Genomic DNA, 72089 nt, shown 5'->3' on the forward strand with positions numbered 1-72089 from the left:
TTCTTGGCCCACAGCAAGTCAGTCCCATTGAGCAGTCCACTGAAGAAGGGTACAGTTGGGGGTGTCGGACAGTAAGAATAAAGAAGAACTGACCCTCAGGAGGGGTTAACCTTGAAACCTGTGATTCCAGGATTGTCTGGATGAGCCTTCCGGAGGTACTATAAAGAAGAAGCACATGCCTGTGATGCCAGGAGCAGGCAGATAAGGCAGAAGATCAGGAGTTAGACACTAGTCCGATATCCATAACGAGTTCAAAGCCAGCCTGGGCTATGTCAGGAAACTCCACCCCAAACAAGATCTATAAAGAAAAGATTTCAAAATTTTTTTTACAAAGGAAATTGTAAATAATTTACAAAATTATTTTACCAAGAAAATCAAGCGAGTATGGGGGCTCACAACTACAACCCCAGACTCAGGAGGCTGACGTGGGAGATTGCCACAACTTCAAGGTGAGCCTAGGCCTTGAACAGCTTTGAGACACTGAGACTATGGTAGTTTGAATATAATTGGCCCCCATAAATTCATAGGTAGTGACACTATTAGGAGGTGTGGCTTTGTTGGAGTGGGTATAGCCTTATTGAAAGAAGTGTAACACTCTGGATGTGGACTTTGAGTTTTCCTATGATCAAGTTATTCCCAGTGTCTCAGTTGACTTCCTGTTGCCTTTTGATCAAGATGTAGGCAGTGCCATATCTGCCTGCAAGCTGCCATGCTCCCCAGCGTGAAAATAATGGACTGAACCTCTGAACCGTATGTAAGCCACCACCTCAATTAAATGTTTTTCATTTTTGAGAGTTGCAGTAGTCATGGTGTCTCTAAGACAGAGACCCTATCTGAAAACAAAAACTATTTCTAACTCTTAACCTTAGGCTTATGTCAATTTAGGCCTCCAGAAGTCTGAAAAAGTTAGGAGTCAATTTCCTCACACAAGACCTAGAATCAAAGATTCTAGAAAAAGTGTTTCAAATATTCATCCTAGAAATAACTACTCTAGGATGTGTGTAATTGCCTAATATCCACATTTATATCTATATGCATACCTAAGCACTGAGATTCCATTTGCTTTATCCTTTCTATTCATCCACATTTGGTGCCTGCTATAACAACTACCACCAGCTGTGTAAATTATAAACAACAGAAGTTTATTTGGCTCTTAGTTCTGAAGACTGAATATTTCAAGGTCAAGAGGTTGCATCTGGAGGGGTATCTGGCTGTATCATAAAGTAGTGAAACCATCATATAATTTTTAAAAAGCTCAAGGAAGGAAAAGAGAGACTACACACACGCACACTTTTTTTTTTTCCAGTTTTTTGAGACAGGGTTTCTCTTTAGCTTTGGAGCTTGTCCTGGAACTAGCTCTTGTAGACCAGGCTGGCCTCAAACTCACAAAGATTCAACTGCCTCTGCCTCCCGAGTGCTGGGATTAAAAGTAGAGACCACTGCCCAGCAACACACACACACATTTTAAACTAGTGTAATACACTCACAAAGTGGCCTGTGAGTCTAACTACCTCTCCAAAGTGTATGTGTGTTAAATTTCCTCCTGCATTTTGGAAGAGATGCTTAAACCACACCTTGTTTCTGGGTCCAGATTAGGAAGAATTCTGGGTATTTTACCTCTTAACAATCATCAGCAATGTTTTAATATATTCCCATAGGTACTCAATCCCAGAGCCTATAGACTACCTTTTAGTATTAGTATTACAGTATTATTACTAAAAAAATATTCCTTGCAATATATTTTGACTATGTTTTCCCCTCTCCCAATTCCTACCAAATCCCCTTCCCCCTACCCATCCAACTTTTTGTCCTTTCTTTTGCTCTCTCTCTCTCTCTCTCTCTCTCTCTCTCTCTCTCTCTCAAAAAGAAACATAAAAATGAAAATCAAATTAAGTTGAAGAACAATACAGGAAAAAAAAGCCAAAACAAAGCAATATGAAAAAAATCCACAAAAATAACACTGAGTTCCTTTTGTGTTTGCCACCTAATCCTAGGCATGGAGAGTGCCCTGAATTGTGGTTGATAAACCCAGTGATCCTGGAGAAAACTGATTTTCCCTTTGCCAACAGGTATCAAATGCAGATAGCTTCTTGGCCAGGAGCAGAAGGCTTTGTTCAATTCCCCTCCCAATTCTGGGATCCCATCTGACTCAAAACCGTGCAGGTCTTATGTGTGCTGCCACAGTCTCTATGAGTTCATACGTATACCAATGCTATTGTGTCTGGGAAAACAATGTCCTCAGAGTCAACCATCACCTCTGACTCTTACAATCTTTCCACTGATCCCTGAGCCTTAAGAGGTAAGGTTTGATGGAAAATTTTTGACTAAGTGCTCCAGAGTCTATTGCTCTCTGCTTATGGTCCAGTCGTGGATCTCTGAGGTAAGTCCCAAGAAGAAGCTTCTCTAAAGTGGGTTGAGCAAGTCACTTCTGTCAGTATAAAAGTTTGTCATTGGGAATCATTTTAATGCTGTGTTCCTTTAGCATAATAACAGTATTAAGTTCTCCCCTAGACCCATGATCTGTGTAGTCTCAGGTTCTTGGTCGCTTTAGTAGTGTTAAGTTTAGTAGTGTTAGTGTTAAAATGGGCTCCATCTTGTGGGGAGGACCATAAATCAAATCCGAAAGTGGTTGGTTACTCCCATAACTTGTGTGTCCCTGTTGCATCAGTATGTCTTACAAAGAGGCCACTGTTGTAGGTCATAGCATTCATAGATGGGTGATATTAATGATTACCTTTCTCCTCTGGTAGCATGCAAAGAACCTTCCAGTACCGTGAATATGTTATGAAGCTTCTGGTTAAGCACCAGCTCAACTTCTCTGCTTTCTATGACATATATAAGCATTCTCTTCAGCAATTGGGCCTTACCATCAGGTTGTGGAGAGTAACCAATAGCTAGACAATAGGTTTGAGGATTTCCATGTGGCCCCATTGAACAACTCACCAAGATGTAACCCGTTCCTGGCACTAGTGGTCTTACATGATAGTATAAGATATCTAGTTCATGTCATTTTCTTTATTACTATTTAGTGACTCTGTTTATATTATTTTCAAATGTTTATATATTTTAAGAAGCTTCTAAAGTAAGAGGTTTCCATATGGTTTTGCAAATGGCCTTTAGTGTAAGCAATCGTTCCTCATATTCTATCCCTTACCCTTCTCTTCCTTCCCTATTTAAGTCTCCCATTCTAGTTTTCCATTTGCCTCTCCATAATACTATATCTTATTTCCCCTTTCTTGGAAGATCCTTTCCTCCTTTCCAGTACCTTACTAGGTACATAAACTCTGTGGTTGTTCCTATTATAGCACATATATTGAAAGCCTAAAAACTAACATTCACATGTAAAAGAAAACATATACTATTAGTCTTTTGGGGTTTGAGTTATCCCACTCAGGATAATTTTTCTATCTCTATTTATTTACCTTCAAATTTATAATTTCAAAACTCTTAACAGCTAAATGATGTCTTATTGTCATTCAATTCTAAAAAGGTTTTAATTTCCTTATTGAATTTTGTATTGACTCATTTTTCATTCAGTAGTGAGCTTTTTAGTTTCCATAAGTTTGTAAACTTTCTGTTGTTTCTACTGTTGTTGATACAGAGCTTTAATCCCTGGTAGTTATATAGAACGCAGGGTATTGTTTCAATTTTGCTTTATCTGTTGATATTTGCTGTGTTTCCAATAGGAGTTGCATTTTGGAGAAATTCCTATGTGCTGCTGAGAAGAAAATATATGCTTTAGTGTTAGGTAGAATATTCTGTAGATGAATGCTTTGACTGAGCTACACGTTTCTCCCAACCTGTCTTCGAGATTTGAATTCTCTCGTCCACTCTTCTACTCTGTTGGTGAGGCTTACATCTGAAGTTTTTGTTTGACCTCCTAAATTTTTCATTTCCAGTTTTAATTCAGTTTGTGTTTTCTTTCAGGATTCTACTTCTTTACTAAATTCTACTCTCATGTATCGAAATGCTTTTATTATTTCATTCAACTATTTATGCTTTCGTGATCTTCATTAAGGCATTTATTGGTATCCTTTTTAAGGTCCTTGAACATATTCATGGTTGCTATTTGGATGACATTTCAGTCTGCTGACTTTAGAAAATGTCTGTTCTGCTTTCAAGTCCAGCTTTCTCCTTGAGGTAACTTGCTCGCACCTCGCGTTCACAATCTGTGTTCCCCTCCATTCACTTTGCACTTACTGTTCATGCCGCCTGTGACTGTCACTCATATGCTTTATGAAAGGGGCCTAGTGGCAAGCCCCAAACACCACAGGATATTGCCAAGGTCTCCAATAGTGTGATAGTTAACACTTCATTACAGCAAGATTCAATGGTGGTTGGCTTATTGGTATGTTTTATTTTGTTTGTTTGCTGATTTTTGTCAAACACATATCTTACCTCTCCATCCAGACAGGGAAATTCTTTGCAAGAAGAGGAACTGTTTCAAACCTCTTAGACCCCACTGACTTCCAGTGAAAATCAGGAAATGCTATAGTTGAAATGTACAGTGTTCCCCACAGACAAGGGTTTGAGCATTTGATCCCCAGTTGATAGTCTTGTTTGGGAAAATTGTGGACTCTTTGAAACAAGTGGCAAGGCTAGCAATGGTGAGTCAGTGGGGACTAACTTTTAGAGTTAGACCTTCATCCCTGTCTCCGGCCCGCACTCTTTTTTTTCCTGCATCTGGACCACAAGTTCTGCCACACCAGACCAAGCCACCTCAGCCTCCAGGTCATCCCTATCACAGTCTCTATCCCTTGAACTGCGAGCTTTCCTGTCATGGCATCTGTCATGGCGATGAGGAACGTGAGAAATATAGGTAATAAAAAATAACTTTGGTCTCCTCATCCTCATTTATATTGGTTAACAGACACAGGAGATGTAGCTGAACGGTTTTAATAAAAGCATTGAGAGCAGGTAGAGCCCTACTGCTATTCTACGAAGCTCTCTAGTCATAACTTCATAATTAATACTTAATGAAAGCTAGCTCACTAGGCTACACTGTTTTGTGAGTTACGTTTATAACTCTAGTTTGTGATCCATCTTACACTTCTAGAGGTATCATAAATTTTATAAATCCATCTGAGACATTGTTCATTAATTCCAAATTCCATAGCCAATTGCTTATTAGATAATGGATAATTAATTGACTTGGCAAAAACATAAGCTCTCAATAGTCATATTCAACACCCAACCTAACCCAGCTTCTCCCCCAAAAACAAATTTCTCTGCTTCAGTTGATGGATGATATTCTTTCCTCACACCAAAATACCCAATATCCAGAATGTTTTTTCTCTCTCATCCTATGTCCCTAGAATCTTTTTGATTCTACCAAAAATATTAACACACAGCTCTAACAATTCCCACCGCAGCTACTGTTACCACTTTAGACCAAGCCACTATCATCAACCATACAATTCCGTCCTATTGTCGCTTCTCCCATCTTTGAAAGGCTCCTGTACTAAAAATTATTGGTGGAAATCTATAGCCCTAACAGTGATTTACAGGGTACCACGGGATTGAGATCTATCATCTTCCCAGATACATCTCCTGTCATTGCCCTTCCCTTGGTGCCCACCTCTAATAGCATTAGACTGATCCTACAGCTGTAGGTCTTTCCAAGGACTTTTCCTGGTATGTTCTTGCCCATGGCTAACTTCCACTTCCCCATAAGGCCTTATTCAAATGTGACTTTCTTATCTAAACTATCACAACTACCCAGTTCTAAACTGAAATTTTCATTCTCCTCCATACTTCTTTCTCTACGGCAATATCACTGTTTCCTGAGAAAGCATCTCTCTTGGTCATCAAGTACAGAATGCATGACTGAGCAAGGATCTCGTTTGCTGGTTCTCTGAACTTCATCTCTGTGTTTGCATCTAAGCTCTGTTTTCCAGGAGCTACTCCCAGCCAGTCATTGAATATGACAAGAATACTAGCATGAGCTCATTCCTACGGGACACAGAAGCACTCTGATAGCTGCCCTGGAGCCCAGGACTCCCAAGTGTTATGACCCATGTCCCTTAGACAGCACTATACAATCAGCTGCTCCCACACAACTTTCCCTTTTCCCTTCAGATTCTCAAACTGCTCCGGTTTCAGCCTTTTCTACTTACCTCCCAATTTTCCGTCTTGTATTCATGTCTCGTAATAAACTTTTGCCCACGTAGCCTTTCTTGGCATTTGTTTCTCAGAGAGCCCAGTATAATATAATCACCTTATATATTGCATTTTATATTTGTCTTTTATTGTTTGTTGAATATGAATTTCTAGAGAACAAGAGTTTGCTTATTTAAGCATCACAAACACCTAGCACATTGGTGCCTGAAGGGTAACCAGTAAGTGAATGAAGGGGAGAATGCCTGAAAGTGTTTGAAAAATATTATCAGCTTTAACAATGTTAATTATGTAAATGAAAAAACACACAATACTTACCAGCTCCCACAATTCTGCCCCATCATAAATTCCTCTTGCTTGCCTCCCCTGGCCCAGTAGAAAATTCTTTACATTTTCCTACAGCAGAAATGAGATTTGGGGGATAAATTGATTTTAGGAAAAGATCCTCATTATTGATTGGGTGACTGCCCATTAGTTTTGGCAAGCAAACGCAGAACTGACTGAGATATTCATCATGGCTATTCTCTTGCCCTTAACATCTGTCGGGATCTACAGTTAAATAAGCAAAATCAAAAACTTTGAAGGTTTAATCTTTTTTCTTTTTGTTTAAATATTCATCTAAGAATAATCAAATTTGATCCCTGCCTAATTGTCTTATTGTCTTTTCCTAAATATCTCTCAAGAACAAGAGAACAAAGATCAACTTTTCTCAAGCATGACCTCAGACTCTTTTTGAAGTGTGTTTTTAATCATGTGTGTAGGTGGCCCCCATGTGTGCAGGTGCCTGCAGAGGCACTGGTGTCAGACCTCCTGGATCTGAGGTTACAGGGGATTATGGGCTCTCTTCCATTTTATTCCCAGACAGATCTCAAAGCCCACGTTGGGACACGCCTTCTAGTCCTTCTTAAAACAGTTCACTAGCTTCAGATCAAGCATTTGAATGCTCTCAGCTGCTTCTCCAGTGCCAGGCCTGCCTGCTGCCATGCTCCCCACCATGATGGTCACGAGTTCACTCTCTGCAACCGTAAGCCAGCCCCCAGTTAAATTGTTTATAAGTTGCCGTGGCCTTGGTGTCTCTCCTCAGCATTAGAGCGGTCCCTATAACAGAACCCTTTATAGATTCTTATGCTTACCCATATTAACTCCCATCTGTATTCACGTAGTTAACAGAGGCCACGATGATTCCCATGGCAGAGAAAGAACATTCAGTATTTATCTTTCTGAGCCTTGGTTACTTGACATAAAATAATGTTTTCCAGTCCCATCCATTTCTCCTACAAATTTCATGACTTTGGTTTTCTTTATGGATGAGAAAAATACATTTTCTTTATCCATTCGGCTGCTGACAGACATGAGGACTCATTCCATTTCCTTTCTACTGTGAAAGGAATTGCACTCAGCATGGATACACAAGTGTCTTAACAGGAGGACATAGCATCCTGTAGGTATATCCCCAGGAGTGATGGCTGGATCATATGGCAGCTCTTTTTTATTTATTTATTTATTTATTTATTTATTTATTTATTTATTTTACAAACCTCCACACCAGTTTCTACAGTGGCTACATTAGTTGATGCCCCTACCAATGGTGTACATGCTCTTCTTCCCCACATCTTTATCAGACCTCTTGTCACCTGTTCCCTGGATGGCGGCCATCCTCACTGCTTTAATTTGTATTTCTGATGGCAAAAGATGTAGAACACTTCTCAAATACTTGTTGGCCATGTATATTTCTCTTTTTTTATATTTGTATTGTATTTCTTCTGCTTAGATCATTGGCCCATTGATTTGTTTGGTGTCTAATTTTTGCTGCTCTTTATATATTCTAGATATTAATCCCCTTGTAATTTCAGATTCCTGAAAGGGATGAGCTTCCTGTGCAATTGACTGACTCAGGGTGTGGCCTCTGTGGGTGGGGAGATAGGAATAAAAGCATGACGCAATCTTATTTCACTAAACCCTATAAAATTCCTCCAGAATAGAATAACATAGGGTTCTGCCTAAAGCTTCCCATCCAGCCCTTAGGCATCCTGAGTGCTTGCTTGGTAGAGGAGAATGCTGGGGTCCTACTCCTCATAAAGATCGATTTAACCTTCAGCCCGTGTCTCTCTTTGCCCTGTGTCCTTGGACATTGCTTAATGAATGTCTGTCACAAAGTCAGACAGCTGACATTCCCATCCCGGCTTTGCCACTCATTAGCCATGTGGCAAGTGATCTCCCTGAGCCTGGAGCCTCATTTTAAAATAGGAATAATAGCACCTATCACTCAACACCTCTCAGATAAATAAGATGAAATGCTTTTGTCTATGAACAAATATTAGCTACTGCTATTACAATGATCAGAAAGACAAAGAAATGTAAGCCCTGCGCTCAGTGCCAGGTTTGTCTCCGACTGAATGGTGACATTAAGGGGCTGATAGCATCCGAACACATAATAACGTGGTGGACAGTAATTGGGGTTCACGGCATCAAACTGCACCTAAAGAATAGGTAGGGAAAAGAAAACAAAGTCAATTGCAGCGCTTCCTGGTCTCTGCTTTGACCCGAGTTTCACCGGGCTTCACTGCCTTCCTCTAAAGAATAGGGACTGTCCACTCAGGCTCACAGAACGCCTGGTCACACTTTCACAGGCTCCCTCCTTTCTCTTGCATAACTGCTAAGGTCAAAATGGACACCTTCCTGAAATTAAATAGTGTCATTTCTGAATGGGATCCAAAACAGGAGCTGCATTCCCCAAACGTCCAAGGGTGGCACCAAGAGCTCCCCGGGGACCTAGCATTTCAAAATCAGCACCTTAACACCTTTGATTTTTGTGGAGACCTAAGATTCCAAGGTCATGACAGAAGGCTAAAAGTGGGACTTAGGGAGGGAAGGGGAGCTTAATGTAAATATTCTGCTGTAAGGGTTCTTAAGTAACCGCAGACTGCAGAAGCCATTATTATTACCTAAAGACAAGCAGAGGGAGCATGACAAACGATTGGCTTGGCACTTCTGCCCCAGTGTGTGTGTGTTTCTCTCTCTCCTTCTCTCTCTCTCTCTCTTTCTCTCTCTCTCTCTCTCTCTCTCTCTCTCTCTCTCTCTCTCTCTCTCTCTCATGTAAGCTCTGAGGCCAGCGTGAGGCAAACTAAGTGAGGTAACTTTAAGCATACAGACTCAACACACAGTGCGTGCTGCAGGAACCCCGGCTGCTCTGATACTCTGCACGGCAGTTCCCTGTGCTACTCCGGGAAAATAATGACTTGGGTAAGGAACAGTTAATAAGAAAATGTGCCTCGCTAACCGTGCACAGAACAACAAAGAGCTGGCAGCCCCTGAAGGAAAAGGGCTTGTGCGGCTGCCGTTCAAACTTGTCAGTCAACTCCTGCCAACAGCCTCAGCGTCTGCCTTCCCAACACCCTCATTACATGTGTCTGTCTGGCCTCGTCTGTGCCTCTGCTCAGAGACGCTCCTGACAAGCCGGGGCTCTCTTCCTTTCTCCCCGGTGCAAAGAGCGGATTTCTCTCCACGTATCTTCTGTCACCTCTTCCTCCTCTCTCCAAGGAGGCACCTTGATTTATGGTAGCTTGGGACTTCCTTCAGCATCTGCCTGTCCTTGACTTCTAGAATGGAAGAAGCTGAGCTGGTGAAGGGAAGACTCCAGGCCATCACAGTAAGTCTGCGTAGTTTTAAGTCATTAAGGTGGCTGCTTAGATGAGCGGCACCGTTGCTAGCTGTCCTTGTCTCCCAGTCCTCCTAAGTGGAAAAACAGAACTGTCAGCCTTTGTGGACTCCTCTGTTTCTCTTAACCCTTGTGACCCCCTGTGACACTGGGGCTTCGGAACCTGAGATCAAGGGAGATGCTTCTGGATTTTACGGTTGGTGTTTGTGTTTTAAACAGCTATCAAGAGGTTTTTCTTAAGGACTTTGTAAATCTCCCTCACCTTCTGTGGAGATTAGAAACGTAGTTTTTCCTTCAGGTCCTTTCGCCTGACAAAAATTTTTAATAGCTACCCAATCATGAAACTTTTCAAAGCAATGACTATAACCCCCAGAAGTTAATCTTCTTAAGAAGGAGACCAAAAGGAAGAAAATGTGAAACTTTTTCATTCTTAGTGTTAGAGTGTACTCCAGAAAACCTAACCGAATTAAAGCAAAGCTCTGTATCCACTCAAGCGAAGTGTTAAATGGGAGGAAGGTGGGGAAGGCACTGGCCAGCGTAATTCTCAGAGATCGGTTTTCCAGGGCAGACATGGCCTGAATAAGATCTCGATAAAGGAATGCCATGCATGAGATGGATTGGAAAATTCTTTCCTAATGCCAGGAAGAAAATTAGTACATTTTATGTTTGTTCTGGGAAAGAGTCAAAGCAAGAAATGAATTACTTTTCTTAACTGATACCATTCTTTTGCTTTTTGCTTCCAAAATGTTGTATCTGGCAGTTAGTTACCTGGAAGTCCCTGGCCCAATCATCCATCATCGTTAGCTGTAACTTGCGATAGCATTTTTGAGGAGAAGCAACTTCGCAAGTCCACACCCCAATGTGTCACCTTTTCTGCCACTGAAATCAACTGTCAAAAAAGAAGTAAATCCTTTCCTCAGAGCTGATACGAAATCCTGGGAGGCAGGAGGCTATTCCTCTGTGCTCTTCAAAGTCTCGTATTAATTAAACTAATTCTAATTTGGGATTTTTTTCTAACTCAGTGAATATAGTGGGGGTTTTTTTTGTACACAGAAAGGATTCAATTAATAAAAATATTTTCTTCAGCAGTGAAAAGAAGCCAAGAGTCCAGAGATAAGATTGGCACTTTTCTATAGAAAGTACTTTTTAATTTCAGAATTGAATTACTGTATTTTCCCTTAAAAAGAAAAAGAAAAAAAAAAACCTTGGGCTGGATTTTTGTTTGTTTTGTTTTGTTGTTAAATCCAACCCCAGTTTCAGCTGTCCTTCTTGAAGGGACAGGAACTCCTCTGCGCTCTGTTGTTCTTGGCATGGTCTTTGCACATTACAGCTGTCGTCTAAAGGTTACTTCACTGCCCGGAGTTGTTCAGAACTAGGCTCCTTTCCCCCACCCAAAGATAACCAGATGAAACCACGCACTCATCGAAGCTCTCTTCTCGCCTGTTTCTGCTACTCAAGTGGGGAACATCTTACTTTAAAGTCTTGTTAGGTATGGTTAGCAGCTCAGACCATTTAGTGAAGAAGCCCTAGGTCCAAACAGATGACTGATACAGTTACCCAGAGAGCCTGGGAGTTCTCACTGAGGGTTCAAATGCAACAGAGATAGAAGGCAGATTGAAATGCCTTAAAAGGGATTGAGTGGTTGGTTCCTGAATACAGAGATATTTTTAATGATTAAAAATAATAAACTTATTTTTTTTTGTGATGATCCTATGAGCCCAAACGTATTCCATTAGAGTTAATTAAGTCTTTGAAGTAAGGTCGCAAAATTTAGCTTGAAAGTAAAATTCTTGCTTAAAGCCTGCAGGGCAAAAACTGGCAGAAGTTTATAGGAACGAGTTTCCATTAGCCCACACCTCACGGGGCTCAGCATATTTGTCACCACCTAGAGGGGAAGTGAAGCAGTGCTGTGTCCATGGAAACAACACAACCGCTCTCCTCCCGGGCACCCTGGGAAATGCCAGCTTTCTCCACCCTGGCCTTGCCCGGGAAGCCGCCCCAGCTATTCTTTCTACTTAGGAAAAGAAAACACGCAGTACACAGGGAACTAACTGTCAAGGATTATCTCGTTTCTAAACGGCATTAAAATTATGGGACCCCAATCCAGACCAAATCATTTGGCCATTCTCCTACAGTAAAATACTTTCTAGATACTTCAAAGACCACACCAGGAGCGTTTTCCTAGGACACAGCAACACACAGACTTCATTGGGTAAAGAAAGAAAGCAAAAACAAACTTTGACTCTGAAGGGAAGAGTTTGGTATTTTTTATTAAATTGTAATCGTCTAACTCCTAGCAATAAAATAAAACAAACTCCATTATTATACTTACTCCACAGGGTTTCAACTGACTAAAAAGGTATTCTTCTTACTGTGAATAATTGAAAAAAATTCATCTGCACATAATTTGGCTGAACCAAGTGACAATATTACTGTAAAAATATTTTAAGCCTGTGATGATGCCATGCCTTTCTCACACCAGCAAATTTAATTTTAAGATTATTCCTAAATTTTCTCAAAGATTTAAAAACAATAAAGACCGACTTTTGAGAGTCCTCAGGAAAAATAATGTAAAAGAGGGCATTTGGATCTGAATGCTCCAAATAGACTTTTTTATTTCATTATCTTCACATTCTGCTTCTATCGCTCCACCCCATAGCACCTCCTCACTGCTAAATTGATGAGCAAAATACTCTTTAGCCAATGAGTTCCATTTCCAACCGTGATCTGAAAACTTTACACTGACTAAATATTATGCTTTGAACCTCAAAAGTTTCTTATTAGTATACATTTAGCTAATGATTGATTTTTATACAAACAAAACACAGTTGAAATAGACCTTTAATTCCCCCCCCCTTTTTTTTTAAATGAGGTTCCACTAGGTAGCCCTGGGTGACTTGGAAGTTACCACGTGGACAAGGCAGACCTTGAACTCACAGAGATCTGCCTGCTTCTGCCTCCCAAGTGCTGGGATTAAAGGCGTGCACCACCACACTCAGCTGGAAATGCATATTTAGTGTTACTGGAAATGGCAATACCAATTTCTCTAGTACTTTGAGAGGTGTGCAGGATGGCACGTCACAGTGACAGAGAGAGTTCTACAAAGTTACTCTCTGGAAGTAAACACAGTCCAGTTCCTAGAGAACAGAGAGATCCCCCTTAGCTGAGTAACATCCAGTCAGTCCACATCCCCTTTCATGGGGAACATATTGTCGTATCTTATTTCCTCTGTGTATACTGGGACACACAGCACCTAATGTAGCACAGATCAAATGGAAGTACTGGATTTTTTTTTTTCAAGACAGGGTTTCTCCGTAGCTTTTTTTGGTTCCTGTACCGCCCGGCTTAAGTATTGGATCTTAAACATATGGAGATTATACACGTGGGAACACAGGGTGTTTCTGGGCAATGTTCTGACGAATTCTGAGAACTGATGTCCATTTGCAGAGACCCAACCAGGACATGAGAGGTGATGAGTTTAGCCGGTATGCTTATTCTCTCTTGAAGGCTTAACTTTGATGGTTAAGGATGTGCCTGTCAACTCATCCACTCACACCTTTCTTCAAGGTCTGATCATATATTGAGTCTTATGCATTGAATTTGCAAGCTTTATGAGGAGAAATTGGGGGCATCAGGTAGGAAGATGGAAAAACGCTGCAGCTGTGAGTGGAATGGTTTGGGGGGGCCTCCTGAGGGGGGCGACACCTGGGCACAGTCATGAAAGAGGTGAGCTCTGTCAAAAGTTAAACCCCAGCAGGAATCCTAAGCCAAAGCACCTGCCTAGGCCTCCCTCCATCTGGCAGGGGGCCACAGAAAGTCCTGACATTGCGATCTGAGCAACAGAGCCAGATTTGCAGGCCAAAGCTGCCCATGACGCAAAATAACACAGAACACAACTCTCTCACATGGCCTGGATCCACTCCCTAGTTCTTCCCACTCCCAGTGAATATTTTCTTGACTTGTAAATACAGGAACTTGGGAGGCAACAAGTTCTTGCGTAAAACCGAGGAAATCTCCCCATCTTAGAAATGCATATAAAATCATAACCTAATACTAAGTTTCGATAGTTCTTTAATTCACAGTACCTATCCCTGGACATGCCCACTCACCGTGTTCTGGTTTTGTCAATATTTGTGATCGTCTAGCAGTCAGTAAAGTGACTGATCACCCAGAACCAGGACGTCCTGTTAAAACGTGAGGGCCCCAGTACACAACCGAAACACAAGGACCCAATATTTGAGATTTCAAGGTAGTGACATCAGAATGTTAGAATCAGAGCTGGCCCCTTCTGGGCACACTGTCTCTTGTGACGTCACAGGCCACATGCCCCCAAAAGCCATTCCTTTTTTATGTTCCAGGCCCAGCATATCCACCTTCTCTGCTCATTCTACCTGTACAAAGGAAACAGTGAGCCCCGAAGCAAGCAAGCCCGGTGATTGACTAACTGTGTACCTCTTAATTGTATTTGGGCCACTGTATTGCGTAGAAGTCCAAAGACTTCAAATGTATAATGCACATACATTGTGTGCACTGTGAACCAGCACACCTCCGAGTTAAGACATAGCTATAAAAACAGCTTCTGTTTTGTCAGGAGTGTGAAGACACCTCAATCTCCTAAAGAGCCCTTGAGCCAGAATGTTCAAACAATAAAGCTCTGCTGTTTTCCATGGTCCTGTACCAAGATTACATGTTCCTTCCAGAGAAGGCCGTGTTTCTTTGCCAAACATAACGGCCCACCCATTCAGGAGGTTGTGTGATGAGGTACAATAATTCTGATAGCTCAATAAGGAAACTGCTTTCTGATAGTGTGAAGGTTTTTCCAATGTGCTACCGAATGATAAAACCACTCTGCTAGACGCTCTACTGACAGGATTTTCTGGCTCTCAACTGGATGGTCTAAAAAAAAAAAATATATGCTTCTTTAGAAAACGGTGATTAGGATAAACTCTAGTCTCCAATGTTTAACTACAGACTCAATAAATGTCGCCTATCTCAGTGCTAATATTGAAACCGAATTTCCACTTCCCCATCTCTAAGTCTCAACCCTTACTCACCATGTGTGTTTCATGAGGGGCAAGAAGCATCCTTGGTGGATTCTTCACTGAACCTCGCTTTCCAACACACATGATTCCTCTACCACCTGTAGGGTCCTCCCACCTTCCTTGGTCCGCTATGACGAGAGTGGGCAGAGAGGGCCTGATGCCATTTTAAGAGCACTTGGTACTGGTCTAGGAAGGTGTGAAGGACTCAAAGTCAACACTCAAGGTAGACATCCATTACCTCCGCCCCATCCCACATCCATTGCATCATTTCCTGCCTTCCAGAACTTAGTAAATCCAGGATAGCTTTGTATCTTTCAGCTACCCCAGCAATGAACTCAACAGTAGCTGATATACCAAAATAGTAATAACAATAACAACAATAATAATAAAAATAATAATAACAATGAGTGACTGAGTGAGCAAATACTGTTCAAGCTCTGAGGGGGGTAGAAGCAAGCTAATGATCACGTGGCCCACTAATATATGTTTTTTTCCACTCAAGACCCAGCCATAACTTGTTTGTGTCTGTTAGTCATCCATATTTGTGTGGTCATTGTTAGACAGAGGAGTCAAAGAACAGAGCCGAAACTGCTAGAACGTCCTGTAAGGTTAGGAAACAAGATTAACTTTGCAGCATGAAATGAGATTTAGAAAACTGGAGCTTTTGAGCTTATTCTGTAAGGAGTAGTGACAACCCAAAGCCCTACTGCCATGGCCGATGTAAAGATGAAGGTACTGGGGCTGGAGCGACAGCTCAGCAGTTCAGAGCACTGACTGCTCTTCTAGAGGACTTGGGTTAGATTCTCAGTATCCACATGGTGATTCACAACCATCCTTAACTCCCTTTCCAGAGAATCCGAAACCCTCTTCTAGACCCTGCAGGCACTATACACATGAAACACAGACATGAATGCAAGCAAACCACCCACACACATTTTTTAAAAGATACAAAAAATAAATAAATAAAAATCAGCCTATGTTATTTGTTTAAATAAGAGAAATTAAGATGCTCCTTAACCACATGTAGAAATCATCACAGGACCCAAAAAACAGAGATTTCTTTCTCCACGCTCTCACCCTCTTTATGCTTCTGTATCCAGTGCTTCTTGTGTGTGGGCTCTCCTGAATGCTCTTCCACGTGAGAACAATACTCGGGGTTTGTTTCTTCTATTCGTTCACCTTGACTCCAGACACTGAGGTCACACAATTTCACTTTGTGATCTTCCAAGTTTCCTGAGAACATTTTTAACAACAAAATGCCAGTCCACTCTTACTTCATTCTTGAAAACTTGATACAGAACTCTATCTGGATGGTTTCTTCTATATACTTGGTTGCATTTGGCTTCAGTTTTCAGTCTTCTTACAGAGAACACTAAATGAGCTGATTTCAGGGAGTTAGCTCAGGTAGTGGGTTGTCTCCAAATAAACATTGTTGATTTTTAACCCCTAGAATCCACATTTAAAAATCCCTGTTGTAATATGGTGTGTTTATAATCTTGGGAAGTTAGAAAAAGACAGATCCTGGAGCTTCATGGCTAGTCAGCTCTAAACCAATTGGCCACTGACCTTCATATGTACACACACACACACACACACACACACACACACACACACACCAGTCAATTTCAAATTAATATCCTTCTCTTGTTAACATTTTCACAAACTTAAAAAACAGTGTTGTCTGAATTAAGGTTTCATTGCTGTGAAGAGACACCATGACCATGGCAACTCTTATAAAAGAAAACATTTAATTGGGGCTGGTTTGTAGTTTCAGAGGTTTAGTCCCTTATCGTCATGGTGGGAAACATGGCAGCATTCAGGCAGACATGGTGCTGGAGAAGGAGCTGAGAGTTCTATCTATCTGTCATCTGGATGGGCAGGCAGCAGGAAGTGAATATCACACTAGACCTGGCTTGAGTATTTGAGACCTCAAGGCCTGGCCCCCTAGTGACACACTTCCTCCAACAAAGCCAAGTCTACTCCAACAAGGCTACACCTATTAATGGAGCCTCTCCCTATGAGTCTATGGGGGCCATTTTCTTTCACACAGCAAGTGTGTTTAATTTTTTTTCAAGCTGTGATACCTGAGAGGACAACAAAGAGACGAAAGGTTCATTACAGCTCAGAGTTTCAGGAGTGTGGTCCTCTATTGCTTGGTCTCCTACCCTTGGGCAGAGCATCATGATAGCAGAGGTATAAGTCTTCACAGGCCCTTCACCAACAGCCTGCTTGTCTCTAGCTAATCCTGATCTCCTGGAACTCACACCATCTCCTACGTTAGCATCACCAGCTGAGGACCAAGCAATCACCACAGGAATCCCGTGAGGAACATTTCATATTCACACCCTACAGTGAAGCTTTGTTTAAGGGCACAGGGAAACCACAAAATACTGCATTCCTATGATCCAGGTATTCCTGGGTTCTTTCACATATATTATAGAAATAAAATGGTCCCAACCTCACAGAGATCTGAGGAAGACAAAGTAAGTTAATGTGTTTATGTGCATTAAGTGGAACCAGAAGCAAACACTTCATCAGTGTTAGTCATTATTTGGGTTGTCATAGCCCTCGTCTCTGGGTCTGGAAATAATTAAACCACACAGGATCTGGGGGTGGGGGTGAATTTCAAATATTGGATTTGTTGTTTTGAAGTGCTGAGGATGAACCAAGGTTTCACATATAATAGGCAAAGAGCAACATTAAGCTACATCCTCACCCTGTCTTAATTTTCAGAACCAAACCCTGCCTTCCAGACATTCCTATCTAAATACAGCATCCCTCGTCTAAACACAGCTCATTCTGCAATGTTGCCAAGGAATAGTCAATGAATTTATCAGTCTTTAAATACTCATAATACATCTTTCTACCTCTCCCAAAAATTGGGACATTTGCCATTTTATGTCTTTTGATACCTTTCACTTCGTCCAAGATTCCATGGAGTTTACATCACACAAATTTTACAGTTTGTTTATAAACTTTTCTTCCCTCAAAATGAAGACCACCAGAGACTGAAACCCAGTTGTAGCTGTTGTAGGTTCCACTCCCTCTCAAGCATCAACTCTCTTTAGGTGCTCATGTCCTGCCCTTTCTAGGATCAAGATTTTTCTCCTATATTAAAAATATGAAAACAAAATATGAATAGAACAGACTCATTTTATCTGTCATCTTAATACATGTACAATGTATTTATCTTCAGTAGTTTTACTACCTCCATCATTTTGCCATCAGCATAATGCACTGCTCACTCATACATACACACACACACACGGTTGTTCCATGTTTCCCAGCTACATGTCATACTGAATTTTTGCAGTATTTATGCTACTAAAAATGGTTGTCCCTACCTTATCTTTTTGTTGTTGTTGTTGTTGGTTGGTTGGTTGGTTGGTTAGTTTTGGGTTTTTTGTTTTTTGCTATGTGGGGTCATTGGGAAGATCCCAGTTAGATATTAAACTTCTTAATCTAGCTTGTTTGTTTGTTTTCTCTCCTTCTTTTCTTCCTTTCTGAGATGATTTTTTCATTGTGTTTAGATATTTCCATTCACTAATTACCCTTGTCTTGTGATCTGTCTTCACTACTGACATATTTGTTCCCTTTCAAGCATTCATTTCCAGTATTGAGATCAAGCCTTCCTGCAGGCTGGGCAAGTGCTCTGCCACTGTGCTAGTCCTCCACCTAACTCGAGAATTTGTTAAGTCACTGTTTCCAAGAAATCTTGAAGTCTACTTTCACTAAAATCTAGTAAACTTCTTCATGGAGTCAGAATTGTCTTTAAGAAATGTCTGTTCGCTGCCAGACAGGGGTGGCACGTGCCTTTAAACCCAGCACTTGGGAGGCAGAGACAGGAGGATCTCTGTGAGTTTGAGGCCAGCCAGGTTTATAGAGAGAGTTCCAAGACAGGCTCCAAAGCTTCACAGAGAAACCCCTGTCTCAAAAAAACAGAAAGAATGAAAGAAAGAAAGAAAGAAAGAAAGAAAGAAAGAGGGAGGGGAGGGAGGGAAGGAAGGAAGGAAGGAAGGAAGGAAGGAAGGAAGGAAGGAGTGTGCGCACATGCCTTGCTCTCAGAGCCGTCACTTCTTACACATCTTCAACCAGCTCTGCATTGGTAGTATCTAAACTCAAACAAGCTACCTCCACCTTCATTCTTCTGATCCTAAGGATGAAAACAACAGCAAACTGGTCATGACATCACAAGCTACTCAGCTTCTTTTTTTTAAATTTTTATTGATTTTTATTGAGCTCTACATTTTTCTCTGCTCCCCTCCCTGCCTCTCCCCTCCCCTTCAACCCTCTCCCAAGGTCCGCATGCTCCCAATTTACTCAGGAGATCTTGTCTTTTTCTACTTCCCATGTAGATTAGATCCATGTCTGTCTCTCTTAGGGTCCTCATTGTTGTCTAGGTTCTCTGGAATTGTGAATTGTAGACTAGTTTTCTTTGTGTTTAAAAACCACTTATGAGCGAATACATGTGATAATTGTTTTTCTGGGTCTGGTTTACCTCATGCAAAATGATGTTTTCTAGCTCCATCCATTTGCCTGCAAAATTCAAGATGTCGTTATTTTATTTTCTGCTGTGTAATACTCCATTGTGTAAATTTACCACATTTTCCTTATCGATTCTTCCGTCAAAGGACATTTAGGTTGTTTCCAGATTCTGGCTATGACAAGCAAAGCTGCTATGAACATAGTTGAGCACATGTCCTTGTGGCACAATTGAGCATCCTTTGGATATATACCCAAAAGTGGTATTACTTGGTCTTGAGGAAGGTTGTTTCCTAATTTTCTGAGAAATCACCACACTGACATCCAAAGAAGTTGTACCAATTTGCACTCCCACCAGCAATGCAAGTATATTTCCTTTACCCCACAACCTCTCCAGCACAAGTTGTATCCGTGTTTTTGATCTTGGCCATTCTTAGAGGTGTAAGATGAACTCTCAGAGTTGTTTTGATTTGCATTTCTCTGATGACTAAGCTACTCAGCTTCTAACAGAATGAATCTAAGCATGTAACTGACCAAGTCCTCCCACTGCTCTGGCCTGCCTCTTCCAGTTGCTTCAGTGGGTTCAGGAAGACACCACTAGTGCTCTCTTTTTGTCCAAGTCGGTTCTAGTGCAATCACAAGATGCCTCTCTTTTTCTGTCTTCCACCTAAACGTGCCTCCGTGCTCCTAGCTAAGCTTCTTGCTTCTTTTGTGAGACAGTGAGAAGTTAGTGGAGGCCAGGACTGAGAACTCAGGAGTTCTTCCTACTTCCTAAGAAAAGCCAAGAGGCAAGTTGCTTTACTGCTTAAGGTAAACTCTTACTTGTAAAATGAAGTATTTGGACCATGTGAGCAATAAATCTCTTTATGTCTTACACAACCAAAGCCGAGTTACTGGTTTCTTTTAAAGATTTATTTTGTTTATCTTTTTTTCTTCTCTTTTTAATTAAGAGTTTTTTAATACAATCTTTTGTCGTTTTATACAGATATCTCCATTCTCACTCCCTCCCCCTCCTCCCACTTTCTCCACCTTCCCTCCTACCCCCTACCTCCCCATCTGCTCCCCAGAAAGGGTAAGCCTTTTCATGGGGAGTCAACAGAGTCTGACATTTCACTTCAAGGCAAGACCAAGGCCCTCCCTTCTACATCTAGCAAGGTATCCTCCAAAAAGAATGTGCTCTTAGAAACCAGTTCAAGCACTAGGGAGAAATTGTAGTCCCACTGCCAGTGACCCCACAGATTGTCCAAGCCTCCCAACTGTCCCCCACATACAGTGGGCCTAGTTTGGTCCTATGTAGGCTCACTTGCTATCAGTCCAGAATCAGTGCGCTGTCACTAGCTCAGGTCAGCTGTTTCTGTGGGGATCACCTTCATGGTCGTCACACCTTTGCTCATATTGTTGCTCCTCCCTCTCTTGGGCTGCTCTCAGACAGCTCCGCCCAGTGCTTCACTGTAGACCTCTGTATCTGTTCCCATCAGTTGCTGGTTAAAGGTTCTATATGACAATTAAGGTGCTCATCAGTCTGATTACACAAATGTCCCAGCTTTTATTTCTAGCTCAGAATCTTCTTTTCAGCTCCCTCCATCCTTATTCCAAGCATCGAAGTCCTCCCTCCACCAAGAGGTCCCAAGGGCTCTTCCAACTCAATTTGAGTCCCGGAGTCTTCTATCCTGAATGTCCTGTTTCTGTGACCGAATCTGCTCTTCTCTGTTCCTTAGCACTGTAACCGCTTGATCTTTGCTTCCCCCTCCTCCATATTTCTCAGAACCCCTTCACTCTGCTGCTGCAGTCCAAACACTCACTGCCTTTTGTATTGTTGCAATAACCTAACCAGGCTTCCCTTTCAACTTCCCCACTACACAATGAGGCTATGTTCAATTTCTAAAAACGGGATTTTTAACAGCCCTTTTCTCCCTGAAAATGTTCCATTGTCTACTATCTCACACATAAACAACTGCCAAGGCCCTTGTCATGGCAATCCAGGGGTCTCCGTCAGCAACCTATCCTTTTCCTGTTACTCTTAGCTGATTGCGTGCTACTCTTCATAACAATTTAGATTCCGTATCTGCTGTTTCAAATCCTGTACAGTGTTCCCATTTCAGACTCTGGGTCACACTGGGCTTTCACTTGATGCTCTCTCTCTCTCCCCATTCTTGAGTCTCCAGTCACTACTGACCTCAGCCACTCAGATGCCGTCCCAGAACCTCTCCTAATACCGTCAGCTAGAAGCAACCTCTCCCTGTCTCTCCTGGGCCTCGTGGCACCTTCCTTTTGCCTGAGAAATAACTGACACGGTGTTTCTCAGACTGCAGTTTCTCGCCGAAATTATTCTTCTTCTTCATGAGAATGTAAGCGGCTTAGAGAAAGTATTTCAGAAGCATATATTTATTTATTACAGCATATTTGTGCTGTGTACGTGTGCATGCTGGCACTTGTGGAGGTCAAAGGGCAATCTTCAAGAGTCACTCATCTGCTTCCGCTTCATTAAGGCAGGCATCTCCCTTGTCTCTGCCTGTCTCTGTCCCCCATCTCCCCACAGGAGCGATGGAATTACAAATGAGTGCCACCGCATCTGTTTTTTGGTTTTTATTTTCTTTTAAGGCAGAGCGCACTCTGTAGCCCTGGCTACCAAGTAATGCACTCTGCTGACCAAGCTGTGCTCAAATTCACAGGGATCTGCTGGTCTCTGCCTCTCAAATACTAGGATTAAAGACATGTGCCATTATATCTGGTCTAGTAGACTTTTTGTTGGCTTGTTGTTTGTTTTGTTTTGTCATTGTTTGTTTCTCTTTTCTTTTCTTTTTCTTTTAAAACAGGGTTTCTCTGTGTGGTCCTGGCTGTCCTGGAATTCACTTATGTAGACCAGGCTGGCCTCAAACCCACAGAGATCTGCCTGCCTCTGCCTCCTGAGTGCTGGGATTAAAATCATATATCCCTACACCCTGCCTACATTTTTTTTTTCTTTTTTAAATGTGGGTTCTGGAGATAAAACTCAGGTCACCAGGCTTGCGTACCAAGCACTTTTATCCACTAAACCATCTTGCCAAAACCTCAATAGTTTTGAAATACTGCAAAACTACTGATATAAATATTACATTTGTACATAAGTATCTAAGTATTGGATAAATTAATAATAAAATAACTTAATATAAATCCTGCTTGGAAGAATCAATCATATGTGAATATTACTGATCAATAATTAATCAACGTCTCCACAATACATTCTTAAGTATTGAGCTTACTTTTGTGAGGAATAAGATGGGGGCAATATCATTGCGCACTACCTGTTCATCTTGACTTTCAATTGTACAAAGTGAATAGATTAATTTTCAGAATAAGAAGTCATCTTTTACAGAATTGGAATTTGTGGCTTTCAACTGTTGAAATGAGCTAAGTAAAGCAGCCAAGAACCCAGGCAGTTGCTCATTGAACGAAAGTCTAATTAAGCAAAAAGTCTAATTGTGCATTGACGAAGGAATCAACAATGAAAGTCACTCGAAAGAGTCAAATTTATAAATGCTCAGCTTGCCAAGTCTCCTGCCAGGGCAATTGGGGGAAGCAGGTGGCATTTCACATCTATTTGCTTCACACTAGGTTGGAGAGGGTCTATCTGGCTGGTCACCTCTGTACAGCAGCAGTAGAGTTCCAGAAAAGTCTTAAGATCAACTCAGAGTTTATTTGATGATACGGAGACTAAATTATCCCCAGAATATTTTTTAGTGATGCTTGTATTACTCTCAGACTTAGCAAAGGAATAATAATCTACTGCTAATTAATGCCTTGTAAGAAAAAAAAACACTCCTATCTTAAAATAAGATCATGCCTGTAACATTATAAAATTACGTTCCCACCTGCCTTGACTGATGGGAGAGAGGCATCACATTGCCTCCAAGTGACAAAACACTGGTATTCCTAAGCAACACTTGTATAATCCCTGTGTTGTCAAAACACTTCAGAAGTCCCGCCTCTACCCATACCTTCCACTACTTGTTACTAACTCCAAGAGAAAATCAGCACAGACTGGTAGCCAGCGAGAATAGGGAGGGATTGCTGGGTTTGGCAGACACTCAGTCTCCTGTGAACCTCTCTGGGAGCTACTCCTGGAGAAGAGGGGAGCCATCACCCCTGGGAAACCACACTAATGAAGGGTCCCATTTCTGGCTATCTGTCCTGAGGCTGCCTCCAAACCTCAGAGCTTCAGAATGCAGAGAACACAGAGCTTGCTTAAGGAATTTCCTACTTGAGAAAAAGCTACAGTGGTTTGGTTAAGAGTGAAGTGGCTGATCTCAAGTAGTCTGGGTTCAAATCCTGGTGTGATCACTTAGTAGTTTTGAGAATCTGAGTAGTTAATCTCCCTAAACATCCATTCCCCCTTCTGTAAAAAGAAAATTATTATGGTATGTCTTAGTTATTATAAATTATTAAGTGAAAGAGTGCCTCTGAGACACTTAACAAAATATTTGGCACAAACAAAATGCTACTAATAATTGCTCGAGGACAATAGAGAATTGATTCACAGAAGTTTAGAAAATTTTGTGACCAATGACTAGATTACATTCCCCACCCTGCCAAAAAAAAAAAAACTAAAAGTTAAAAAAGTGATTCTAAAGACCCAAACTTGTTTGTTGCCTAGTTGCTTTTTCCTGAAAGAACTATTTATAAAAGTTAAAAGAGCAATGTTGATGAAGTCATGTATTCTTCCTACGCACAAAGGGAAGCCCAGCACAACAGCTGGCAAACAAACAACGTGTTGTTTTTCTTCAACAAATGTACCTGAACTTACACATCAAAAAAGAAGAGTCTTAATCTTCAAAGGGATCACCTCAGGAAGCTGTGTACTTTCAATAGAGCTGCCAAAGATTGTCAGAGTCTCCCTTCTGCATTAGCTCCTGGCTTTGCCTCACATTCTTTCAGGTGCTTTAGTTGGCAACAAAATTTTCTGCTCTGAGAATTTTCAGTTTTGAATCGGATTTAAGAAAAACTCGTGGATAAGATGGAGAATAATATTTCCTTAGGTTTGGGGGAGGTTGGGTTTGGGGGGCGGGTGTTGTTCTTCTTGTTTTGGTTTGATTTGGTTTGGTTTTTAATGAGAGATAAGGCTTTTTTTTTTCTTTTAACTTGGATAGTCAAATAAATCGATTCCAGCTAGTGTATCTCTAGGGCATTTAGGATCAACAGAAGCGCTATCAGCATGAGCCGGCTGCTTTCTGTATGCACGCTGTTATGTAGTTATATTGTTGTGTTCTGTCTTACGAGGAAGATACTTTCAGCTTCCCCATTTCACAGTCAAGGTCACTGAGGAGCCCTGGAATTTGAGCTAATGTCAAGGAACAGATAAATGGGAGAGTCAGAAACCAAACGCAGGCTGCCTGGTTAGCGCTTATACTCTTTTCTAGAAAACAGAACCTAACAGCAGTAATGATTCTGCTCTTCTCTTCTCTTCTGGAATAGGTTGTAAGGTTGTTTGCTTGCTTGCTTGGTTGACTCATTCATTGAGGTACTGTGTTTAAATTTGGTGGAAAATATATCTTGCCATGAATTATTCTTTTTTTACCTCAGCAGATGGAAAGTAACGTTATCGAAGCTCTCTTTCTTCATTGTCTGGCCTGTTGCACCAGGAGGAAGCCGCCCCACTTTCTAGCTTCCTTGCTCTCTGAGGATCCGGCCCCTGGCGGTCTTTCCTGTTTTCCATTTGTGTAGGCCTTTTACCCAGCAACATCTTCAGCCTGTGCCAGGAGCAGTCTCCTCCCACCTGTTTCAAAACTCCCTCCTGACAACTCACCTTTTTCCATTGCTTCACTCCGAAGCCTGTATCACCAGCCTGATGGGGAAGGAAGAAACAGGGCAAAGAGTAAGAAAGACAGTGAAAGCTTCCCTCCCCATTAAAAGACATTTCTGGGTTATTTTCCTTAAGTTGAATCTCTTCGGTTACTGTCCCCATCATCACCAACTTGTATCTTCTTTGTTGCAAAACACACATTTCCAGGGTGGCTTCTTATCAAGGCCAGCCATGTGGCACTGCCTACCCTTTGGGACAATGACAGTCAGCCAGATTTCATTCCCGTATAAACTTTGAAAATTAATTATGCTTCAACTTTTCTTTAATTTCAGGATAAAAGAAAAATACAGGAAGAAATCTCACAGAAACGTCTGAAAATAGAAGAAGAAAAATCGAAACACCAACATCTCAAGGTACCACATCTGACTTCCCTTTCCCCTCCACCGTTTTGTGTTCAAACAGCCTGACAGCATTTACCAGCCCACCGCCACCAAAGATGCTTTAGGAGAGAGAGGCGTGGCAGGTTAGCTCACCCTCCAGTCTAATCACCCGGGAGGAAGCCAGTAAGCCACTGACAATTGCGTCTGAGATTAATACCTTTTGGCAAACTTGAGGAAAGTTGGGAACACGGTTTTATTGCCTCTATGATTTGAGAGCAGAGTTTCCAGATCTTCCTCAGTAACCTTGAGAAATCAGCCTTGAGAATTTGACCCTGGCAAAGCCTTGCTTAACATCCTGGCGGGGGGAGTTGATCCAGCTAGGAAGTTCCTTTTCAAACCAATGAAAGACCAGCCCTTCCCCAGGGGCTGCAGAGCAGACAGTGTCTCGCCTGCCTGGTCAAGGATGCCTGTGTTCCAAAGCTCCCTGCAGTGAGTCCAATGTTGTTTGCATATGGTTGGGTTTCTATTTTATTTTGTTTTGACAGAACATGAAATCATAACTATAAATAAATCTCCATTTGAAAACTCAGACTTTACATCTTGCACAGGGTGTGGTCCTTTTGTAATTAAAGCACATAGGGTTTCGACATTTTGTTACGTAGTTTGGTCAGAGGATCCAAGGAAAGGGCAAACAAGAGCTCCTTGTGAATAGGCCCAAGCAGGAAACTGTCCTTATCTGGCAGGGGCGCTATCAATAGATCGAATGAATTCTCTCAATGAACAATGCCCCACAGTCAGAAAGTCTCCCAATTTAAACTTGCCAGATTCCGCTAAATCCATTTTTCTAATGGAAAAAAAATATTGACTCTGAGAAGGCACATCATTCAGGACTCCGGTTAGCCTCTGTCCTCTGGATCCTGCTGGCCGCTGTGCTCCTATTGAAAATGACATTTCCACTGTTCGATGGATGGCTAAAAGCCATGGTGAACCTGCTCTCCTTACAAAGTAGCACACTGAAGTTATGTTGAGTGGTGGACACGTTCAAGAGAAACAACATGTACACCCAGGAAAATCAGTGAAATAAAAACAGACTTAGCAATCCAAGGGAAGTCAGTCAAATCTCAAACATTTGAGACAGATCCAGCATAATTGGGGGTCCCCTTTTCCCTCCCAAACATACACATACATGATTTGAGTCATGCTACAAAGAGTTTCTTACTTCAGAGAAAACCTGTTCATCTCTGGCACTCAAGGACCGCTACCCCTGCAGTATGGAAGACTGTGTAACTGCCGAGCTCACCCTAACAAAAAGCGTTTAAATATTCCCTTAGCTCTTTTGAGGAAGTAAGGTTCCCACAGGAAAAGGCGGACTCACTCTAAGATTCATGTCCGAGGTGGCCTTGGTGGCAATACGTGTCAAAACAGTCCCAGCAAGAATATATACTATTTCCTATTGGTATGAGAGGCAAGGAGCATCTTCCAGTCCAATCAATGTGTGCACCAAACTTTGTATGGCTGTCCACTGTTGTGTAGATTGTATACTGCACCATACAAATGAGCTGCTGGAAACCTACTCATGCCCCCTTGCCAGCTGTGCCCTCTGCTCGGAGCCTGCCTGTACCTGAAGCAAGAGATTTTCATTTTTTTCTGGTCCCAAGGTGTTCTCCTCTTTCCTTCAAGGACCCAAAAGGGAGGAGATGAGGAGAAGGGGGAAATAACGTGTTCTAATTTGAGAAGTTAAAGATTAAAGTTAACAAGACATGTTAAATGGCGGTGTTTTTATTTAGACAATAAACATTAACTGTACATTCTGAGGTCAGAGAATGTTCATGAAGATGTGGGTTTTAAGTAGAGCCTTAGATGGTGAGTGGAATTTACTGTGCTACATGTAGGGCCTCGCAGTGAACGTAGGTGAGCATAGTGCATATTAGTTTCGAGGTATTATACAAGACTCAAAAATATGACAAAGCTTGTCCTGTGCCTTTTAAAATAACTGACACGTGACTCGCAATGGCATTTGTCCTGCCATGGACACTAGACTGGAGCAACGACCACAGAGGAAATACAGGACAAAGAGTGGATATTTCACCATTCTCCCAAGTGTGCAGAAATTGCCAGCTAGTCCCACAGAAACCAGGCCCAACTCCAAAAGCAGGCTCACAAATGTGCAAAAGTATTTTTTAAATCGATTTTATGATATTTTGCCAAGTTTTGAAAGTTCTATTATCTATTTTCTTTTCCCTCCATCCAGGGAGTTGTCCTGGCTCCCATGATTCTTCGCAGCTTCGCTGATTGCAAGCTAGTTTATATTACACCACTATGGTACACTTAGACATTGCAAGCTTCCTCTCCTGTCTCTCACACACACACACACACACACACACACACACAGTGATCCTTAACTCCTGATACTTAGACCCACAATGCATTGCACTTCCATAGACATTTATTAACATTCCAATCTAATGATTCTGAAATACATATAATGTGTATACTGTGGACCCCTTCACCTGTAATAGCATTTATCAGGAAAAACAAATTGTAGTCGATAAAGAATTTTTTTTCTTTGCTATAAGTCCATTCAACTCATAATAAGAAAAACCAATTGATTCAAGTCTGCTGTAATTGCTAAGTACTGTGTACTAAGTACCTTGGGAGACCTTTTTATAAAAACTGAGAGAGATGGCTTGTATGTCACTGTAGCACTTGTATTTTCATTTAGTTACTAGAGCTTTTGGTTCTACTATCTGCCTTTGTGGTGATGGTGATTAAACCCAGGGCCCTGTACACACCAGGCAGGCAGTCTCCAGGGAGTAACCTCAGCAGCCCATACAGCTTTTGATTCTGAACTTCACTATCATGAAATAGTTAATCTGGTGGCATCACAGATTCCTGTCTGGCCCATCCAGTTTAGTATCAGCGGACTGTGTCATCTGAGTGTTTCTTAGGTCAACAGGCAAGCAAGTGGCACTGTCCTTTGGGATGATTCAGAAAGACTCCGACTTACTGATGTGTAAGAATGAATTTGCATGTAAATAAGACTTAAAGGACAAAGAAGATGACTTCACTTGGTTAAGTGCTTGCCATAGAAACACAGAGACCTAAGTCGAGATCCCCAGTACGCATATAAAAACGCAAGCACCTATAATCATAGGTCTCAGGAGGTAGAGACGGGCTTGCTGTCAACCAGTCTGGCCAAATCCTGTCTCAAAAATAAGGTAGAGAGCCAGCAAGATGACGTACTGGGTAAAGCTGCTTACTGCCAAGCCCGGTGACCTACATGCAACCCTGGGATATAGTTGGGGGAGCAAACCAGCTCCGGCAGGTTGTCCTCTGACCTCCATGTGCCTCAGCACACAAGGCATGAGCACCACCCCTGTACACAAATTAAGTAAGTCAAATGTCATTTGAAGAATACCAAGGTGGAGTGTGAGAGAGGAAGACATCAGCAGTGACCTCTGACCTCCACATGTACTAGCATACGTGGGCATATGCAGTCATATGCACAAGTATATACACACACAAACTTGTATACACTCATAGACCACACACACACACACACACACACACACACACACGAGACTTCAATGTCTAAAAGCTAGATTCAGAAGAGTCTAGAGGTTTCACAGAAGGAAAACATCAACTTTATGGAGGCAGGATAACAGGAGAAAATGAGTCTCTTTACTATGCCCATGACTACAATTCATGAAATTTGTGGGCAACAGGAGGTTTGTGAAATTGTTGACAGATATAAAGAAATAAATGTCTTCTTGACTACACATTAACTATCCTCAAATTCCATCAATAAAAAATAGATTAAAATCCAGATAAAATCTTAAAATGCTGATCCATTTTCTTGGTATCCTAAACCCCAGGAGTCAAATATGGGCCTATATTATTGTTGTTCACTGGGTCTGGGAAGGGAACAGTTTTGTAAGCAGCTCATCAGCTATTATTATAAACGTCTTGATTAGCTGGGGAAGACTGTCTGGCCCCAAAACAGAATAACACAAACTGCTCTTGTATTGGGTGTTAGTCCCAGAAATGATTGCAGATTCTGAAAGGGTTAACAAAACACGATGATATAGGTCTCTTCCTTTATACAGTGGTCTGTAACCCAGGTTCTGCAGCATCTGTCTGCAGCCTTCATACCTTCTTACTTTGACAAATTTTTTACATGATCTCAATAGTTATTTGTAGTTATTGTAATACTGATTTGGTTTCTTTTTTAAAGAAGAAAAGAGCCAAGAAGTTTACAAAGAAGGAAAAATGCCAGATTTGTTGAGTTAAATCAGTGGGGAAAATAATCCCTCTTTTTTCATATGCCCACTGTTGCCATTCCTAAGATTTGCAGGCGATAAGAGATTTGGGGAGTTGTCGGCAAATATAAAAACATATGTCCATGTTTCCTGACATCAGAAAAAAGCCTTGCGGGAGAAATGGCTCCTCGACGGAATCAGCAGTGGGAAAGAACAGGAAGAGATGAAGAAGCAAAATCAACAAGACCAACACCAGACCCAGGTTCTAGAGCAAAGTATCCTCAGGTATGTCCTTTTTGGGGTACTTCTCAAATCTCCTCCCCCAAAAGTGAAGGTGGTGGTCTTGAAGAAAATTGGGAAGTGTAAATATTAGATGGATTATTAGTAATGCCATGAACATAGATATCATGGGAGAAAGATGTAGGGGAGGGGGTCAAAAGTCATTTTCTAACCTATATACAGAAGGTAGATGCTATCTTTTCCTTTTGTGTGTGTGTATATGTGCATGTGTGTATGTGTATGTACAGGTATGCTCACACATAGATACCCTGTACGTGATAGAAGCCAAAGGTTGATGCTAGCATATCTTTCTCAGCTGCTTCTTCCCCTATTTTTTAAAAATATTTTTGTTAATTTTTTGAGAATTTTATACAATGTATTTTGATCATGCTCACCCCTAATCCCCCCAGATGAATCCCTTCCTTCCTACCCCCAGAACTTCATGTCCTCTTTGTTGTTGCTGCTGTTGTTGTTTTAAATAAGTCATGGGCTCCAGTGTGTGTTGACCTGGGTGTGGGGACCTCCACGGAAGCCTGGTCAGTCTGCCAGAAGCTACGCCTTCAGAGAAAACTGAATCTCCTTCTCACAGAAGCCACAAATGGTCCACAGCTTCTCACTCAGGGGTGTGGGCTCATAGACCCTTTCCCTTTCATGCTAGAATGTTACTGCCTTGATCTTATGTAGTCTTGTGCCTCAACTGCTGTGTGCAACATACCTTGGTCCATGGAATCTGACTAGGGGCAGGCAGTAATGGAGAAAGGACAGACACACGAACAGAAAGGCTGGGATCCTGAGGGTTATACATGTTCTGGAAGAGCTGGATCATCTGCCACAGCAGTCCAGAACCTCAACATGTCCATGACACAAGGAAGGAGTTAGCTAGTCTTGATAGGAGGTGTCTGTAGGGGAGCAGTCTCAGGGCTGTAAACATCCAAGGGCAGGAAGTTACAGTTGCTAGTTTTTGCACACACTGATCAAACACATCAACTTGTACCACAAGAAAGCTTTGCCATTCTAAGCCTGACCTGTATAAACAAGGCTTTACCAAATCTCCAAGGGTCTGAGGCATTGGTCCTTGACATGGTTGTGTCCATGTCAACAATCACATTCACTCAGGACTTCATCTGCTCTTTATATATTTAGTCTGTGTTTTTTGGCTCCCCAAAGGCTGCCGTGTGCTCATGAACACATCATTCTGTCATGTCCAGAAGATGCTATTTAACTCCAACCTTCCCTCATGTCTGACTCTTGCAATATTTCCAAGCCCTTTCTTGGCCAGTCTTTCTGTTGTTGTGATAAAGCCCCACAACCAAAACAACCTGGAGAGGAAAGAGTTTAATTGGCTTACACGTCCACAACAGTATTCAGCATCAAAGGAAGTCGGAATAAGAACTCAAACAGAGAAGGATTCTGGAGGCAGGAGCTGATGCAGAAGCCATGGATGGGTGCTATTTACTGCCTTGTTGCCAATGACTTGCTCAGCCTGCTTTCTTATAGAACCCAGGACCATTAGTCCACGGAGGCTGGGCCCTTCCCCATCAATCACTAATTAAGAAAATGCTGTACAGGCTTGCCTGCAGCCTGATCTTATGGAGGCATTTTCTTAATTGAGGTTCCCGCCTCTGAGATGGTTTTAGCTGGTGTCAAATGAATTCTCTTCCTTGATGGTCCCTGATTCTTGGGAAGAGGATGTAATATAGATGCGGTATTTGTGGCTTGCCTCTCCTTGGACACTTATTCTCTGCGCTGTGACCAGTTCTGAGTGTCTGCATTAACCACTGTCTGCTATACAAAGAAGTTTCTCTAACACAGTCTGAGATCTGCACTCATCTATGGGTAGAGAGACACACATTTTGAAGGCAATTTGATACTGTTGATTTTAGCAGAATAATAGTAACTGGTTCAACCCTGGGACCTGAGAGCTCCCCAACCATGGGTCCTTGGCCAGATTTACAGTACCAAGCATGAATTTCCCCTGTGGAACAGGTCTTAAATCCAATCAGAAGGTCATTGGTCCACTCCTATTTTGTGAGACAAGATGTCTCACAGAACTTATGAGTCAGGATGTCTCACCGCAGCAGCTAGGCCACTGAGCAGCAAGCTGTGGGGATGATGAGTGTGGCACCATCATGCCCTGCTTTTGAATAGATTTGAATCGATGCTGGGGACTTGAACTCGGGTCCTCAGACTTCTGAATAGATTTGAATAGATGCTGGGGACTTGAACTCGGGTCCTCAGACTTCTGAATAGATTTGAATAGATGCTGGGGACTTGAACTCGGGTCCTCAGACTTCTGAATAGATTTGAATAGATGCTGGGGACTTGAACTCAGGTCCTCAGACTTCTGAATAGATTTGAATAGATGCTGGGGACTTGAACTCAGGTCCTCAGACTTGTGCAGCAAGCACTTTATTCAATAAGCCCTCCCCTCCCTTCCCCAGCCCCCAAAAGATGAAATGTCTTGTGGCCTAATCATGACAATGATTTAAAGTCTACTCTTCTTTGAAATAGAAGGAACTTCCAGGATCTCACTAACATGAGAACTGTGGGGAAGGACTGGGTAGGTGTGGCGGCAGGGTCTTCAGCAGGCCTGCTGTGACCACATTCTCTCCATGCTCATCAGAGAAGAAAAACAGATCTCATTAGTCCTAAAACAAACAATTCGGGAGAAAAGCCTTTCTTTTTTCTTTTTTCTTTTCTTTTTTCTGATGGCTTCCACTGCTCTTGCTCACTTACATGTATCTGATATTTTAATAGGTTAGACTTTTGGCTTCACTACCTTGTTTCAATAGCTTTAGAGGAACAGATAATATAATTGGGATTTTTAATTCTATTACCCCCCTCCAACACTAGTTGTTTGCTCAGTATGTCTCCAAATAGTAGATAACGAACATTTTCTTTAAAACCAAGACATGGCAAAGACCAACTGCCTCCGCAGTTGGACACTCCTTCCCTTATGAGGCCTCCCTTTAGATCAGGTTCCATACCCAGAGTCCATCCAGCCTAAGCTGATGATGTCCCTTCTCCACTCCCCAACACAAAATCCTTATCTCTAATGACTCCCAGGCTAATCCCTGTAAGCCTCCCCACTATGCTGGCACCTCAGAACCCCCCTTTCCAGCCTTTCCTCATATTGAACACCAACAACTCTCACTGCACCTGGTCATAAATAAATGGCTATGGACAGTCAGGCCGCAGGGGCAGGGCTACGGAACGAGTCTTTAATCCCGGAGTATTTACTAGGATCCTCTGATTGCCTTTCAGCCTTGCCTGAACGCTCCAAGAAGCACAGAGCTTCTAGCCATACTGATAGTGGCTGTCTAGACAGAGCTCCCGGCTGGGCCAGAATTTTAAAGCAGGAGTAGATGTTTAATGAGGTATAGAGAATATGCTGTCCCCATTCGGTGTTAATAACCTTTAGAGAAAGACATCCATCACCTTTTGGAGAGAGACCTGAAAAACAAGCGGACAGACAGGTATTCCCTTATCCAGCTGTCTCAGTGACACAGCAACCACTGGGGACTCAAAAGGCCTCTCACAGGAAGGTTTTATCTCTCATGGGAAGTCTTTAACCGTGTTCTGTCCTTTTACCAAACTGTCACTCATATGCCCTGTTTCCAGCATCCCCCTGTAACTTCATCTTGGACTTTGAGGATGCTGTTACGCCATCAGGACTCCTTCATGAGCACCAGGTGAATTTAATCCACGGATATAAGTAATAAATTTATAAAGCATTTGCCGAGACATGAACCCTTTAAACAGTCACGGCAACCCTAAAAATAAAACACGAACAACTCCATATCATGGATGAGAAAATGGGCTCAAAGAAGGCAGGGGACTTTGTGCCCAGCCACGGGGCTCACAAGGAACAGGCTGAGCTCGAAAGTCAGAGCTCTGCAGCTAGAAAAGAAAAAGAGAGCTTTAAGTGTAAATGTTTTTTTGGAAGCTAACACACAGCTGATATGGGCAAGTATCTAGAATAATAATTTTTTAAAAAATTTTAAAGAGCTTTTTTTCAAGCAACTATCCTAAAGAGCTGTATTTGCAAGGCATTAGTAAAGAATCCACATCTTTGTTGGCCTTTAGAGGTGTGCTTATCTTGTTTTTTAAAATATGTGCAAGAACAGAACGTTCTGAAACGAAATATGAGCGTGAATAGTACGTGCGCCTTGTCTGTCTTTCCGCAGCTCCGCGGGTGCTCTGCACTGTACAATCGCATGGCCGAGCAGCTTTACCTGCCCTCTGAGCAGCTTTTTCTCAGCTGTTTCTGAAGCTGCTAAATAATCAAGTGCATGTTTTCCAATTCGCCCACATGCCTAAGTAACTACCGCGGTGCTTAAGAGGCTTTTAGTACCAATGAACTCAGTAGGCTCCTGCTGGTTCCCCACAGCCAACTGAGACAGTGAAACAGAGCAAAGCCACGCCTCCTTCCCCGGAGCAGAGAGAGTCCAAGGGCTGCCTGTGATTTATCACTGAGGTGCCTGCTCCGGAGTGACATTTGCTGCTCTGCCAGGCCCCTCGGCGAAAGGATAAGAGTTAAATAGGGACATCAAAATAGAAATGATGCCATTACCTCAGAGTTCGCAACAAGGCCAGACCCTGCATGTGAAGTGTTTGTTCCTTCTATGTTCATGGTTTTGTGATAGTTCGCCTTTAGCATCTTGCTCTCCTCCTGCCCACAGTCTGTGAGCTCAGCTAGTCTGTGTTCACTGCTCTCAGCTTCCTCACTTGTGAGTTGGGACAATTGGAGCCACATCACAGGACTCTTGAGAATACAGTGATTTCCCTGATGCCCAGTAGGTGATTAATATAAATATATTAGAGAAAGATAACACTATTTCTCATTGAAAGCATAAATCATAGGACTAGTGAGCTGGCTAAAGCCGTTGCTGTGCAAGTGTTCTAGTGTAATGCCGCGACCAACAGCAACTTGAGAAAGAAAAGGGCTTTTTTGGCTTGGAAGTTACAGGTCTAGGCAGAAACCTAGAGGTAGGAAATGAAGCAGAGACTATGGAAGAATGCTGCTTGCTGGCCTGCTTACCCTAGCTTGCTCAGCTAACTTTCTTACACAGCCCAAGGACACTTCCCATCCATTAACAGAAAATAGAATTTCCCACAGATCAGTCTGATAGAGGAAATTCCTCAGCTGAGGGTCCCTCTTCCCAAGTGTGTCAAGTTGACAACCAAGAAAATCCATCACAGCAAATATGGTGGCCTGTGTTCACATCCTCAGCATTCATGCAATAAGCCAGGGATGGAAGCCCATGGCTGTAACCCTAGCAGTAGGGGCCTAGCAGTAGGGGCTGCCGTGGGGGTTGGGGGCAGGGGAGGGGCCTTTGTGCTGGTCAACCAGTCTAGAAGACTGCAAAAAGTAAAGGAACATCTAAGGAAAACATCTCAACATCAGCCTCTGGTGTTCATAAGGTCTCATGCACATGTACACATGTGTGTGTGGCGGGGGCTGGGGGGTAGGGAGAGGGGAGAGAAAACAGAGAAGAGAATACATTCATTACAAAAAAAAGGTCTACCTAAGACTGAGCCTAACTTGAGCTAGTACTCAGCAGAGGAGTACAGTTTATAGCCAGTCTCAGCTATACAGTGAATTGGAAGCCAGTCTTGGCTACATAAGACCCTATCTCAGAAAAAAATATTTTTTTTAATTAAGAAAAATTCAGCAAAATTAGAATATTGCCAGGAGCCTTATCCAGGTGGGCTTATTATTTGACCTCATTCTCTCTCACTTCTTTGAATACAAAAGGTGTGTGTGTGTGTGTGTGTGTGTGTGTGTGTGTGTGTAACAAAGTCTCACTGATCTAGGAAGTAACACTTTCCATTTGGAAGCGACTGGTATATATTCCCTGTAGCTTAAAGGCTAAAATGCTAATATAACTGAATTACTCTTGGACACTTATTATGCACCAAGCACTATGTACATATTCGTACATACATACACTTTATACATATAAGTCATTAAATCTCACAACCACCTGGGAGGCAGTTAACAAATAGAAGATTAGCATTCATAAGGGTTAGCTCACCCTTCCTGGTACAGCTAAAAGGTTAAATTGCTTGGGTTTTAATCTGAATTCAAATTCCTAATCATGAAACTGTGTCTCCAATTCTCCAGAAATATTCTACAAAAGTTAAGGCCCGAACACTCTGACAGCATTTTGGTTGTTTTTTGTTTTGTTTTGTTTTGTTTTTTTCTTGTTTTTTAAATTCCAATACAAGCAGCTGGTTCACCCTTAAAGGCATCTTGCTATTTAGATAGACATTGGTCTGAGCACTTAACAAAGCTAAAAGGGCTCCAGGCGCCCCAGATTCACATATAACCTTTGAGTAAAGCCATGTCTTTTACTCAGCCTTGTGTCTTTTCTTCTTCCAGAGAAAAACAACATTGGACAAACTAAGTGCGTTTCCATGGTTTCTGTCCCTGAATCACGATTGTAGCCCAGGAACATATTACTAAGTATTTTGCCTGATTCCCTGATTAATACCTGAGGAGGCAACATTCCCAGGAGAAAGTCATATTAGGCATCTTCTAAACTACTTTACTCAGAGCTTTGGTTTGCCTCTTAAAGGATCCCTGCTTGTCTTGTGACCTCTGAACCTTTCCCATCATGATTGCCGGCACAGCTACTTGGATATCTTGGTCCAGACCGCCATGAATACAAACATGTGGGCTGGTACAGACATCACCTCTAACACTTCACTGCTGTCCCGCACCCCCAGACTTCATAAGGCATCCAGGGTTCCCCATACACATTCAAGAAGTCTGCAAAGGAGCTTGTTCCCAGCCAACCGTCATTACTGTCCCAGGTCCTCTCCTGCACCTGTCCTACAGCTCTCCATAACCAAAATTGCCTTCACTCAAGCTCCTCCCCCAGATACTTTTTACTTCTTGAACTGTGGCCAAGGACCTCTGACTTTAATTGGCACATGCAGAGTGTCTGACAGAAATGTCATAAGCATAAAATGTAAAAGGTTAAGTGCCAGGGAGAATGATGCAAATGCTCTGCATTCCCTCGGAGAAGGATAAGCTAAGCTACTTACGATTAAAGGTTCTCTAGGCTTTTTTTTTTCACATTCCCAAGGACCCTTCTGATCTTTTGCCTTCTCTTAATAAAGCTTTCATCGGTGCCCAAATAGTTAGAAGCTGCTTTCTCCATATAGTAAAGTTGGGCAAAGGTACATGTGAGGTCTTGGATTTCTGTGTGACTATGCCTCATAAGAAATGCCAAGAGCTGGGCTGTGACAACAGCTGAAGCCACGTCCCACAGAACAAAAAAAAAAAAAAAAAAAAACCCTCCACAAAGGGAGATAGAATATGAGACAATACACTCTGCTCAATATCATATAACAAGAATCCACTTGGTCAGCTCAGAAGACAGCGGGCAAGATTCAATTACAAATTGAAACGCAAAATATAAAGTTCGGCTCTTCTGTGTTGCTTAGTGATCTTATTTACCTAATGCAAAGCCCTTGTCCCACCTGAAACTAGTGCCTCATCAAATAAGAGAGTGATTGGGATGAAAATAGCACATTCTTAATGTTTCTGCCTTCCTATTTTGAACCAGCTAAGTCTATCTAACACCGTATACCAGGGACATAGTCAAGCTGTTCTCTGTGACAACATGAGAGAGAAGAGAAAGAAAAGGAGGGGGGTGAGAAACCCACCACTTGTCTCTTATTAAAGTCTGTTGCCTAGAAACCTTTAAGAAGTCATTCTGAGGCAATTACATGAGTCAAGATCGTTCCAAGCTTGTTTTTCACTCTCCGTCTTTGACTAATTGGTTTACCAGATTTGTAATAGTTCATCTGCTGTTGTTTTTAATTTCCCAGATAGACCGATTATTTTTAATTCAGGAGCCTCGGTTTCAACTTAACCAAATAAGCGAAGTAAAAACCCAACTTCCAACCGAAAAGGGAACAAAGGCTGCCCGTTCCACCAAATATACGCAGAGTCCTCCACGTACTAAGAATAGCTCTGAATATATAGGTTGTGATAAGAGTTGTAACTGACAGATGGGTCAATGGATGGGCAAATGAGTAGACTTAGAATAGTAAATAACTTGAGTAGTAATGAGCTGGGAAGGAAAACCTCCTTAGGGATCTTCCAGAAACGAAAAGAATAAGCACACAATCATCTTTGGGTCAAGACAAAGTTGTATGATAGCAGTGGCCAGGGTTCTGAGTTGTTGGTGGCATGTTTTTAGCATTCTTTTCTTCTTTCATGCTCTTTTATTTTCTCAGCCCATCCCCATGCCTTCTCTCTCGCTCAGACCTAACAAGCTCAATCTCCTCTCGTGTTTGAAAGCTAACAGGCCCAGAATAAATACCCACCACCGTGGTAGAGAGAACAACCTCTGACCCTCAATGAACGGCTTTGACCTGATGACGCCAGCGTCCCAAGCACTGCTCTAAGTCACCCTCCAAAGGCGGTCCCAACCTAGTTTTACATATAAAGCAGGAAGGAACAGAACCGTATAAAAGTAGGAACAGCCAGGCTTCGAGAAAGCTGATTTTAGACCCACGTGTTCTTGAGATATTTCATTGAATTTGCCCTCCACTCTTCTGAAGGTGATTCCAGACCCATACACCTCCCAGAAAACAAGAATATTTGTAATTGCCTCTCTTTAGATCCCTTGACTTTTCAAAGTATTTTTACATTTACATTCTCATTCCAAATGGCATTCCATGCCTTTAAACGCAAATTTAAGAGCCTTTGCAAGAATGTGTGGATCTTTGGCTCTGATAATGTAAGAAAACACAGAAAAAAGCAGGAAATAAATTTCAAGGTCCATCCTCTAAGTCTTGGTTACAGAAAAAAAAAATCTTCAAAAGCAGAGACATTGTATCAGAGGAAAGATCTGTGCTGCCATGGAGACCAGGCTTTTCTATTTCCAGTGAATATTTACCCACTCCAAGATGAACCACGCCCTCTCCTTGCAACAGCATCTTTTGTCTGCCATCAGACAACTATTGCTGAGTCAGTTTAGACCACCCACAGAGGACTGCCCACATCCAGCTATCAGATGTTATATTAGGATTAGAATTTATACTTGTTGGTCTTCAAATAATAAAACCCTCTTCTTGAAATCAAGTAAGAACAATAACACTAAGAAACAAAGTAAAACTGAAGTGCACAAAATACTGAAGCTACTCTGTAACACCATTGGAGACAAATGTTAAGGGTTACGCAGCTCAAAGTCAATGGTCATTTCTGAATGAAGAAACTCAAAGGCTGTGTAGATCTCTGTATCCTTTTCAACATCATTGCATGGTTTCAAATGGCTTGTTTACTAGAAAGGATTTTCTCCTCCTACCCACTCCACCCTTTTTTTAAATTTAAATATCTAAAATGATTTGAAATATTTAAAAGTAGTTAAATTGTTATTACTTATACAAAATACATAATTTTGACATATAATTTGAAACACCTACTTACGTTGCCTATAAAAATTGTTTTTAGGGCTTGCAGAATGAAGCACTGTCCTTACAATTTAAACAAAGTTCTGGGCAGGGTAATACCCTCTTGTAATGCCAGTCTCTGGAGATGGAGGCAGGAGGATTAGATTCAGGACTCAGCCAGCCAGGGCTACATTAAGACTTTGTCTCAGGAATGAATGATAAATTAAAAAGAAATAAATACCTTTGAGAAACCTTTAACCGAGTGCTAAGGTCCTCCTTCGTTATTGGCATAAACATTATGTAAATTTAACTTGTGGAAGAAACAAACCAGAGAAGAAAAGCAGATAAAGTGGGGGAAGTGAAACTGTGAGAGCAACAGATATCTGTCCTCAGACTAGTTTCAGCATCTTTTCTCCTCAGATTATTTATTATTATTATTCTCTCATATATTACATTCTGACCAAAGTTTCCCGTCTCCCCTCCTCCCAGTCTCTCCCTCATCTCCTCTCTCTGCCATATCCATTTTCCCTCCATCTCCCCTCAAAAACGTTCTTGAGAAAGGATCTTACCAAGTAGGTGTTGCTGGAACTAACTATGCAAACTATTCTGGCCTTGAAACCTCAGAGATCCACCCCACCCCTCTTTCCCTGGTGCTGAGATTAAAGGCCACCATGCCTGACCCTCCTCTACGTTTCTAACAATTAGGGTAGATGAATCTCAGCTGGGCAATCTTGAGTTAGCTCAACAGTATTCTGTCTGCAACAGTACTTGAAAGTCACTCAGAAACTCCAGACACCTAGGCAGAGATCAAATCTAACTCTTATTGCCATGATTTTGCTCTTCTTAAGTGTTTGGCAAGTACTACTGGATTCTCCACATGCCCTAATTAAAATCTACCCAGTCCACTTCTGTCCTGCCAGATCATTTGAGAAGCCCCCACCTAATCAATTCCCTTTTGCCACAGCAGTTTGTGTCTATTGGCATTCCTTTGAAAATGACTTTTCTAATAACTTGCACACGGTACAGATGACTCTATAGAAGCCAGTCTTGCTTCTTAGGTTCTATGACTATTGACGTTCTTAATATACGAAACCTGACTCTGACTGAGCAAGTATGCTTCTCTGAGAACTCACTGTATTCTAGTGTCACTTGTCTGTACATCAGTGGGAAACCATGCCATTGTGTCAGCCTGGCATCAGTGAAGAGTGTTTACAGAGTTCTGTTGGGAGACCAGTCTCACCTCTGCACAAGCTGTCTGCATATGATTATAAATTATTTAGCTCTCCTAAACACCTGCTGTTCCCATCCTCAGCACAGACTGATAACTTGTTTCCACGCCTTTGTGCTGCCTCCCCGCTTGTCCTCATCTGAAAGCTGCATTGTTTTCCTTGCCCTGCTCTTAAACGCTCAGAATTAGAGTCAACAGGTCTAGCTCAGGGCACACTGCATGTTTGCTATTACGAGTGCCCTTTCTTTCTGGCTTTCAGACACCCATAGCATGTGACTATTATCCTGGTAGGTGAGTCTTCTTTGTTATACACATGCCTCTTCACAATGGACAGCAATTCATGGCTTTAACTACCTGTGTATGCAATGTGCAACATCTTTTCGAAATACTCAAGTGAGCAAAACAAACAAATTTGGCATATAATCACATTCTTAGTAAACATGTTATTAGTGCTTAGATTTTTAAAATAAAATATTTTTTTTAAATCTCCTCAGTTAGATAACACAGCCTCAATTTTATTTTTGTTTCCTTCTTTTGGTGATGGGGGTCTCACATTATAGTCCAGGCTAGCCTTGAATTCATAATTATATTCCTACCTCTCCTTGGGGAATGCTAGGATTACCAGCATGAGCCAGTGTACCAGATCATATTCTCAATTTTATTGGAAAAATTTAGTTTGGCCGGCATCATAATACCTTTAACCATTGCTTCACTAGTATTAACAAATGTTCCCAGTGAAGACCATCTGGCTAAGATTATTAATTGTGTATAATCAATAATATCCACTGAGTTTCCTGAGGGATTCACTCATAAGCTATGATTTAAAAAAAAATAAATTAAAATATTGTCTTTTTCATCAGGTTTTAGCCATTTAAAATTAAGCTGTTGCTAACTGTTTTCTAATTAAAAATATAGTTAAGCAAAAATATATGAACTGTCAATATAAACCACGTCATATTTTGTATATCATTAAAAAACCTAGCAAGTCTTTTCATCACTAGAAGAAGCGACTTGTTTTTCTTTTTTCTGCTAGTTCATTACCCAAAATGGAAAATACTACTGAAGAATTCTTCAACACAATAAAAGAAACTCAAAATCTGTCACCTCTCAACTTCTGTCCCATGAAGTTATACAATAGTTAGTATACCCTTAGTCCTGTTGATTTAAAGGAGTCTATCTAAATCCTTTAAAAATCATATTAAAAGTCTCATTTATCTCACATAGAAAAATCTGAAATGGTAAACATTCAAGAGGAGAGGATGCCAGTGTTTTGAGAGGTCAGAGAGAGCATGCTCCTTCCTATTTGTTCCACTGTATATGCTTGGCAGTATGCGCAAAACCAGCTCACCATGGCATTCAAAATTAGGCAGGAGAGATAAATGGAGGACAAGCTTCTCTATTTTAAGAATATGATATTAAGGCTACAGGCATATGCTAGTATCCTACACTATTTAAAAACACAAGAGAATGGGACATCTGGTCTACCTCCAGATAGCCACACCATTTAAATACACCAGAGAATGGGACATCTAGCCTACCTTCGGATGTCCATTAAGGCAGATGAAACTTGGTGACATATTTTACTAAAAAGAAAAGAGGAATGATGTGGCAACAGAGGGAATAAGTTTCTCATAATAGAGTCAAAACAGGGATGGTGTTATGTACCTGTAATCCCAGCACTGGACTGTAGAAAGTTCAAGGCCAACTTGGTTTATGTGCAAGTTCATGTCAGGCAGAGATACATAGCAAGAGCCTGTCTCAAAGATAAATGAAATGGAAAACTTAAACTTGGGTGTTCTTTCTGCTAAAATTTATTAAAATACTCCACCACAAATATTACAGCAAAGTTGATGCTGGAGAAGTATCACAGTTTTCTGCCTAGAACAGTATTTTTTTAAGGACAAAGGTTGAGGTGAAGGAATTCCTTAACAGGGACAAATTACCACTTTCTCTTCCTCTGTCTGCTGAGCCAGGGTGGGCCATCTATGACAATCACAGTGATTGAGATAGCTGGGGCTACCTTCACTTTGTTACCATGAACAATAACACATTCCTTTTATACTGCCAATCAAAATTAATGTTAGATCTGAGTTCACAGAAATAAATTTTCAATTTTAAGACTTATTCCCACCGTGGTTAACTGAGGAAGACTAAATGGAGATCTGCTTTTAAATTCTATCTAGCCTCAGACTGCGTATGAACCCCAGGATCAATTGCCCATTTAGGTGACCTGCTTGCTCATATGTTCAATAGAACTAAGAAGCTACTCACAGGTAGCTGTGAGAACTCACTATGCCACAGTTAGTACTGTGTCAATATGGAGCACTTGTTGAACATTTTTCTAACCACTAACATGTCCAGTTCTGAAAGGTTCTGACTGTAAACTTTTGAATTGGATTGATGGTTATTTTTTCCTCATGAGTTCCAGTCTGATTGGCCCCTAATGGTGAACTTCTTTAGACTGTTAGTCCTTGTTAAAACCACCAAAGCCTAAAAGAGGTAAATGGACCCTTAGCTGCAGAAAAAATTGCTTTCTGAAATTACCTCTTCTTGACATATCCAGAATTTAAGTGCAAGAGTCCTTTTCTCTAAGACAAAAAAAGAAGAAGAAAGTTGTTGGAATTGGATTAAAGATATTATCTCCCAATCATTAAGGGAGGTTATTACCACCACAGAGCCCAAAATGAAAGCCACCTGTTTTCACATAGGGAGCTCTTGGAAATAGTCCTCTTTTCCCCCTGAGTAAATAGGAGAGGAGAAGGAAGATTCCAATAATGGGTGGCATTGAGAATGCTTTCTTGTGTGCTCCATTTATCTAAATTGGCTCGTGATGCCTGCCCACCATCTCTCAGAGGTTACAAGAGATACTGGCTCATCAGTCCCCACCTCACAGCCCAGAGCACCAAAAAGGAAAGGGTTTTCTCTATACTGCCTGCCTCTCACTAAACCGAATCAGAAATTCAAAGAGCTCAGTTCCTATTCTGAAAGGTTATACTTTCTAAAGACTAGAAGACAGCACTTAAGGAAATTCTAAGCCATCCACTGAAACTTAGTCAGGGAAGGCTAAACTTAGTCCCAGCAGCATCCCTATATGCTTGTCTTATTAAAAAACATTAACTCTTATGTGCATTATGCGTATATACTAATATGTATATAAACATATGTACAGATACAGGAATATATAACTATATATAAATCTGTGCTTATAAATGTATGCATATGCACATGTATATAGCTCCTCAGTTATTGTTTTAGATTATTTTATGTATATGTGCATTTAGCTTGCACGTATAGATGTGTGCCAAGTACATGCCTACTACTCACAGAGGTTAGAAGCGGTCATCAGATTCTCTGGAACTTGAGTTACAGATGGTTATGAACCACCATGTGGCTTAAGAAAGCTAACCCAGGTCCTCTGCAAGAGCAACAAGTGCTCTTAACCACCAACTCATCTCATCATCTAGTCCCTCAATACCTAATTTTGAATAGCTAATTTCTTTCTCTTTCCAAAATATATATTTGGAAGAGATTTGGCCTGAGTCCCTAAGGTAAGCACTACATTATTTAACCTTTAAAGCAGAAATAAATATGTTCTTATATGGCCATTGAATTGGGGTAGGGGCAGACAGATACACTCATATGTATATTGGAAAGAGAAAAAAATGGAGAAGGAAGAGGCAATGATGAAAATTTTTAAACACCAAGCAAAATAATGAACACAGCCTTCATAAGACATGTAACAGAAAGTCCACACTGTTCCAGACATTTTCTTAAGACTGTTTCTGTACATTGTGCAGAAACTGTACATTTAGCAGCATCCCCAGCCTCTGCTTTAGTATATTCCAACAGCATTCCAGTACTCCAACCATGACAACCAAAACGAATCTCCAGACTCTACCGGGATATTCAAAAAGAGTTCTTCTCTTCTGGTTGCAATGCTGTTATACACCTTAATGGTTCTCAAACTCCAAATGCCTTCTCAAGTGTAGCAATAGCAGACTACTTCTATTTCTTTTTTTAATTAAATTTATTAATAAAACCATCCTGGTTGGTTTCGCCCCCTCCTCTCCTCCCATTCTCTCTGGCCCCTCCCCCAAATCCACTCCTCCTCTATTTCTGCTCAGAAAGGGACAGGCCTCTCATGGGTGTCAACAAAGCATGGCACATCAAGTTGAGGTAAGACTAAGGTCCTCCCCTCCTATGAAGGCTTGGTAAGGCAACCTAGTATGAGAAAGAGGTTCTCAAAAGCCTGTCAAAGCATCAGCATTAGGTCCCGCTCCTACTGCTAGGAGTCCCACAAGTAGACCAAGCTATATAACTGTCTCACATATGCCAAGGGCCTAGGTCGGTCCCGTGTGGGTTCCAGTGTCTGTGAGCTCTCGTGAGTCCAGGTTAGCTGTCTCTGTGGGTTCCCTTGTGACTGCCTCCCTTTCTACTGTTGGCCTTCTCTTGTTAGACTTACAGGGAGAGAGAGCAGAGGTCAAGAGAAGGAACTGCTGAGTCAAGTTGTCTTTCAGGTGAATGATTTACTAACAACAAAGCAAACAATTGAGAAGATGTCAAAAGCAAGAGGTTTCAGTCCCACCAGACAAGGTATCAAGTATCAACTCTTAAAGGTTTTCAGGGAAAGAGAAGGTCTTTCACCAAGGGGAAGCAGGCTTAGTTAACATGTAATCTATGCAACCGTGATTGAGGTAAGGAAGCTGGTCATACAAGGAACATTCTTCTTTGTATATGATGAGAGTCGGACTCTTGGTGATGTGTGGCACAGGCAATATGACAGCAAGCAAGCCGTCTTTGCCCTCCAGGTGGCAAGGGATGGAGCAGGGACTGCGTGTGTTCCCACACTGCCCTCAACCATCCTGCTACACAGCGAGTCTGCTTTCTTGGATACTGGTGAGTCCTAAGCAAGGGCAGGGACTCCGAGAATTTCTAGTTCTTTATTCTTGGTCACTGTTATTTAGATTTCCACCATTAAGCAAACTTCCTGATCTTTTAGGAGGATTCCAGAAGGGGAAAAAAAAAACAAATCTTGACCATTTATCTCTTCATGGTAACATCCATAAATAAAAGATGTAAGTGAGAAATCAAGGTACAATAATAAAAGCTGAGTTTGCACCCAGTGAAAATTACAAAAGAAATTCTCCATCAATAAGCTCCTCTCGCCAGAGGCTTCTAAGTAATTACCACCAAGACGCTTTCTTACTGTTCTGGTTGAAACCAAGGAATGAGGCCTGGGAGGGAAGCATTCGCTTTTGTTTCGTTTCCTAACATGTCGTGATGTGTCCTTAGAGTGACGTCTCCTAGTAATGCGGCTTTCACCCGAGACTTGAGAAGTTTCACAAACATTTATTAGAAAGACCTTATGGGGTTAGCAAGCCCATTCTTATCATCTTATTTAAAACCATTCATGTGACTCATACAGAATTACGTTATCCAGTGCCTTTTCTTCGTGGGGGCTGAGGATAGACAATACCTAATACCAGTGCACATCATAATTTACCAAGATGACACTGGCCAGGCAGACGAAGAACTGAATCAGATAGAGGCAGAGACAGAAGAAGACATCATCTTCCGTGTTCTCTACTTCTTTTGTTTCTCGGTTAAGTCTTGATGAATATTTAACATTGACCAGACTTCTGATAATTAAAAAAAAATACATATTTATTCGCTTGCGAGGAAGTGGTAGGTGATCTACAGGTGCTGCCATGTGCCTGTGGAGGTCAGAGGGCAACCTGCAGGAGTCAGGTCTCCCCTTCCACGGTACAGGTACTAAGGATTGAATTCAGTTGACAGGTTTGGCAGCATCTTTATGTTCTGTGCCGTCCTGCAGGTCTCAAGCTTGGAATTTTTATCTATTGCTTTTACTTTCTAGGAGATCTTGCCCAGGCATATGGCTATACATACTTACTCCTTCTAAATCTGTCACCTCCATATCACACTTGACTGTCTGAGATTTATCTAAGCCCAGGAGCCTCCCGCCTTCATCTCCCAAACTTCCACATTTGCAGGTTTCCCGTGACTCGGGTCCTAACAAAGGCATCCTTCTTCTCATGCCCCCTCCCTACACACACACACACACACACACACACACACACACACACACACACATCTATCAACAAATTCTGGAACCTCTCTCTTTTAAATATTTCCAGAACATCATCATTTCTCACCCTCCTAACAGCAAACACCTTAGATTAGGCCATCTTCATTCAGACTATTAACAACTGATTTTTATGCTTGCCGCTCCAGTGCAGTATCCCATCCAAGTAGTAACCAGGCCTGACCTTGCTTAGCTCCTGAGAGGGATAGACAATTGACCCTCTGGTCCACATACCTACCTATGTCCAAGGTCCTGTAGTCTCCCCTCATTTATAAGCTCTTTCTTCCTTACTCTTTCTGCTCTTACCTCAAGATTTTTAGGTACCCTGCTCTCTGAAAAGTATATTTTTATACCCTACTCTATTTTCACAAATAACATTTGTTTAAAGAGACTTTCCTGAATGATACTATGTGCCTTTAATCCTGGTAAGTCAATTATTCTGCTTTTCTTCATGGAAATATTTTTCTTCATACATAAATTATATGTGCTTATGTACACATTTATTTATTATATATATATATATATATGAAAGTAGGTGTGTATCCATAAACAAACACACACACATACATACACTTGTTAATGTAGGAGCTGGCAAACTATGGCCTAGAACCCATCTAACTCTGGCCTGTACTTTCAGGGACACAAAATAGGAATGGTATAAACAAACACATACAGAGAGACACAACACATGTATATTTATCAAGTTAAAGTGTTGTACAGCAAAAATAAGGGGGAAACGGATGAATGAATAACATAAACTGTTTGTGGACTATCAGCCTAAAATATTTTGCATCAGGTCTTTTACAGAACAACCCTGCCAGCCTGTGTATTGATGTATTGTTCCTTGCTAGAACTGCCAGCTTCTTCATTTTTCACAATCATATCCATGCCATATAGAATAGTCCCTGGCACAATGAAGATGCTAAATAAACATTTTTAGGTGGATGTGTAAATGATGACGACAGTTAGGTTACATGGGAAGTTGGCAGATGAAGCAGAATTCAGACCTGTTTGTCTTTCATTCCACAATTGGTCCTGAAATTCAGGAGCTGCAGTCATTCGAACTTCCTTCATGTCTGCCCAGGTTCCCCTTTATACACAATGTCTAAATATTAGGAAGAGCACTCTTAGGTGGGTGATGGAAAGAGACAAAGTTAGGATGTGTTGTGGAAAGCCTTAAGAGCTCTCTCACAAGTCAGCTTACGCCTGCCTCTGTCATGTTCAGCTGGCTCTCGCTGCCTTTGTCTCTTCTACCTGCGCCTAGCATCTGAACAAAACAAGGCCAGCATTCTGTTCTCACTGTGCACATTGCAGAACTGAGTTCTGAGGAGGTATAAGCAATTGGCTATAAAATGTAGCAAAAATTATTGACTCCAAACTGGGCCAACACACATTTCATAATTCAGCATACATTTTATAATTCTGCTGATGGGGAAAATGTTACCAGAGACCTGGAGGAATTTTTGTAATGGCGGGACTCTCCCAGCAACCCCTAAGAAACTAGGGGTGCTATAACTCACTTGAAGTTCTACAAGGCACAGGAAAACCTCCCCAGCTACAAATGGCCTAAGGTGGCCAGAGGCAGCATCAATATCAGAACCTACAGTTAAAGCAATGAATAGAATGGGTAAGACAATCACATCCTGGGATTTTTATTGGTATAACAGTAGCCCAAGATTCTGGAGCCGCCAGGCCCATGGCCACCTTTAAGAAAGAAACCAAGAGAACTGACGATTATGTTAGCTGGCATGAAGAGCCACAGCTGTCATGTCTTGGGCCAGCTGCTGCATGAAATCAGTCATCCTCTGAGGCAGCTGCCTTTCGAGTTCAGGGTGTCTGGCTAAGACTACACGTGTCTCATAGCTTGCAGGGCAGCCTTAGCCACTGCAACTGCCAGGGTCCATGGCATCCTGCCGAGAAGAGGCCATGGTGACACACCCTGGTCGCATCCAAATGCTGGTTATGAGTTCAGTGTGTGTGTGTGTGTGTGTGTGTGTGTGTGTGTGTGTAACTGTCCATCTTCAAATGCAACTTCATCTAATTCCCTGATGCATGATCAGGCTGTACATACCTACCCCCTGCCCACCCCCTCTAACTCTCCCCAATCCGTGATCACCCCACAGAAAATGTGGTCTCTGTAACAGAAATGGGATTTTGTCCATTTCTCCATCTCTTCACCCTACTCAGAAAATAGCACCGTGCTCAAGGAGCTTAAAGCAATGTAATTTTTGATGTTAGAATATGGCAGGACCAGGTGTGGCAGCACACTCCTTTAATCCCAGGACTCGGGAAGCTGAGGCAGGTAGATCTCTGTAAGTCCTAGGCCAGCCTGGTGTACAGAGTGAGTCCAGTGCAGCGGTACAGTGATAGCTACATAGTGAGACCCTGTCTTAAAAAATAAAAAAGGCGAGGAATTTACTCATTAAATATCTATGATTATTATGTGAAATTTAGCAATAATATTTTTCTAAATCTATGGAGACTTTAGTAAAAAAAAAAGTTTAAATGACAATGTAACTACTAATGTATCACTTCTTTTAGTTAATCTCTCTCTCCCTCCCTCCTTCCTACCTTCCTACCTTCCTAGCTCAGGCTAGCCTCAAGCCCTCATTCTTTCTCCCTTAGCCTCCCTCCTTCCTACCCTTTATCTCTCACTTTGAAGCAGCATTGTTTGTAGCTCAGGCTAGCCTCAAGCCCTCATTCTTTCTCCTTTGGCCTCCTGAGTGCTGTACCACCACATGTGGCTTTAAAAGTCTCTTTATAAAATAAATCATGCTGATTTCTATGGAAGCAAGATTAATTATTGCAGCAAAGAAAATAAGGCCAAAGTCAAATGCTTCAGTAATGGGCTGGTTAGTTTTCTCATCACGGTTACAACGGGCAACTTAAAACGGGGGAGATTTAGGTCCCAATGAGGAGCAGAAGGAGGGAGAACGTGAGCAAAGAAGTCGGGAACACGAGGGGTGCACCCACCCACTGAGACAGTGGAGCTGATCTATTGGGAGCTCACCAAGGCCAACTGGACTGTGACTGAAAAAGCATGGGATGAAACCGGACTCTCTGAACATGGTGAACAATGAGAGCTGATGAGACAATGGCACGGGGTTTTGATCCTACTTCATGTTCTGGCTTTGTGGGAGCCTAGCCAGTTTGGATGTTCACCTTCCTAGATATGGACGGAGGGGGGAGGACCTTGGACTTACCACAGGGCAGGGAACCCTGACTGCTCTTTGGACTGGAGAGGGAGGGGGAGAGGAGTAGGGGGAGGGGGAGAAGGGTGGAGGGAGGGGGAGAAGGGTGGGAGGAGGGGGAAGGAAATGGGAGACTGGGAAGAGGCGGAAACTTGTTTTTTTTTTTTTCCTTTTCTCAATAAAAAAAAATGAAAAAAAAAACGGGGGAGATTTATTGGAACTCATGATCTGAGGAGACGCAGTCCGTCGTGGCAGGGAGGGCACAGCAGCAGGGGCAGCATAGAGTAACTGTTCACACTGAAAACAGACAAAGAGGAATGTTGGTGCCCAGTTAGCTTTCCTATTTCCGTCTCTGTTCAGTCTGGGGTTCTCAGTCCTTGGTATGGTGAGTCTCCTCATCTCAGTTAAAGTCCCTGGAAGATGATCCCTCACAGACACTCAAAGGTGTGTTGCATTAATGCCCGGGGACTCTTCAACTGGCCATCAAAACTAACCTTTACACCTGCAGTCTTTATGTTAAAAACAATAAAATAAAAGTAAGCAGCCTTGGGTTGAGAGTTGCTTAAGTGTCTGGAACCTTCTATGTATTAGATGTGATAGTTGGTGTGAAGCCATGACGCTCACTGGGATGCCGTATACTGGGAAGATGTCTGGCTCCTGAATCCGCATGTGAAAAAGATGCATCTGAGACCCCTGCATGTTCATCACATTAAGTATTAAGAAATGTGTCCTTCTTATCATCAGGCTTGAGAAAGAGATCCAAGACCTTGAAAAGGCTGAACTGCAAATCTCAGCCAATGAGGAGGCAATTCTAAAGAAGCTAAAATCGATCGAGAGGACAACGGAAGACATAATAAGAGTGAGTGTAACTCGGTTGTAGGCTATGATTCCCCCTGAAAAGAATCCACAAATGTTTTTTCTTCAAAGTATTGCTATATTTAGATCTTTACTTTTTAAACTAAGCTCATCAGGGAAATCTTTTATCTTACAGTCTGTGAAGGTGGAAAAGGAAGCAATCCCAGAAGGTATGTTTTGGAAGCAACCTGTTCCATGTCGAAGCTAGATCATTTTCATAAGATCGTTGGCCTTGTTTTAATATTAGAAATATCTTACGTGTACTTTGAATTCCTATCAACTTTCCAGAGTCAATTGAGGACATCTATGCTAACATCCCTGACCTTCCAAGTTCCTACGTACCTTCCAGATTAAGAAAGGAAAGACATGAAGGCCAAGATGATGATGAACAAAACAGAAAAGGTATTTGAGAGCCTGCTCTCAATGACATGCTTTCTATCTCAGGTCTCTTCTTCTAAGATTGGTACACGTATGTATAGTGCGTGTGAGTGTGGAAGCTCACATAGAGGTCAGAGGACAGTTTTCGGGAGTCTGTTCCCTCTTCCTCCCTTGTCTGAGGCAGGGTTTCTCTTGTGTCTGCCAATATACAGCATACTGCAGGCTAGCTGATGCATGAGTTTGCAGCCAATTCTCCTGTCTGCATCCCGCCTCACCTAAGAACAGGTGGACACCATCACATCTGCCTTTTTATTTTAATGTTTGGTTCCAGGTATTGAACTAAAGCCATCAGGTAGCAAATTTTTGCCGACTGAGCCGTATCCCTGGCCCCTCAATTTCAGAGTATATATTTAATTTTCACAGCTTGCCTGTGTTTCCAGTTTAGGCAAAGGACCATTTTACAAATTTCCCAGGGCTATAGGACAGTTCCCAGGGCTTGCACAGTTAGGAATAACGAGGGTGAAGTATTTATTCCGTGCATTTTGTTCCCTTCCAAAATAGGCAGGAACAATAAGATAAGGCCTGAAACAGGCAAGAAACACTTTCAACTCCTCTGCTCAAAAATTTCATCCAGGAGACATTGAGTTATAAAATATTTTTGAAGTGAAAATGTCCCCTTGGAAAGATCAGGCATTATTTAACTTCATGGGATAATGATTTTCATAAAGCTAATACTTTAAAGTCTCTGGGAAATGAAGGTTTGGCCAAAGAGGAAGAATTTGAATTTTAAAATCGAAGGAGGAGCTAGTCTCCATCCGCAGGTAGCAGTCCCTTATTCAGGTAGCAGGTATTTAATAATTAACTACTATATACCAAGCTCACTTAGGCACATGGCAGGTGTTTATCAAGCATTCAGGGAGTACAATGCGGAAGAAAGAGGAAGAGATGTGAAGCAGAGGGAAGATGGATAGAGACCGTGCAGGTTTAACTGGGTACCCAGGGAAAGGCATGCCACATCAGGCAACAGGGGACACAAGAAGTATAAGATGAGCTAAAGGGAAATCGGAAGATAGACCAAAAGCAAGTGCCGACACATTCTAACTCTATGAGTGATGTTCCTGTCACCTGTTAAAATTCCATCCCCGGGCTCTTGCCTGGGTCAGGAGACAGACGTCAGCTTCCCCCCTGTTCACCAGTCACCTCAGTTCAGTTGTCCAGTACAGTTGCTGCTGCTCTATTTTCAGCCCTTCATCTGCTTGAAAGTGGTGTTAAACTGGGAGGATAAAAGGGAATGTCTAGAGAGAAGTAGCAGCGATTAAGAGCACCTGCTACTCTTGCAGATGACCCAGGTTCAAGTCCCAGCAGCCACATGGCAGCTCACAAACATCTGTAACTCCAGTTCCAGGTGGTCTGGTGCCCTGTTCTGATGTTGTTGTGCACCAGGCATACACATGGTACATAGACATACATGTGGTAAAACAGCCATAATACGAAAGATAAAGTATTTCTGTGTTTTGAAAGAGAGAGAGAAAGGAAACTCCAGGCTTCCGACTTCTTCGGGTACAAGGATGCATCTAACCACTTTCCACACTGTGAAGACCTTAGAGTGCTTTACAGTTGCAGTGGCAGCTGGGCTCGCAACAGATGTGACAACAGTCCCCCCTACTGCCTGTTTTACCTGCCACAGCCCACAGTGTGGCTGGTCTTCCAAAGAAGAAGGCAGAGATTCTTCTTAATAAGGAAACAAAAGTGTCTAGGTCTGGCTGGCCACCTTTAGTCACTGGAAAAGGGTATGTTTTGGTTCTCTGTAAAATAGCAGCTACGTAGACCTGTTTCTCTTCCTTGCTCCTCCATACTACTTTTCCAAAATTCTACACTTTCTCAGACACCATGTTGCTATATGGATGGTTGTTTTAGAACAAACTGGTAAACCCAGGGGGAAAATTACTGATGTATTTTTATGTGTATATGTGTATGCCTGCACCACATTCATGTAGGGGCATGTGGGGGCCAGGGGGCATCAGATCCCCCAGAGATAGAGTTATAGGAGGTTGTGAGCCTCCTAACAAGGGTGCTAGGACTGTAACTCTGTCCTTGTAGAGTCATCTCTCCAGCATTCAAATCACAAAGGTGGTTTTTGGGGGTTTGTTGTTGCTATGATTTACTTTGCTTTGCTTTGCTCTGCTTTGTTTTGTTCGAGATAGGGTTTCTCTGTGTAGCTTTGGCTGTCCTAGAATTTAGTAGACCAGCCTGACGGCGAACTCACAGAGATTCACCTGCCTCTGCCTTCCGAGTGCTGGGATTAAAGGTGTGTGCCACCACTGCTGAATTAAAAGTTTTGAAATGTCATTTAAAAGACCATCAAGGGGTATAAAAGCCAACAAACTAGTTTATAAGAGAAAGGGAGTGCTAAATCTTGCATTAAATTTGTCTTTTAACAGCTTTGTATGCCATGGAAATTAAAGTTGAAAAAGATTTGAAGACTGGGGAAAGTATTGTTCTGTCTTCGATACCCCTCCCATCAGATGGCTTTAAAAGCACGGGAATAAAGGTATACGATGATGGGCAGAAGTCAGTCTACGCCGTCAGCTCCAATCAGAACACAACCTACAATGGCACCGATGGCCTTGCCCCTGTCGAAGTGGAGGATCTCCTGAGACAAGCCTCAGAGAGGAACTCTAAGTCACCCACAGAGTACCATGAGCCCGTGTATGCCAATCCGTTTTGCAGGCCTCTGACCCCACAGAGAGAAAGAGTAAGCCCTGGACCAAACTTTCAAGAAAGGATAATGATGAGAGCTAACGGACTGGGCAACCATGGGCTGGAATCCATGCACAATCTGAACGATGGGCTCTCAGAGGGGAGAAGCAATGGTCCCTCTCACACCAGCCCTACTCGGCCAACCCCTCAGCCCCGGTCAACGGTTCAGCAAGCAGAAGAGGTGGTCCACACCCAGCAAAAGAGGGTGGGGACTCCCTGGGAAGAATCGAACACCTGGCAGAACGAACATGAGGTTTCTCCAAGGACAGGACTGAGCCCCCGCAGAGCGAGTCCTGAGAAATCAGGACCTCAGGGTTCTTCACCCACTTGCCAGGAGGAGGCTGAAGATGTAAGATACAACATCGTTCATTCTCTGCCTTCTGATGTGGATGACGCAGAACCGGTGACGATGATTTTCATGGGGTATCAGCAGGCAGACGACAATGAGGAAGAAAAGAAGCTTCTGACGGGGTACGACGGGGTCATCCATGCCGAGCTGGTCGTGATCGATGACGAGGGGGAGGAGGATGAAGGACAAGCCGAGACGCCATCCTATCATCCCGTAGCTCCCTGTAGTCAGGTTTACCAGCCAACCAAACCAACCCCGCTTCCTAGAAAGAGATCAGAAGTTAGACCTCATGAAAACACAAACCATAAGTCTCCCCACAAAAATTCCATATCTCTGAAAGAGCAAGAGGAACGCTTAGGCAGCCCTGCCCACCATTCTCCCCCGGGTGTCCCAATGGCTGGAGATGGGACTGAGGATCCGTCCTTAACAGGTAATAAAAATGACAAGGCATGCTACTGCTGTTTACTTATGTGATCGTCTTGTCTGTGTTAATGAACGTTCTGACTTTCAGCTCCTATGACCACCTCATAAATTAATGCTCACTGACAGCCTTTCTTAACGCCGATCCGAATTATTATCATCAGGCCAGAGTAAGTCACTTCAAGCGATAATGAAAGTGAAAACTCCGTCATGAGGTTTCAATATCACATTGAGTGCCCTTAGCTACTGGAAATGTGTCTTCTATGAGGGAGCTATTCCAAGTGTGAATAATTGGGGTTGCTAATGCATGTCATGTCCTGGTTATCAGAAGCAGACTTTCCCCCACAGAATCCAATGACAACTACTTGCCTGTGCCTCCCCATGACTTACACTTTACTCATAAATTAACAAGTAGCCTTAATTTTGCAAGGAAATAGAAAACACGGACTATTTTCCTCTCATTTTATTACTTTGCTAGATCTCCTTTCTCTATACTTTTATACTTATATTAACTTTGGTTCTTCAATTTTCTACACTTTAAGCATAGAATGTCATTTTATCTTGCATCATCTATGATTCAACTTTCATAGTTTTCTCCAAATTAGCATATTTAATTTTTTCTATTTTCTATATAGCTACATGTCTCATTCTCTATGAAGTTTTTATGGCTTTCTATCTATCTCCTTAGCTATCTTAACACTGAATGGAAAGTAACTGTAATTTTTTCTACAAACTGACAGCTCCTCAATTTTAAGATCCTCGTTATCACTCAAACATAGCAAATGGTTGTCATTTGTGGCAAAATAAATAAGGACCTGACAAAAACAATTAGAATAACTGAACAAACCCTAGAAAAAAAATCTAAGTCAAATTATACAAATGCACAGGCTCTAAATGTTAGAAATGGAAGGTCATTTTAAATGTTGCTAATTGAAGAATGCACACTGAAAAGCAATAACTACTCAGTAGCAGACAGCCCAGCAAGTATAACCTGATAGTTTTATAGAAGTGTGGCAGAACCTATAAATTCAAGCTGTTTCTTCCTCGTCGAACGATAAGCCCAATCTTGTGTTGCTCATAGACCTATAATAGGGACGTTCTTCCATTCTTCTAAGTCCTTGAGTTAGATGAACCCATTGTAAGTTGAATCATCTGGAGAATTTCTATCCTCTTGAGAAATGTTCACTCACGGATATTCCTCAGACTCTGGAGTAATGTTCCCCCACAATGGACAGCTGCAGATACTAAGTTCCTTTCCATTTGGAGAGTGAGCTTTGTTTGCAGTCAATCGTTTCCTCTGAAATTGGCTCTTAAAACAACACACGAGGCTCAGAGAAAAAGAACGCCATGTTTATGGGCAGTTGCATTGACGTGAACCACTGTAAAAAACAAAAGCAAACGCTCCCTTTTTGATCTGGGATGTTAGCCAGCTCCTCCCAAACACCCTCACTCTTTCTCCCCCTAACCACGTTAACATTTACCCCCAAGAAAAATGGCAGGAAGTGACTAACATTTCCACACAACATTAACCATGCTACAGAACTAAAATTGTGAAAACAGGAAAACCTGTTCCAGACAAGTAACAATGCAAAGTCTTGTACTATCAAACTAAATATCTTGTAAAGAGAATGCTCCAAATTCCTTACGTTTCATTGTGATGTTGTTTTACATCTCTGCCTTCCAATTCATCACATAGATTAGAGTGGAGGTGTTTAGTATGAATGACTTTTAAAAAATAAGTTAATCATATTATGCTTTCAGGGACCATCTATGTACTTTAAGAACATAGCTACTACCTATGTACTTCAATTTCAATTTCATAAGTACATTTTACACTGTGCTTTCGGCATTGTACACACACACACACACACACACACACACACGGAGAGAGAGAGACACAGAGAGAGAAAAATGCTACAGTATTTTTTTAAAAAACACAATTTAAGTCGATTTCTTTATTAAAGTACAAATATCCTATTAAATACGAATGGCTCTGGTAGACACAATAATTAAGAATTGTAAGTCTCTTTTTGCTTGTTATACATATAGTTATCAAAATTATATCTCAAGAGCAATTCGTAGGGATGTGGGAGATAGCTCAATGGGTAAGAGCACTTGGTTGATAAAATAAGGACTTGAGTTTGATTCCATTCACCCATATAAAAAGCCAGTCATGGGTGTGCATACCTGTAACCCCATCATTGCAGAAGCAGAGACTACCCAGCCTAGCCAGAACAGTGAGCTTCTGGTTCAGGGAGAGACTCTGTCTCAAGGCAACAAGGCATGAAGTAATTAATAGAGGAAAACACCTGATGTTCTGCTGTGGCCTCCTGTGCAAACCAGTGCATGCATCACAAACACACACACACACACACACACACACACACTGAGTTTTCAACTTGAAAGACTATTTGTAGGTGGAAGAAAAATGAAAACTAGTCCAGTGTGGATAGTCTAAAGACAGTATATTTCAGTAAAAATTTGAACACTGTAAAACATTACAGAAAAACTTCGGTAATTTTATGTATATCTGCTTGATATGGTCCAGACACACCCACTATTGTGCAGCTTCCGCAAGCTTTCCATGAGATTCTACTACCCCCAACAACAACTACACAACTGTCTTTCTTTGGTAGACCTCACACACCTATCCTTGTCCCAGATCAATATTCTGTGGACCATTAAAACATCAATGGTACTTTGGGGTGAAGAGGTAGAAAAACCTGATTTAGGATAGGAACTGCTAGCAGGGGTCAAGGAAGACCGAGGGTGGAACACCAATCTCTCATCCACCAAGTTTAAGCAGCTAAAACTATCTATCTGAGTGGTTATAGGGGAACGGGACCGGGATCAGAGAAGCACAGAAGGGTCAAGAGAACTCATGCCACATTGTTTAGGGAGATGCTCCCTGCATCACCTGGGCCTGCTCTGTCTCCACATCCCCTCTCTGGAATTAGGGCTATTGCCACAGCCTTGGAAAAAGGAATACTGGTGCTAACTGACTTCACTGCATGTCCTGGGACACAGGGTGGGCTCTGTCTACAGACATAACTGTAGGGAACAGGATCTTGTCCCTGCTGTAAAACAGACCTTTAAACAATCCCTTATTCCTGCTCTCTCTCGGCACTGGTAATGCAAGGGGCCACAAAACCCAAGAGCGGCCCTTCATGAAGCCTTGCCTGCTGCCTCTTCTGCTGCTGTGGGATTGCAGGCTGTTCCTCAGAGGGCTCCACCCAGCAACTCCCAGCACCAGAGCCCAGCCGGCTGACTGAGCAAAGGAAAATCTCTCAACACATCCTGAAGTCAAAGGAATATTCTTGGTCTTGTGGGTAGAAGTGATCATTCCTCTTTGCTTTCAAAGGGAAATAATGCTTTTTACCTTCCTTGAAATGAAACGATCTCACAGAACTAGCTAACATGGCAATGAAGATGGCCTCAGGACAGAAGCAGGTCCCCATCTCTTCTTAGATTTTTATAAAAGGCCTTTTGGAGATAGAATCATTTATTCGGTTAAAAGATAGAGATGGGGGGGAAGCAGGTCTTACTTTTATTGTTTCATTAAAACAAAATTGTACAATTAGCTAAATGGCTGCTTCTTGGGCCATTTTACACATGAATGTAACATTACATAATTAATATAATCATTTGCTCAGTGCCTTGAAAGCATCTTTTAACTTTTGGAACACGACTGAGGCAGCTATACTCAAAGGCCCTAAATATTAAGGCATGATACCAGGACGCCAAAGGAGTCTTATACATTCTACACCCACGTTTTTGAAGATGTTTTCTACAGCCAACACTTCATCAGCGGTAGGACATACTCAGAGAGACACCTGCCATTCGAAAGCATAATCACACATTGCTGCCCAGTTATTAGTTCACACTGTTGTATACGGACACTTAGGCTTGTCATTGCTTATCCTTTGGCCAACCAAGCTTAATGAGATTTTTTTACAAGACTTAATCACTAGATATAGTTTAAGTATTAGTATCTTCTTTTGTTCAGTGGTACATAGTTAAGAATGTGCACAACATTGATGTAAAGGAATAGATATCTAGGCTGACGGTGAAAACACGTGACATCCATCTGTACTGTGTGTGCTCTGCTCATCCTCTGACCTTTGTAGACATAGGCTCCTCCTAGCTCTCAACCTACTCCTGCCCGAAGTTAACCACAGCTCATTATTTCTATCTTTTTATGCTACTATAACAATGCTCACGCTGTTGGATAAAACCATCTGAGGTATGTTCTCGACTTTCCTGCCTTCTATGAAATGGTCATTTAGAGTAAAAATTGTGATTCTTTTATAACTTGCTTTATTTCTTACTTTAATTTACAGCTTTAAGGATAAGAATGGCAAAGCTGGGGAAAAAGGTCATCTAAGAGCCTTAGTGCCCACCTGAAGAACCTTTGGAGAAGCCAAGAAATGCCTGAAAATTTCTCTTCTGGATACTTTTATTTCTTTTTCCCAAAGTCCAAATATATATAATTATTCCCATAGTAAGCCACATAAATAAATAGAAGTCTTTATTCATGGGGAAAAAAATCCTCCCAAAACTGGGGAAAACAAATGCTAACTTTTCCAGTTACTTGACATGACTCAGTGGGTTGGGGGAACCAGTATATTTTTATTGTATTGATACCAAAGCATTTCTAATAAGAGCTTGTTAAATTTAAGAATAAAGTTATTTAAAACATCTTGACAATCTTAACTGGTGTTTTAATGTTGCTAATGCAAAGATCATACATAGGTGCACCTCATCCCAGAGATATCAGCCAGAACGAAAGTAGAAGAAAGTAGGAACTCTGCCGCAAACTCTCTAAAGTTCAGTATCTCTTTAAGGTAGCTGAATTCTCATGCCAAAGGTCAACCCAGTTAGCTCAGTTGAGACTCCTAACCACTGCACTCATCCAAAAGGCATACATGACAATTATTCTCGCATTTTAAGAGCGTGCTTAGATCATTTTGCTAATGTACATGACTTTCCAGAAGAGAATAGGCACATTCATTCTCTAGTACCATCCTATCTTTAACTCAGGTCAAGGTGCAGTAAATGATTGTAGCTTAAGAACACTAGTAAGGAACTTCCCACATTCTCTAAGGGTACAAAGCTGGTCTAGGCGAACAAGTTAGATTCTTCACCTTAAAACTACAAAGAGGAGCTAAAGGGGGATGGTTCAGTTGGTAAAAGTGTTTGACCTGTAAGCGTAAGCTCAGTCCCCAAAGTCCATGTAAAGTGTTGAGCATGGTGGCATGTGTTCATGATCCCAGCGTTGGAGAGGCACAGACAGGAGAATCTCTGGAGCTCATTGGTCAGCCAGGCTGGAGTGCCACTTAGGGTGCCACCAAGAACATTGTCCACCTCCTTTGCGAAAGATCTTTCTTTGAACTGGAGCTCACCAGTTAAGGGTGCTGGCTCTACTTCCAGAGGACCCAGGTTCAGTTCCCTACATCCACATGATGGTTAGCGGTGGTCTATAACTCCAGTCCCAGGGGACCAAAAGCCAACCTCTGTAGGCGCTATGGATGTGATACACAGATATGAATGCAGGCAAAACATTCATACACATAAAAATAAATATATTTGAAAAATAAAGCCTGCTTCTACATATCTTTCCCTAGACCATCATATAGGTATACATTACTCAGGTCCTCCAAGCTGAGGGACTAGCCTGTTTCTTTCCAGGACGGACACTGACTTTCTCTGCTGGGATGCTGTCTGGTAAGGCTTTCTCTTAATTATTGGCCTTAATTAGTGGTTCTCAACCTGTGGGTCATGACCATTAGAAAACACATATTTCTGATGGTCTTAGGAAACCCCAACCATAAATTTCTTTAGCTGCTACTTCATAACCAGAATTTTGCTACTGAGCAGTGTCTCTGTTCCTAAGACCTTCAGAAATATGTATTTTCTGGTGATGGTGACCCACAGGTTGAAAACCTCTGCTCTAGAGGCAATGAGAGGATGGGACAGAAGGTCCTCTCTGGAGGACAAGCCTTAGCCCATGGAGCTGCCTCAGATGAGCTGCTTGTCAAAGGTCAGCTGTTCTCTGGTGGGAGAGAGCTCCTTCTGGATAATCTGAAGGTTTACATTGCTGAGATACTCTCAAAAGAGACCCGAGTCTGGGTCCAAGGGACTCTTTCATTTCCTAGTTCTGGGCTTAGCATGAGTGAGCAACCTGTAAAGTATCCTTTTGCAGCCCTGCCACTTACAGGCTTGAAGGACACGTTTTATTTTAAACACAATCTGAAACACATGACTCTAGGTATGCCTTGGAACCTCTCTGGCTTCGTGGCACGTCCCAGTAGTTGGCTGGTCTCGCCTGAATTCTTTTTCTTTAAGGTTTCTGAGACAGTTATTAAAAAAGGAGCCAACTTTGGAATACAGGTCAGGGCACAGCAATACATTTGTCCCAACCAGTCAAATTCAAAGCTATTCTAGAATCCGACTGTTCTGGGTTTTCTCCCATCATCCCAATTCAATGCAAGTGTGATTCTTGGAAACCATCCTAACACAGCCTGCCATCCACTTACCCCGTTCACTGCCATCTGACCAATGACTGGACAGTCCTACTGGAACCTAGTGATGGCTCTCAGAAATGATCTCAAAAGCAGGAAGAAAGACACAGGTGAGAATGACCATTCACAGCACCAAATGAAGACAGTGCTGCAGGCAACTAACTCCAATCATAGCTCTAAAGACTGAACACATCTAAATATGTCTTACTGAAGGGGTGGATGCTGTAAGCTGTCCCACAGCTCCACTTAGTTTTGAGGGTCACGACTGTAGGCACTGACTCTCCCACACTTCCGGGTTGCAGTTACAAGAAAGTCACACTGGCTCTTTAGCCTTAGAGATGGTTCAGAGTGAGACAAAGACACGAGCACAGCGCAGGCTGTGGGGACAGTGGCAACATCTCAACCTACTCAGGGCAGTCCGCCACCATGGTGGCACCAACACCAGCAGCATCTGCCACACTCCCTGTTATCACTCAGGCAAACAACTCTCCTGAACTTGGTTTCTTATCTCAAAAATGAGGTCACATGCCCTGCAGGGTTGTCTGAGGACTCAGGAGGTCAGTCAGTGGACCATTTCAAGTGTCCCAGCCAGTCAATTTTAACTAAGAAGTTACACATCTAAGACTAACCCACAACACCCCTCATTGTATATGGTTTAGTACTTAAGTTAGAAATATAAATGTTGGTGGCTGGAGAGATGGCTCAGAGGTAAAGAACACTGGCTACTCTTCCAGAGGTCCTGAGTTCAATTCCCAGCAACCACATGGTGGCTAACAACCATCTGTAATAAGATCTGGTGCCGTCTTCTGTACTGTACGTAGGATACATGCAGGAAGAACCCTGCATACATAAAAATAAAATTCTTTTTAAAAAAAGAAATATAAATGTTTAAGAAAGGGTAAATAAAACAAGAGGGAAGGTGAGCCAAGTGTGGGACACAAGCCTTTAGCCACAGCACTCAGGCAAGTAAGGCAAGGGTTCACAAGTTCAGGGCTAACCTGGGCTGCCTTGTAAAACTCTGTTGAGAAATAAAATAAATTTTAAAAATAAGAGAGACTAAGGTAGTTTTTTCCAAGAGGCATTCAATTAAGACCTGAGTTAGGGTTTCTATTGCTATAAAGAGACACCATGACTGTGGCAACTCTTATAAAGAAAAATACTAAAGCGGAGTTGGCTTACAGTTCAGGGGTTTAGTCCATTATCATCACAGTGGGCACTATTTGTAATAGCCTCGGTTATTTGTAAACAACCTCGGTGCCCCTCAATGGAAGAATGGATAAAGAAGGTGTGGCACATATACACATTAGAGTTCTACTCGTTGGTAAAAAACAATGACATCTTGAATTTTTTTAGATAAACAATTTAAGTTTTTATGTCTCTCAAACTTATACATTTTATACCACTTTTGTGACTTCTTTTTTGAATTTGGTAACAAAAAAAATATAACTATAATGATCTCATCTTCAACTCTATCAGAGACCCAAGAAAGATATAATATTACCTGAGTAAACAGAAAGTGCAGAACAAGCAACTTCCAAAACTATGAAATGACAGAGACACCTGGCTGCCTGGACAGTCACTCAGCATTCCTCTGCAATGTTGGGGTGTCCATCTTTGGCCTATAGGCCTAGAATACCTGACAGACTTTTCTGTGAAGCAGGAATTTTGAAGGACTGCTCCACCTTGGTATGGTAAAATTCAGCAGTTGACTTCTTTTGTGTCTTGCTTATCCAATTTGGACAGCATGCTGTCAGCAACTGAAGCAAGGGCAGTTTCTTTGCCCAGTGGCTAACTTTGCCACAATTGAAAGCAAACTCCATATGGAGGGTTTTTTTAATGTCTATCATCCTCTTTTGGAGAAAATTGGTGATTCCAGAAGCAGATACATATCACTGTCATGAAAAGCCCTATGCTATTAAAACATTAAAATGCCATATTTTGTAGGTCTCTGACGTATTTGAAGACCATCTATTTAAAATATGTCTCTGATTGACCTTGAAAATATGCCTAATATGACTATAAATTTGATTGTTATAGATGACTAACTACTGACCTATATTTACTTCTTATCCTAAGTAGTTTTCAAGGAGTAGATCTTTATATTAATTTTTTTAAATGAGCCACATAGTACAATACCTTAAACAAGAAATGGAAACATAATACAGTATAACAAAAATAACCTTAAATTTGTATCAATATAAAAAATCCACATCAATGTAAAAATATTTGGGAATAGTAGTTGCCTGTTTAGTTTGAAAGAAGATTCAATAATCTACCCTTTTATCCTATCATTTCTGTATCTCGCCTTTTTCTTTTCAGAATGAGATCCCTGAATCTAATTTTTTTGCTTATTTTCTTCCATGTCCATGACCAATAACAGCTTGTAACCAATCCCCTTAAATGATGGCAAACCTCCATAACCCACCAAATGACCAAATACCACCCACCCCAACTCTTGGAAATGAGAGCATCATGTTCTCTAGACTGCTTTCTATTGTCTGGGGATGATGGCATCTTTAAGGGACCCTGAGAAAATTGGATAATAGTCATGTCTTGGAAGAGCTAGCTGCTGTTCAGTCTTGATGTGATGGAAAAGTGCAAGGCTTATCTGAAGTTCTGACTGGATAGTCTGTGAGGCTAGACCACCTCAGCTAGCAGTTTTGAAGTTGTTCTGGATGCAGAATTTTGAGGAAACTGTAACAGAGGCATTCTGAGAGGCTGAATCATCTGGACTACTTGTCTTTATTGCTGTTTGATCCTTTTTTTTCTTGAAAACTCACAGACATTTAAAGGTAACATATGTATCTGTATTAGCACAAGTATGGAATGAGCAGCATATACAAGTCAGATAAAGATGATTTTTTTATTCTTTTCTTTTATTTATTTATTTATTATGTATACAATATTCTGTCTGTGTGTATGTCTGCAGGCCAGAAGAAGACACCAGACCTCATTACAGATAGATGGTTGTGAGCCACCATGTGATTGCTGGGAATTGAACTCAGGACCTTTGGAAGAGAAGGCAATGCTCTTAACCACTGAGCCATCTCTCCAGCCCTAAAGATAATTTTTTAATCTATCTTTCAGCAAGTAAAAAGCATCTGTCAACTTTATCAGTCCATTTGGACTGCATAACCAAACTGTAATATAAATTGCTATCAATTCATATAGAAGGATGGCATGTAACAGTAAGTCATGAGGATTCTGTAGCCAACAAGATTCATCATGTCTCCTCCAGTCTCAAGGCTGTTCCCATGTTGAGGGATCAGCTTATACATCACCTGTCTTGCAGTCTTTTTCAGCTTTTTCCCTCATGTCTGTAGCCAATATCTTCAGGAGGTCTCTCCAAGTCAAATATGATCTCAATTAACTTTGAAGGAATCCATAGCATTTCGTTTCCTCTGGAAACAAAAGTATAACCTCTCCCCCAATGCAACACATTTCCAACTTCCATTCTGAAGCCAAGGCATCCCTAAAGTATATATATGCTGATTTGATTCAGCAGTCTCTTTCACAATCCAATGTCTCTCATCAGTTATCAATCTCTGTTCATTAGAATTTAAAAAATTCCAAGTCAACAAAGTACCTACCATACAGGATCCATATGCCCTATGTATTTCCTATCTTTATGTAGCCTTTTTATACTACTTTACTCTCTTCAAAGACTTTATCTACTTTATTATTTTTAAACTATTTTTCTATGACCATTCATGCCCATTTTATTTCTTTTCTTCAGCATCTAAGCACATTTTTAAACATATTGTACATTTTTAGAGATTATCTGTGTCTGAATGTGGCTTTACTAAGTACCAGCAGTGGTCTAATTGTGTGAGACAAATCTTAAACTACCATGTGAGCTGCTCTGCAACTCAGGATAGCAGATAGCACTGTTACATGTTGCTGGCACATGGCATTGGTGGCTGACTCCAGTTCACAGGCAGCGGCCAGTGGCTGTACCTCTGTGTACCAAGCACCCACCCATCTAGAGACTGCAGGACTAGAAAGCCACATCCAGCTCCTTGTCCAGAACTTTTCTTTATTTTTTTTTCTTTAAAGCTTTTACTTTGAGACATCATGGAAACCATACAGGGACACATGGAAAAGACATGATCACAGAACAATGGTAACACGAAAGCATCAATGACTGTCAGCTGGCGTTGAAGCTGAAGTTCTGGGAGTTGGACATGATTCAGGGGCTGAAAGAACAGATTAGTATTCCTCTCCTTCTTCCTCACCCTCTCCTTCAACAGAATCCACACCGACCTCCTCATAATCCTTCTCCAGGGCAGCCATGTCTTCACGGACCTCAGAGAACTCCCCCTCCTCCATGCCCTCACCCACATACCAGTGCACAAAGGCACGCTTGGCATACATCAGATCAAACTTGTGATCTAGGCTGGCCCAGGCCTCAGCAATGACTGTGGTGTTGCTCAGCATGCACACAGCTCTCTGGACCTTGGCCAGGTCTCCACCAGGTACTACAGTGGGAGGCTGGTAATTAATGCCAACCTTGAAGCCAGTGGGGCACCAGTCCACAAACTGGATGCTGCGCTTGGTCTTGATGGTAGCAATGGCAGCATTGACATCTTTGGGAACCACATCACCATGGTACAGCAGGCAGCAAGCCATGTATTTACCGTGGCGAGGGTCACATTTCACCATCTGGTTGGCTGGCTCAAAGCAGGCATTGGTGATCTCTGCTACAGAAAGCTGCTCATGGTAGGCTTTCTCAGCAGAGATGACAGGGGCATATGTGGCCAGAGGGAAGTGGATGCGAGGGTAGGGCACCAGGTTGGTCTGGAATTCTGTCAGGTCAACATTCAGGCCTCCATCAAATCTGAGGGAAGCAGTGATGGAGGACACAATCTGGCTAATGAGGCGGTTAAGGTTAGTGTAGGTGGGGCGCTCAATGTCGAGGTTCCTACGACAGATGTCATAGGAAGGCACAATCAGAGTGCTCCAGGGTGGTGTGGGTGGTGAGGATGGAGTTGTAGGGCTCAACCACAGCAGTGGAAACCTGGGGGGCAGGGTAGATGGAGAACTCCAGCTTGGACTTCTTTCCATAATCAACAGAGAGCCTCTCCATCAGCAGAGAGGTGAACCCAGAGCCAGTTCCCCCGCCAAAACTGTGGAAGACCAAGAAGCCCTGAAGACCTGTGCATTGGTCGGCCAGCTTGCGAATTCTGTCCAAGATGAGGTCAATGATCTCCTTGCCAATGGTGTAGTGGCCACGGGCATAGTTATTGGCAGCATCTTCTTTGCCTGTGATGAGCTGCTCAGGGTGGAAGAGCTGGCGGTAGGTACCAGTGCGAACCTCATCAATAACTGTGGGCTCCAGGTCTACGAACACTGCCCGGGGCACGTGCTTGCCAGCACCTGTCTCACTGAAGAAGGTGTTGAAGGAGTCGTCTCCTCCCCCAATGGTCTTGTCACTTGGCATCTGGCCATCAGGCTGGATGCCATGTTCCAGGCAGTAGAGTTCCCAGCAGGCATTGCCGATCTGGACGTGGATGGAGATGCACTCACGCATGGTAGCTACGGGTTAGAAGGGGAGGGTGACAGAGCGGACACCGGGTCCGGTTACCGTTCCCGACAGCTAAGAGTCGAGGTAAGTAACGCAATGAGGCCCAGAACTTTTCTTAGCTTTCTCAGGCCCTATGTTTGCGGTGTCAAGCCCCCATGCTGGATGCCATGTTTAGACAGATTTTTCTTTGGACAGCCAGCTCAAACAAAATAGACACAGAGCTTATTAATTATGAAAGCTTGGCCTTAGCTTAGGTTTGCCCCACTAGCTTTTATAACTTAAATTAACTCATTTATTCTAATTCTGCCACATGGCTCATTGCCTCATCTCTCCATACTGCTCATGCACCTTTCTTCTTCTCCCATCTAACCTCTTGTTCCTAGTGACCATTCAGCTCTTTATTTAACTAATCACAGTGACACATCTTCACACAGTGTAAGGGAATATTCTGTAAAAGCCCAACCTGTTGTGGGTGGTACAACCCCTGGGTTGGGTTCTGTTTAAAAGTGCAGTCTGAGCTCTTTTTAAAAGAACAGGCCATGTGGAGCAACTCAGTAAGCAGCACCCCTCCATGGCCTCTGTATCAACTCTGCCTCCAGGTTCCAGCCATGCTAGAGTTTTGTCTTGACTTCCTTCAGTGATGGACTATGATGTGGAAGCGTTAGTCAAATCAACTCTTTCCTACCCAACCTGATTTTGGTCATGGTGTTTCATCACAGCAGTAGTAATCTTATGTTACTATGTCATACTATGTAACCAGGCTGGCCTGGAACTCAAAGTGATACTTGTACTTGTACCTCCCAAATACTGGAATTCCAGGCATGAACCACCATGCCTACCAGGTCTTTAGAGTCTTGATAATGTCATTTGAAGCAGAGAAAAAAAAATCTATTTCAGTTTTTCCTTCTTTCATCTTTTATGCTATTGATGTTATATCTAAGAAATTCATGTTTAATTCAAAGTCAGGGAAATTAGTTTTATGTTTTCATCTAAGGCCTATGATCAAATTTGAATGAATCTTTGTCTCTAGAGTGAGGCAAAGGTCTAAAGTCATCCTGCTGCATACGGACATGGCTTTCTAAGCACATAATCTTCCTTTGGATTACCTTGGCACCTTCTAAAAATACTTATATGAGCTAGAGAGGGCAGCAGTTAAGAGAAGTGGCTGCTATTACAAAGGACCTGGGTCAATTCCAAGCACCCACATGGAAGGCAACAACTTCCTCTAACTCCAGATCCAGGGAATCTAATACCATCTTCTGCCCAGTACCAGGTATGTAAATGGTACACAGACAGACATGCAGGAAAAACACCCACCATACAGTAAGTTTTTGGATGACCATAAATGTGAAGCTCTACTTCTGAGCATACATTGTGTTTAGTTAAAAAATACCTATCCTTGTGCCAAGATCATGCTGCCTGGATTACTATGATTTCACAGGTTCCAATATTAGGAAGTGTATGTTCTCTGTCCCTGTCCTTTTTTCTTAGCTCTTTGGTTATTCAAGGTCCCTTCTATTTGCATAGGCAGTTTAGGGTAAGGGGCTGGAGAGATGGTTCAGTGATTAAGAGTGCTTATTACCCTTCCAGAGGAAGGGTTTGATTACCAGCATCCACATCACATAGTTCACAACCTGTAACTCCAATTCCAGGGGGATTCAATAGGAGGGTATCCACATTTGCACACCAACATACTTATATACATATTTAAAGTAATATTTTTTTCAGTTTTTTAAGACAGGGTTTCTTTGTTTGGTTTTGGAACCTGTCCTGGAACTTGCTCTGTAGACCAAACTGACCTTGAACTCACAGAGATCTACTTGCCTCTGCCTCCAAGTGCTGGGATTAAAGGCGTGCACCACCATCACCTGATTATTTAAAGTATTTTTAAAAGGAAGATTAGGATAAGATTTACCAATTTCTACAAAAAGAAACAGCTGGCAGCCTGGCCATGATTGATTCTGTGGAGCTACATGGAAATCTTGCTACATTACTGTTTTCTGATCCAAAAAACACAACATCTATGTCCACTCTATTAGATTCTCTCTGATTCCTTTCAGCAGTACTTTCTAGCTTTCCTTGTAGTCTTGCATTTCTTCTGTTAAAGTATTAGGTTTTCTGATGCTATTTTGATGGGAACTGGATTTTTCAGATTTCATGGTCATGACTAATGTGGAGAGATGCTGTTGATTTCTGTGCATTGGCTTTCGGGATGTCACAGTTGGGGGGTTAGTGGCTCTCTTAGGTCTATTTCCATAAGAGACTTTAGCCCCCGTGGGCTTCAGCTTCAGCCTCAACTACAAGTACAAAGTGGAGAGACCAGACGTTCTTTTTCCTGTCCTGCATCACAGGGAAAAGTGTCCAGTCATTCACCTCCAAGTATAATAGGGCATTCAAGCAGGCAGCAATTAGGGTCTCCCTCCCCCAAAACGTTTTTCCACCGAATCATCTCAACCTATCCTTGGGTTGCTGCTTTCCATGCTGAGTTTCCAGGTTTCTAGACCAGAAAAGCTGCTAGTTTTCTGCTGGGTTCCTGACACTCCACAGCACGCTGATTGCCACTGTCTGGAAGGGATAGAAGCCAAACAAAAGTGATAGAAGCCTGGCTCCAAAACAGAGACTTTCCCCCTCTGAGTGCACATTCCCTGCCAGAACCTTACTATATTTGTTTACTCTGGAAACTAACAGTTTCCATGTTTACAAGAGTTGTTTGTCTGTTTGTGAGGGCTGGGCAGGGCCTTACCCAGAACATTATTCTTTGAACATCAGAAAATAGCGTCAGAGAACGTCAGTTATTTAGAACCCGTGGTTTGAGGAAGTTTATTCCGATCATCAATTTCAGGGCCTGAGTGAAAAGCTAAAAGGTTATTGAGGTCCACAGAGGAGAGCTCAGTAAAATTGGCTTTATGTGTGAATACACTGTCATATGAAAAAGACAAATTTTCTAGTATATTCTTTTAGACCTTTCCCACCCCAAAAGCAGAGTTCAAAGGCTGGGTACTCTATAATCGCATTAACTTCTCTGACAGCAAAATAAGAGATTAACCTGGAACTACGTTTATGACCAGCATGACCTCTGGATCTTTGTCACCCCAACGTTATAAACCCCAGGGCCAGGCCACACTAATACTGAAGGAAAACGCAAACAGCACAAAATTTAACGGTCTTAAAATGGACGATCCTCGGCATTCATCTCGTGCCTCTATCAAGCACCAAGACATTTTGTCAGATGAAAATAAAAGTTTACAACCACTAAGGAGTTCCCTCCCACTCTCTGCCTCTACTTAGCCCCCAGCAAGCGTTAATACTCTTCTATTGCGTTAGCTGTTCTGAATATTCCATATACATGGAACCATGCAGTAGTTAACCTGTGTCTCTGGCTTCGCTCACTTAGCGTATTTCAAAGGCTCCATCACATTACAGCAGGAATCAGTGCCTTATTCCTTTGTGTGGCTGGACAGCGCTCCTCTGCCTGCGTATTCGCCAATCTGTCGATGGGCATGTAGGGTGTACCATCCGTCATTTGACATGAACAGTGCCACAATGAACATTCTTCTCAGTTTCCATGTGTTTATTTCAACCATGTTTGAGGCAGAGTTCAGTGCATTAAATACATTCAGAAAGTTGTACAATCATTACTACCCATTCCCCAGACATAAACTTTGTACTTGTTAAATAACAACTCCCATCCCCTAGCTACCCACTCCCAACCCACTGACCTGAATTCTACCCTGGTTCTCCGCACATTTGATCCTGCTGGGTCCCACAACAGAATCAACTGTCCTTTATATCATTTCATTTGGCTCAATGTTTTCAAGATGAGCATCATACATATTCTTATAATAAAAAATACACATTTAATATGCAAACATTATTAAAGTTTAGCACTGTAATCAAGTGGCAAAGACCTTACCACCAACATGTACAAGGCAAACACCTTTGGCATCGTTTTGTTCAGTCCTCACAAAGTTTAGTGAGATCGTTTTTTGGGGGCGTTTTTTTGTTTTGTTTTGTTTTATTTTTTTTGTTTTTTTTTTGTTTTTTTTTTTTTTTTTTTTTTTTTTTATCAAGGCAGGGTTTCTCTGTAGCTTTGGAGCATGTCCTAAAACTAGTTCTTGTAGCCCAGGCTGGCCTCGAACTCACAGAAATCTGCCTCCCTCTGCCTCCCGAGTGCTGGGATTAAAGGGGGGCACCACCACCACCCGGCTAGTGAGATAGATTTTTGAAGATGACAAAGAGGACTCACGGAAGACAAATGAATTTGCCATGAGCACGGAACTCAGAAACAAATGTGGCTACTCAGGCCTCTGAGCCCCTGGCCCTTTCTAATTCACAGCAGCATCTGCCTCCCATCCCACCATCCACTCACAAAGACGGTCAGGACAAGGGGGAATGGGACAAGGCACCAAGGAGAGGAAAGAACTTGAGTAAAACATAAATCTACTGATTCTGGCCAGGACGAGAACAGAAAGGCACTGCGCTGGGTGAGTACAAGGCTGTGGGCACAGCAGTGAGTGTGCCAAGGGTTAGACCAGGAAGGAAGAAGGACAGGGGAGCTGTGAGAAGGCTGATCCGGTTTATAAAGAACTTAAAAGAATCGTTGCTCCGGTTCCATTAATAACGGATTATCTTGAACAAGGGCCTTTGTTCTCTGTTTCCCCTTACTTCACTAGAATACATAGATAAATAGACTTTCAGCCAAGAGCCACACAAGCCCCCACGGCTTCCTGGTCGGCATCTGCTGTGTTATCCTTCCCACAGCCTCCCGGGCTGGAGCCGGATATGTAAGGGTGAGGTATCACCTGGCCTACAGCTCCAAAGCACACCACACACTGAGAAGGGCCAACACGAAAGTGGCTCACACACTCACTAACAAGTAACAGACCACCTGTGCCCTGGCTTCATCACCTCACACAGGAAACAGATGGAAACAAACCCAGACTTAGTTTACACATGCTACCCTAACCATGGTTTCCTAGTCCATGCTGTTGGGTTTGTTAAACACATACTGATCCCCATTTTACAGAACCTCCCTTCTTTAAGAAAACATGATCTCGCCGGGCAGTGGTGGCGCACACTTTTAATCCCAGCACTCGGAAGGCAGAGGCAGGCGGATCTCTGAGAGTTCGAGGCCAGCCTGGTCTACATGAACTTGTTCCAGGACAGCCTCCAAAGCTACAGAGAAACCCTGTCTTGAAAAACCAAAAAAAAAAAAAAAGAAAGAAAGAAAGAAAGAAAGAAAAGAAAGAAAAGAAAACACATGATCTTACTGTTTTTGACAATATGCCCAACACAGAAAATCATTTAACTTAGCAATTGTTCTTATCAAAAGATATATATATTTAACTACCCA

General features: G+C 42.0%; 1 protein-coding gene and 1 pseudogene across 1 annotated transcript; one reads left to right on the forward strand and one right to left on the reverse strand.

Moving 5' to 3' along the window:
- Window positions 1–9257: 9257 nt before the first annotated feature.
- Palmd (palmdelphin) lies at window positions 9258–59392 on the forward strand. Its single transcript, XM_041657267.1, has 8 exons — window positions 9258–9766; window positions 25411–25491; window positions 29878–30002; window positions 50674–50788; window positions 50921–50954; window positions 51073–51186; window positions 53604–54701; window positions 59032–59392. Exons 1-8 carry the CDS (start codon window positions 9722–9724, stop codon window positions 59073–59075), a joined length of 1656 nt encoding a protein of 551 aa, XP_041513201.1. The 5' UTR covers window positions 9258–9721; the 3' UTR covers window positions 59076–59392.
- A 5927-nt stretch (window positions 59393–65319) lies between these two features.
- On the reverse strand, window positions 65320–66742 carry LOC121451598 (annotated as a pseudogene).
- Between the last annotated feature and the right edge of the window lie 5347 nt (window positions 66743–72089).

Source organism: Microtus oregoni, unplaced genomic scaffold (assembly GCF_018167655.1).
Source record: "Microtus oregoni isolate MIOR12 unplaced genomic scaffold, Mior012 000000F_ref0000247, whole genome shotgun sequence".
In the NCBI taxonomy this organism is placed as follows: Eukaryota; Metazoa; Chordata; class Mammalia; order Rodentia; family Cricetidae; genus Microtus; species Microtus oregoni.

What these genes read in the sequence shown, in the direction of transcription:
- Palmd (XM_041657267.1), top strand. Translation starts at nt 9,722, where the DNA reads ATGGAAGAAGCTGAGCTGGTGAAGGGAAGACTCCAGGCCATCACA. An exon ending in AAAGGAAGCAATCCCAGAAG is followed by an intron (nt 50,955 to 51,072) that starts GTATGTTTTGGA and finishes TCAACTTTCCAG; the next exon opens with AGTCAATTGAGGACATCTAT. An exon ending in TGAGGATCCGTCCTTAACAG is followed by an intron (nt 54,702 to 59,031) that starts GTAATAAAAATG and finishes TTTAATTTACAG; the next exon opens with CTTTAAGGATAAGAATGGCA.